General features: G+C 37.0%; 3 protein-coding genes and 3 pseudogenes across 3 annotated transcripts; 4 read left to right on the top strand and 2 right to left on the bottom strand.

The window, feature by feature from the left end:
- The first annotated feature begins 7,010 nt into the window (after positions 1-7,010).
- Positions 7,011-7,949, top strand: LOC133071197 (olfactory receptor 4P4-like). Its single transcript, XM_061163698.1, has one exon. It carries the CDS (start codon positions 7,011-7,013, stop codon positions 7,947-7,949), a length of 939 nt encoding a protein of 312 aa, XP_061019681.1.
- A 5,718-nt stretch (positions 7,950-13,667) lies between these two features.
- On the bottom strand, positions 13,668-14,603 carry LOC133071250 (olfactory receptor 4P4-like). Its single transcript, XM_061163829.1, has one exon. It carries the CDS (start codon positions 14,601-14,603, stop codon positions 13,668-13,670), a length of 936 nt encoding a protein of 311 aa, XP_061019812.1.
- Positions 14,604-22,511: 7,908 nt separating this feature from the next.
- LOC133071302 (olfactory receptor 4P4-like) lies at positions 22,512-23,442 on the bottom strand (annotated as a pseudogene).
- A 26,079-nt stretch (positions 23,443-49,521) lies between these two features.
- LOC133071396 (olfactory receptor 5D13-like) lies at positions 49,522-51,319 on the top strand. The gene is made up of 2 exons (XM_061164016.1): positions 49,522-49,611; positions 50,342-51,319. Exons 1-2 carry the CDS (start codon positions 49,522-49,524, stop codon positions 51,317-51,319), a joined length of 1,068 nt encoding a protein of 355 aa, XP_061019999.1.
- A 4,103-nt stretch (positions 51,320-55,422) lies between these two features.
- On the top strand, positions 55,423-58,531 carry LOC133071501 (olfactory receptor 5D13-like; annotated as a pseudogene).
- A 12,912-nt stretch (positions 58,532-71,443) lies between these two features.
- The window catches only part of LOC133071608 (olfactory receptor 1165-like), a 2,740-nt pseudogene continuing 2,094 nt past the window's right edge, over positions 71,444-72,089 (top strand).

The raw sequence follows: 72,089 nt of genomic DNA on the forward strand, positions 1-72,089 counted from the left end.
TTGGCATACTCCTGTCCCTATTTGGAACCCAGTTTCTTGTTTCATGTCCAGTTCTAACTGTTGCTTCTTGACCTGTATACAAATTTCTCAGGAGGCAGGTCAGGTGGTCTGGTATTCCCATCTCTTTCAGAATTTTCCAGAGTTTGTTGTGATTCACAGAGTCAAAGGCTTTGGAGTAGTCAATAAAGCAAAAGTAGATGTTTTTCTAGAACTCTCTCGCTTTTTCAATGATTCAGTGGATGTTGGCAATTTGATCTCTGGTTCCTCTGCCTTGTCTAAATTCAGTTTGAACGTCTGGAAGCTCACGGTTCATGTACTGTTACAGCCTGACTTGGAGAATTTTGAGCATTACTTTGCCAGTGTGTGAGATGAGTGCAATTGTGTGATAGTTTGAATATTCTTTGGCGTTGCCTTTCTTTGGGATTGGAATGAAAACTGACGTTTTCCAGTACTGTGGTCACTGTTGAGTTTTCCAAATTTGCAGGGATATTAGTGTTTCACTTAGGAGGGTCTATACTCTTTTGCCTCAGAGACCCTAATCCTTAGAGATTAACATGAGTTTTTGTTCGAATTACTGAATCTGAAGCAGGAGGTGCAGTTGAAGTCATCATCTAGACAATTTATGAACATCCATTGTCAGTGTTCAAGGTGTATCTATCCGCAAGCTAAACAAGTAACTTGAGAAGTACTTGTAATAGCAATTAATGCCCCCTATTGCTTATGTTTTGTTTTTGTTCTTGCTATTATGGTGACCTTAATATATGCATGTCCATCAGAGATACAGTGTTATTTTGGCTACATAGTAATGACAGAGAAATTATATTCCATGGACTTATATTTGGGCATAATAAGAACCAAAAATCCAATGAAAGGATCACATGTAAATCCATGGCTAATTCATGTCAATGTATGGCAAAAACCACTACAACATTGTAAAGTAATCAGCCTCGAACTAATAAAAATAAATGAAAAAAAAAAGTGTCTATTTTAGCTGTGCATTTAGGAACTATGGAAACAAACGTAGTGTGAACCTTTGTTCCCCTGAAGATCAGTATCAGATGGCCTGGGACCACTATCTCTAGCAGTGAAGTGCTTTCACTTGAGGTCAGCTGCTTCAGAATCCCATGATTCTTATTGAAAGAAAGAAGTATATTTCTTGGGACTTACTGAGAAAAAAAAATCTTCTTTTAAATAATAAATAGGATTCACATGTGACAAATTTCTATAGCAATGACAGAAATTAAAATTTCCAAAATCTCAGGAGGGGAAAACAAACAAATTTATTCTTAAAAGACAAGAAAAGAGGACAGATTAAAAATAAAAATATATTAAAAATATAAAGCAGATATAGAACTATAGAAATGAATCCATGAAGATATGTCAGACTGTTTGATTTAATTTATTGAGCTAAAAGATAATAATTATCAGACTAGACTTTTAAATATAGTCATACATGTTAAAGGGGCTTCCCTCTTAGCTCAGTCCATAAAGAATCTACCTACAACGCAGGAGACCCAGGTTCAATTCCTGGGTCGGGAAGATCCCCTGGAGAAGGAAATGGCAACCCATTCCAGTATTCTTGTCTGGAAAATCCCATGGACAGAGGAGAGTGACTGGTTACAGTCCATGGAGTTGCAAGAGTTGGGCACAGCTTAGCAACTAAACCACCACCACCATACATTTTAAAGAGATTAACCTAAACAATAAAGATGCAAAGTGGTTAAAAGTAAAGGAAGAAGGTTGAGTGGGTAAATACTAATGAAAAGAAAGGTAGTATTCATATTAGTGTCAGAGCAAAATTAATAGAGAAAAGTATGTCGATAGTGTTAATGACATTTCATAACATTAAGAAACTACAAAAATTCTATGGAAATAGAAGTTTGTATTTTTTATGGAAATAGAGGTTTATAAACCTGATGAGATCTCATGGACAGCTATAGCTCACTTGAACCAGAGACTCTGGAAGGTGCATTCCATTTACACACACAGAGATTACTGTTTAAAATATCATATGTTGTGATACAAATTAATTTTCTTCAAATACACATTACTTTGACCACCTCATCTGAAACGTAACAATGCAGTTATATTTCTACTGAAATAAGCACATATTTTAAACTAGTTGAAATTTAAAACTATACAATAAAGCATCTAGTGAGGTTGGGAGGGTGCTTTAGATTTGAAGCAACACAGAGAATATTTTTCATTCTCTTTCCAAACAGTTTATTCCATAGTAAACCAAACTTCGAAACTTGGTCTGGAGTTTCCCTGACAGTTCAGTAGACTCTGCCTTCCAGTGCAGGAAGTGTGGGTTTGATCCCTGGATTGGGGAGTGAAGATCCCACATGCCTCATGACCAAAAACCCAAAGCATAAAACAGAAGCACAGAAGCAATATTGTAACAAATTCAATAAAGACTTTAAAAAAGGTCCACATCAAAAAATAAAATAAAAAACCTGTTTCTGATTTTCTTGGCCTTTGGCTTCTTCAGTGTTTTCTAATATTTCCTCTGTTCAGACATTATCTCTTAGTTCTTCCTCAAATTTTGTTTCAACATAAAGGACATGATGTATAGTCTCAGGATTGAACATAAGTGGGCTTTCAGTTTGTACTCACATTCCTCAGAGTATAAGGAATTAATAGCTGTGACATAACTGTTTTTTAAGGACTTGGCCAGCTTTTCTTTGGGGAGCTGTGGGTTATAATCTCCAAGGTCATCTATTTAAACACCTCTTGGAAATCAAACAGAAGGCTTATGTGTACATTTCCATTCCCAGAACCACAGAGGAGGTATAACTTTTGGTAGAAAACAAAAGCACTATTCAACATAATTGCCAGTGATGATTCAGTTTTAAAAATCAAAATGATTTTTAGATCATCTAAAAATTTAGATGATTTTAGTTTCAAAAATCAGGAGAGCAATTCCTATTTCTGTAAGGACAGCAGAAAAGTCCCAGAATCAGGATTCATGTGAGCTGATTTTAAGATAAAATTCAATAACTTTAGTAGTGTCGTTAAGATTCTGACTGCATTGAAAACATTGCTACCATTTACTCAGAGATAAAGGATTTTATCTAAAGAGATAATCACCTGGTAAGTAAAATTTCAATCAAGCTATAGTAAATAATAATTGCTTTCAAATACAAAAGATAAATTTTGCATATACAATTTAAATTAAATTTTATCTATAAACATGCTGATTACATATGTTAATTCCCCTTGTCATATGCTTCAACAGATGTCAAAATTTAGCAGATTTTTGGTATGTTTTTGAGAAATTCATGGAGAAATGATAGCATTTGTGTCACATGGGGATATATTAAAGAAAAGAAGAAAAAACCTTATACTTAAGATGGAAGAGAAAAAAAATATTAAAGAGAAAGAAGGGTACAGATAAAATAAGTTAAGGGAATGTACTGATATAGAGATTCATCACTCTGCTGCCTCCTTTGCTACTCTGCATAATACGTGTTTAGTGAGTAATTAAAAAAGCAAAATGTTACAGTATAGAAAACCTTAATACCAGAGGATCCTGAATGTCAAGGTAGAGCAAACTCAATCAGGAAAACTGAGAATAGGATGAACAGTTACACAGAGAGCAAATAGAACTAGTTTAGCCAAGAATTGGTACAGGTCTTGAGAAAAACCTTTGAAACTGTTGGGAAACATTAAGCTTATTCACAAATTTTTGTGTAAGACAACTTGGTTATAAAAGTAGTAACAAAAACAAACACATAAAAATAACATGTCCCTAGAATCATAAGACTAGTTTGTACCCGACAACCAAATTAGCAATATCTGGATAGTGAAAGAAAATTAAAATAAACCTAAAAACAGTCTTTAGTATTTATCAGTATTTACCCAAATTATTAAGTATTTGGCTTCCTTTTTTATAAAATAAGAGATAATAAAATGATCACTGGACTCTTATTAGGATTAATTGTTCAATTCATATAAAATGTTTAAAACTTCTTTCAGGAAATATTAGGTATTATTATCATTACTTATCTTTTATGTCTGTGAAAGACCTGTATTAAAAATCAATTTGATATGAACTGCAATGGCTTTAATTTTAGCTATTAATATTTCGGCATACTTCTGATTATTTTTATTATGCTGTATGAAATAGTCTATGCACAATGATATGAAGAAAAACAAAGTGAAAGAGAAAATAATCGGGCAGAAAGTGAAGAAGAATTAAAGAGCCTCTTGATGAAAGTGAAAGAGGAGAGTGAAAAAGTTGGCTTAAAGCTCAACATTCAGAAAACTAAGATCTTGGCATTCACTCCCATCACTTCATGGCAAATAGATGGGGAAACAGTGGAAACAGTGTCAGACTTTATTTTTCTGGGCAAAATCACTGTAGATGCTGACTGCAGCCTTGAAATTAAAAGATGCTTACTCCTTGGAAGGAAAGTTATGACCAATCTAGATAGCATATTAAAAAGCAGAGACATTACGTTGTCAACAAAGGTTCATCTGGTCAAGGCTATGGTTTTTCCAGTGGACATGTATGGATGTGAGAGTTGGACTATAAAGAAAGCTGAGGCCAGAAGAATTGATGCTTTTGAACTGTGGTGTTGGAGAAGACTCTTGAGAGTCCCTTGGACTGCAAGGAGATCCAACCAGTCCATCCTAAAGGAGATCAGTCCTGGGTGTTCATTGGAAGGACTGATGTTGAAGCTGAAACTCCAATACTTTGGCCATCTCATGCCAAGTGTTGACTCTTTTGAAAAGACCCTGATGCTGGGAAAGATTGAGGGCCAGAGGAGAAGGGGATGACAGAGGATGAGATGGTTGGATGGCCTCACCGACTCAGTGGACATGGGTTTGGGTGCGCTCTGGGAGTTGGTGATGGACAGGGAGGCCTGGTTTGCTGTGGTTCATGTGGTTGCAAAGAGTTGGACACGACTGAGCGACTGAACTGAACTGATTGCACAGTATGTACCTGTTAATTCTACCTGCACTACCATGAAATATTTATGTTTATACTAGAAATGCTCATATTAAAAAGGAGAAATTTGTCATAAATAATGAATTTGTCTTAGCAGAAATGTTAGTCCTTGTAGTTTATCATACAAAATGTTCTCTTTAAATTACATAAATATGAAAATGAGGATCTTGTATATATAAAATCAGTAACTCTAATATTAAAAAGGAAATTGGAAATAATGTGGAAGTGTTAGAAATGTCAGTTATACTTTAAATAGCATGATTATGAAGTCTCTGATATTAAGTTGAAGGCTGTGAAGGAGAGACATTTAAGGGAAAAAAAGGAAACTAATTAAGCGTTATAATTATTTTCCCATTTTGTTAGGATAACATCTAGTTAACATGAGAGAGACAGATTTTCAAACTCTCCTGCCTACGAATTAATGGAATGTTTCTATTCATTTTTTTTTTTCAGTTAGAATATGCTTTCCTCCAGGATTGTATTAGCAAATTATCAAAATAATCTGAAATTATTGGACTAAAAATATGCTTATAAACTATAGAAGCATATTGGTTAATTAATTGGAAATGAAAGTATCTACAACCTAAACTAAAGCTATTTAAGAAAGTAACTTTTATTTATTTTTCTGATTATAGAAATGCTAATAATATGCATGGTATTCTGAAAAATATTTTCTTGGGATATTTATTTATGAAATTGTCATTATTTCTTAAAGAAATCATTGTAACCTAAAGGATAACAAAGCAGGGACATTATAATTAATCAAATTATAAAATATTCTATTATAAAAATTATTGAAGCCTGATCCCTATAAAGCAAATGCCATTCACTTATATATTATTGTTATTAGTCATTTTGGCAACATTTGTTTCTCAATTTTATGTGTAATTACTATTATTTTTCCTATTAAATTAAAAGAAATGTCACAGCTACTTTTGCTTCACCCGAAACAGTATTTTCTTTACTGTTTTTGTCCACAATGCTTGCAAATATATCAGACCGTTTTCCAGAATCAGAGCTTCTTCTTGTTCAGTCGCTAAGTGTGTCTGAATCTTTGTGACCTCGTGGACTGTACCACGCCAGGCTTCCCTGGAGTTTACTCAAATACATGTCCATTGAGTCAATGATGCCGTCCAACCATATCATTCTCTGTTACCCCCACCTCCCCCTACCCTGAATCTTTCCCAGCATCACGGTCTTTTCCAGTGAGTCGGCTCTTCTAATCAGGTGGAAAAAATTTTGGAACTTCAGCTTCAGCATCAGTCCTTCCAATGAATATTCAGGATTCATTTTCTTTAGGATTGGCTTGTTTGTTCTCCTTGCTGTCCAGACTCTCAAGAGTCTTCTGCAACACCCCAGTTTGAAAGCCTCCATTCTTTGGCGCTCAGCCTTCTCTGTGGTCCAACTCTCAGATCTGTACATGACTACTGGAAAAGTCATAGCTTTGACTATATGGACCTATATTGATAAAGTGAAATCTCTTATGCTGTCTAGGTTTGTCATAGCTTTTCATCAGTCAGACAAATGAGTCACTTGTCTTGTGTGCAAGCAACTCACTGATAAAGATAATAATGATTTAGTGCAACAGTTTAAAAAATCACATTCCACAAGAAAATATCAACATTTTAAACAAAGACAGGGTTCTACCTGGCAATTGCACAACTTACTTTACTCCCTTCACTTTAAATATGCTTGTTTGAATCTCCTAAGCAAACAAGCCACTTCAGGAAAGGAAATGTATCTTTCCTAAACTCACTTTTCATCCCATACATAAGATGACTGTGCATGTTTGTTTATACTTAAGCAAGTGTATTTATCAACACTATTCTCTTTCACTCTAGAAAATAATCAGATCTGGTATATTATATGGCAAGATATTCATACAAGGTTTAGAATTAACTGTTTAAAAGTATAGTATAGGAAGCTGATTTACTCAATGGATGTATTTCTCCAACACTCACCCTGATTGACTCCATGCTTAGTCAATATTTCTCATTCTAACCTGTCTTTTTTTTTTTTTTCAGGCAAACTCACTGAGTCTTCACTGCATTAGACCATGGAATATACCAATAACATCACTGAATTCATTCTCTTGGGACTTTCCCAGAACATGAAAATCAAACATGTGTGCTTCCTACTATTCTTATTTTGTTACATAGCTATTTGGGTGGGAAACTTGCTCATCATGATTTCTATCACATGCAGTCAGCTAAATGATCAACCCATGTATTTCTTCCTTAATTACCTTGCTCTATCAGATCTGTGTTATACGTCAACAGTGACACCCAAGTTAGTCACTGACTTGCTGGCAGAATGTAGCACAATTTCATACACTGCCTGCATGGTGCAGCTTTTTGCCATGCACTTCTTTGGGGGGATTGAAATCTGTGTCCTCACCGTGATGGCCTATGACCGCTATGTGGCCATCTGCAGGCCCCTGCGCTACACCGTCATCATGAGCAGGACCAGACGCTTTGCCATGGTCAGTGCTTGTTATGCTGGGGCATTTCTGCACTCCTTTGTCCAGGGTCTCCTCACCATTAACTTGCCATTCTGTGGCCCCAATGAAATAGATCACTATTTCTGTGATGTGTATCCTTTGCTGACACTGGCCTGCACAGACACCTACAGGGTTGGGATCCTAGTGGTGGCCAATGCAGGCATGATGGGGTTGGTGATCTTTGTGGTCGTGATGCTGTCCTACATTTTGATATTATACACCATCAAGGCTTACCCTACAGAAAGCCGGTACAAAGCTCTTTCCACCTGTGGTTCCCACATCACAGTTGTGGTTCTGGGTTTCGTGCCTGTTCTCTTCATTTACACTAGACCGGTCACAACGTTCCCAGAAGACAAGGTGTTTGCTCTCTTCTACACCATCATTGCTCCCATGTTCAACCCTCTGATTTACACTCTCAGAAATGCAGAGATGAAGAATGCCTTGAGGAAGGTCTGGTGCCAGAAACTATTTTTGATTGCAAGGCAAAGCATCTGAAATCACTTTGCTTCCTCATTACACATCTTATTCAAGTGATATTTGCTTACTTTAGTTCAATAAACAATGAACTTTGCTCTAGAAAAACTAAGCATAAACAATAGTATCAGTTGAAATCCTTTTATTCTATCAATCCATGTTTCTAATTAACATCTTCCCCTAGTAACAGGAGTCATCATTTCCTTGTTGAAGTGACACTTTGCTTTGATTGTTTTTTCTCTTTCCATAAGTCGCTAAATGGATGTTACCATTTTAATTTCCCCATACTTTGGTTCCATGAAACAAATCTCCAAGTGTACATAAGCTACAATCATGTTGATCATCCCAGACAGAAAGTCCATAGAACCTTGCTATACTCCCTGCATTCTCATAAAAAAGGAGTATCAAAAATTAAAGTCTTATTTTCTATTCAGCTGAGGACGTCCCATATTCATTGCACTATTTGAAAAGCAAAATTTAGTTATGTAGGAACTGAACAACAAAAATATGATTTATGTGAGAATCACTATATAAAAATTGGAACATGTTTCTAAAGTGATTTTAATGAAATCATCTTAAAATGACAAAAATTAATAATTATATAACCTTTTACCATAACAATATCTTCATATATATTGAAACATTAGTTTGGAAATAAAAAGGATACCTATATGATTTATTGCTCAAATTGAGATATTTGAGTGTAAAAAAGTGGAGTTCTGCGACTAATTATGCTGAAATAATGGACATAAAATGGGATTGTATCAAGCAAGTAGGATGTCTACCTACTTTTCAATGTCTGAGATGTATGGATATTCTTCTAGTGAAAAGGTTAGTGGCAGGAACATTGCAGATCTGCATGTTATCTTAGTTGAAGTCAATGGGGTTTTGAAAACAGAAGTAAATGATAGTACTGAAATTATTCGATCCAGTGTATACTTCAGGTTTTCCATTACCATCGCGTTGCCGTGCCCTCCTCCAGGGGATCTTCCCCACCCAGCGATCCAGCCCAGGCCTCCTGCGTCTCCTGCATTGCAGGCGTATTCTTTACTAGTGCCATCTGGGAAGCCCGAAACAAAAGTACACATTTTCAATTTCCATAGAATTTCTATACACTTTGATATCCCTAGATATATATAGAACCAAGAAGCATCTCTTTTCAAATAATTGGATTTTATTTTTTTCTTAATTCTTTAGCAAAATAAGATTCATTGGACATCATGAAAATAATTCGAAGGGGAGGAATAATGCATTATGTTGCACATGTATAGGGGCTTCCTAGGTGGACCTAGTGGTGAAGAACCCGCCTGCCAATGCAGCCAAGGGAAGATATGTGGGCTCAGCCCCCGGGTGGGGAGGAGCTCCTAGAGGTGAGCATGGCACCCCACTCCAGTATTCCTGCCTGGAGAATCCCGTGGACGGAGGAGCTGGCGGGCTGTGGGTCATGGGGTCACAAAGAGTCAGACACGACTGAAGCAACTTAGCAGCAGCAGCAGCAGCACGTGTGAGGGGAAAAAATTATAGATAGACTGAATATGCAAATCAATGTAAATTTACATATGCAAATATGTAAATACAAAATGCAAATATGTAAATAAATCCATATAGGGAAAGACAAAACAATGTGATAGCACAGTGTATAATGAAAAATTTCAGAAGCGTTCAAATGTGGAAGTAAGGGGAATATTCATATAGGTACTAAAAATTAAAAAAAATGTTATTAGAGCAATTGATAACCTAGCTAATTCTATGAATTATTATGACGTCTACATCATGATGCATGCTGGTTTGCATTAGTTCATTAAAGGTATCTTGAAGCAATGAGAAAATTATTAACAAGTGTTTCATTTTTTAATACCTTACCTTAGGTTAAAAGAGTTTGTTTTCCAATAAAATTATTATTATAAAATGTTGAGTTACTTTAAAATTGTACTAATAGTAGAGATGGCAGTTATGATTCAAGTGATTTATTAAAATTTGAATTTAGTAACAAGTGAACAGGAAGCATGCAGATAAATAATATTTTACTAAGTGAGGGGCCCTGAAAAGACCTTGTTCTTTTTTTTTTTCCCTCTGTTGTTTAGAGATATTAGTAAATAGCTTATAAGCTAATTGTGATGCTGAAAGGAAATGTGTATTGTTGTTCTTAGAATAGAAACTGCTCAAAATTGTTTTGCTACTGTTCTTATTTCTAATGTTATATTAGAAATATATATATTATTTCTAATAATAATATTAGAATACAATTCTAATAATTTCTGTAATTTAATTTCTGTGAAACAAGAATTTTATAATAAATATTTTATTTTTACTTTTTCATTATATCAGAAATATAAGTAGAAGATTTCTGTGGCTTATGTTCATGCATATTTAAGTAACATATATGCAAAACAGAAAAAAAGACACAGATGTACAGAACAGAAATTTGGACTCTGTGGGAGAAGGCAAGGGTGGGATGATTCGAGAGAGCAGCATCAAAACATGTATATTATCTAGGGTGAAACAGATCATCAGCCCAGGTTGGATGCATGAGACAAGTACTCGGGCCTGGTGCACTGGGAAGACCCAGAGGTATAGGGTGGAGAGGGAGGTGGGAGGGGGGATCGGGATGGGGAATACATGTAAATCCATGGCTGATTCATGTCAATGTATGACAAAAACCACTACAATATTGTAAAGTAATTAGCCTCCAACTAATAAAAATAAATGAAAAAAAAGAAAAGGCATATAATAAAAAATGTCTACATATTAACATGTAGCAAAAATGTTTGTATATTTAAATATTTGTGAGTATACTTACCCACTCATATGCCATTGAAAGGAATACAAAATAAAATGAGATGGATTCAGCCATTCATTATTGTAAATTATTAGAATAAAAAAGTGCTAAAAATAATCTTTTCTCTTAAGGAATGAAATCAGAACTTCTTTAAAGTTACCTGGAACTGAACTGAAAACACTAAATGTGATAGTAAGAATTTCAGGGGAAAAAATGCCACTTTTAAAGCATTTAGTTGGGGAGTAATTATGATTTGTGTTGAATTATCAGACTTTTCTAAATCCTCCTTTGAAATTGTTAGTCATTGTCTTAACAGTGTTACTTTTTATTTCTTCTTGTCCAGTTACAAATGTCTTAATTCCAAAGAACTATAGTTCTTTCATGAGCTTTATAACATTTTATTAAATTGCTAAATAGGGTAACAGTGTTTGGTAGGATGGAAAACTTGAGGTGAAATTGCATATTTTCACCCAAAGTTTAAAAGAAGCATGCTGTTTAATTAATGGTACCTCGTCAAGATAAAGGATATTACTAAAATAAAATAAAGCACCAATTTGAAAAGTAACAAAAAAAAGTAACATTATAATAAAATATGATTTCAATCTTCATAAGATATATGTGGTAATTTTTTTCTCATAAAGCTCTATAAACTCTAGTTCTGAAATATTGATCTAATTATCTATGTTATTTTACAGAGGTGCAAATTGAAACTCAGCAGATAAAATTCTTTCTAAGCATCAAATGGCAAAGTCCAGTTAAGTCAGTTAAGTAGTCAGGTTTGTGTGTGTGTGTGCTAAGTTGCTTCAGTAGTGTCTTTTTGTGACCTTATGGACTATAGCCTGCCGGGCTCCGCTGTCCATGAGATTATCCAGGCAAGAATAGTGGAGGGGGTTGCTACGACCTCCTCCAGGGGGTCTTCCAGACTCAGGGACTGAACTCATGCCCCTTAAGTCTCCTGCATTGGCAGGTGGGTTCTTTACCACTAGCACCACCTGGGAAGCCCCGTAAGCAGTCAGGTAAGGGAAACCAAAAGCCATAAAATTGATGGCAACACTCAAAGTTTTATTTAAAGCTTTTTAGCAAGGAGGAAGTCATCGTAAAGGCAGAGATCAAAGTCTTCATCCTCAGAAATGACATGTACAGTAGTTCATTTCAGCTCAGTTACTCAGTCGTGTCCAACTCTTTGTGACCCCATGGACTGCAGCATGCATTTATAGTAGAAAAAGCAGAAAATAGAGTGGAAGGGATTATCAGACTAGATAAAACTGAGGAACACCTGATTTAGTTTTAAGGAAAATTGATAGTTGGGTAAATGAATCTTACTTCTTCAAAGATAGTCTTAACTCCATTAAATTCCATCAGATAATTGCTCAAAAATTCCATTTTTTTCTCTCTACTTTCTCTCTCTCTCTCTCTCTCTCTCTCTCTCTCTCTATATATATATATATATATATATATATATATATATATATATATTACACACATCAGACTTCCCTGGTAGCTCAGCTGGTAAAGAATCCACCTGCAATGCAGGAGACCCCTGGTTGAGTCTTGGGTCAGGAAGATCCCCTGGAGAATGGATAGGCTACCCACTCCAGTATTCTTGGGCTTCCCTGATGGCTCAGTCAGTAAAGAATCTGCTTACAATGTGGGAGACCTGGGTTCAGTCCCTGGGTTGGGAAGATTCCCTGGAGGAGAACATGGCAACCCACTCTGATACTTTTGCCTGGAGAATCCGCATGGACAGAGAAGCCTGGTGGGCTACAGTCCACGTGGTCACAGAGTCAGATATATCTAAGCACAGCAGCAGAATATACATACATACACACACACACACACATATATATATTCCCATCACTGAGTCTGATCTATATTTTGTCAAATATTATTTTAGGATTATTCTACACTTGAATTTAGATAGTAAGTGAAAATCTTTTACCTTGAGATAGATCATCTATTCTGAGGAACGAAGGGATTTATATTTTCTTCTTTTTTGTAGCAAAGTCAGTTGTGGTTTATTTATTCCTTGATCATATATACTTAATGTCAAACTCAGTTAAAATAGCATGAATTTGTGTGTTAAAATAGCATGAGTTTATATATATATAAACACATATATTTTCCCCAATGCTTACAATGTCACTTCACAAACAGATCACACAGTGACTTGCTTTTCAGAGGAACATGCCATGTAGACTATAAGACTGGACTTTACACTATGTTCTACTTAGATCTATATATTCTCTTCACTTAAGTAAAATAATAGTGGTTCACAAATGCACAAAAAAATCTCTAGGTATTTGATTAAAAGAAGTCTAGAGTTGTAAGACATGAGGCTAGGTGTACAGTTCTGAAAGGAGTTTGCAGTATGTGATTGCTCCTATTTTCCTGTAACTGCCTTTTTGTTGCTGTTTAGTTGCTGAGTCATGTTCAGCTGTTTTGCATCCCCACGGGCTGTAGCCCACCAGGCTCCTCTCTCCATGGATTTCCCAGGCAAAAACACTGGAGTGGGTAGCCATTTCCTTCTCCAGGGGCTTCCTGGCCCAAGGATCGAACCTGTGTCTCCTGCATTAGCAGGCGAATTCTTTAACTGTCTTTTACCTTTTAACATAATATTACCTTTCATACCTTGAGGCCAAGTGTATTGACAGCCAGGTCTCCCCCAGGTTTAGCCTCCAACAGAAGCAGGACCACTCTCCCTCCAGATTTTTCAGTGTGTTTTCACTCTGCAAAAAGTTTTTTTTTCTTTTCTTTTCTTTTTTAACAAAGAGGATTATCAGTGAAAAGTGAAATCAAGGAAAATGCATTGAGAGGAAAATAAAAGCAGGAACCACTGAAGACAAGCTGTTTTAGAAGACTTGGCTTTTACACATTCTGACTGATTTTCCCATTAGCAGGAAAGAATCAGCAACAGAGGGAGTGATGAGAAGACAGTCACTGGCATCAAAGATGAATGACCTTCAAATCATTAGCCTTCCTTCCCAGAACCTTTTATTGCACCAAACTCTTCTTATGGAATTTTTCATCTCCATGTTTCTAAGTGTGTAGATAAGCGGGTTGAGCATGGGGACAATAATTGTGTAGAAGAGTGTAAACACTTTATCTTCTGGTAATGTTGTAGCAGGTCTAATGTAAACAAAGATGACAGGTATGAAAAAGAGGATCACGACTGTGATAGAACTACAGGTGAAAAGTGCTTTATGGCGGCTTTCTGCAGAATATGTGTGCACGTTATACAAAATCAAAATGTAGGAGGCCATGAAAACCACAAAGATCCCCAGTCCCATCAAGCCAGAATTGGCAATGACAAAAAAGCCAATTTTGTGTGTATCAGTGCAGGCTAGTTTCAACAAAGGATATGCATCACAGAAATAGTGATCTATTTCATTAGGGCCACAGAAAGGTAAAACAATTGCAAGAAGAAATAGACCAAGAGAATGAAGAAGTCCCCCGGCACCTGATGCTATGAGAATTGAGTGATGTCTTTGCCTGTTCATGATGATGGCATAGTGGAGAGGTTTGCAGATGGCCACATAGTGGTCATAGGCCATTCCTGTGAGGATGAAGACCTCAATCCCCCCAAAGAACTGTGTGGTGAAAAGCTGTGTCACGCAGTTTTTATAGGAAATGACCTTTTTCTCCAGCAGTAAGTCAGTCATGAGTTTGGGTGACATAGTGGAGGTGTAGAAGAGATCTGAGGGTGCAAGGCAGTTAAGGAAGGAGTAAACGGGCTGGGTGATTGGCTGACTGCATGAAATAGAAATCACGATGATCAAGTTCCCCAACCAAATAGCCAGGTAACAGAATAAGAAAAATAAAAAGCAGAGGATCCGAACTTTCTTGTCCGTAGAAAGTCCCAAGAGAATAAATTCAGTAACATTATTTCTATCTTCCATGATCTGATGGTCAAGAAAGTTATCTGAAATGATGAAAGCAATGAAATTAATCATTGATGAGAAAATGGAAACCTATTATCTACTTAAAATGGCACCAATGCCTTTTAAAGACACGTTATTTTGAGACCCACTGAAATCATTTTTGTTTAATACAACTCTTTTGAATATCTAGTACTAATATTCTTCTAAGAGCTAAGCATACAGTGATAAATTAGACAAAGTTCCAGTTTTTATATAATTTAAATTATTTTGTGAGGAAGCAAGGAATTATATTTGTCAAGAATAAAAAAAAGAGATAATAGTGTTAAGTAGGGATTAATACTGTAATCCCTAGCCTAGGGATTAGGATGCAAAATAGAGGCAACTACAGAAGCTGCTTGATTAAGTGGTTTCTAATGAAATCACAAAATTGGTGTAGGGAGTGTGGGTGGGCTTTACAGTGCTCGGTGCAGAGTCAGTGTTAAATAAATGTCAATTAAATAAAAAAACTGGAAAGTGAACAAAGTGCTGTAATTTTGAAGGAATAGTACAAGAAATAATCAATCACCCTTTAGTCAGGCAATTCATTATAAAATTGAAGAACAAATCATTTTTAGGAGTGGACTCATAATCCTTTTTGACTTTTAAGAAGAAATAATTCCTTCATGTGAAATACTCCATGAAACTTCCATATTTCTTAAACTTAATTTGTAGCATCTCTAGGTTAATATATCTATAACTCTGCTTTTCCTATTTGTCTATATTTCTCTTGCAAGATTATATCCTGTTTCAAAATAAATTAACATTTAGAGGTTATTTGAGTTAAGTCTTGTCAGACTGTAATTATAGTTGCCTAGTTTGGAAATAATATACTGAGAAAAGGGCTCCTCTAATTCCAAAATAGTTCCCCCAAACACAATACAATAAACAAGATGTAGCACTTCTTCCCTTAATTTCTTAGAGAATTCACCCACACAATCTGCATGACTATATAAAAGAATCTCTTCAGTTCTCTAAAATAGAAGCAGTTATACCTGTATTCAGGTAATCATCTGGTAAATACACTATATAAGCAGACAAAATACCTAGTTTTTTCCTCCCATTCTGTTGCTTAGTTGTTCATTCCCTAGGATCCCAGGCTCCCATTCATGAAATAAAGCGATTAGATAATCTCTGAAGATCTCCCCAGATCCCAATATTGTGTGATTTCTGATTCTCCATTAATTTGAGGAAGACATCTGTTTACCTCTCTCCTGCCTTCCCTTCTCTGCCTGATACATTGAGACTATGAAAAGTAACAAATACAGTGGCAATTTCATTACAATTCCTGTGCCTCAGTTTACTTCTTTGTAAAAATCAAGGTAAAGATAATATCTCTTTATATGGTGATTTTTTTGAATAATTAGTTTCTAAATATGAAAATTCTTAAAACAGTATCTGGAAAGTACTATATATTTAATAATTACTAGCCATCCTCAACAATTACTAAGGGTTTCCCTGATGGCTCCGATGGTAAAAGTCTGCTTGCCATGAAGGAGACCAGGGTTCAATCCCTGGGTTGGGAAGATCTGCTGGAGAAGGGAATGGCTATACACGTCAATAAATATTTTTGCCTGGCGAATTCCATGGACAGATGAGCCTGGTAGGCTACAGTCCTTGGGGTCACAAAGAGTCAGATACAACTGAGCAAATAACACACACATGATTACTAACTATAAGATCAAGGCCCAGAGAAAATATAAGTACACCATCTTAGGAATTGTATCTTGTACTATCCTTCCCTAAACAAGATAGGAAATATTATTAATAGTAATATCAGAAACTTCAGAGATAGAGTCGTGTTCAGCACATGCAAGAGTCTTCACCTCCTTAAATACTTTTTCCTTCTTCCTTAAAATAAGCATGCAGTACCTAATTTACAGGACTACTGTGGAATGTAAATAAGCTTACATATACAGAACTTTATGCTCAAAAACATGTTAGTTTCCCCTCCTTCCTCTTGGAAGCCCATAGTGTTATAAATTTAGGAGGTCCTCACACTATTTGAGTGGTAGTAGATTCTAGTAACTCATAATTAAGATTATGAGTTCTGGACCAACATAGAATGAGATACTGGCTCCAAAATTGACTTGGAGCATAATCACAGATAAAATATATAAGCTCAGCTTCTTCACCTATAAAATGAATAATACTGTAATTAACTCTGAGATCTGCTGTAAAGGTGTGATGAGGTCACTTATATAACAGCTTAGGACAGAAACTGGTATATATTAAGATAAAACATTTAGTACATATTCATTGTCATTGACATCATATATGTCATATCAATGATATATTGTATTATTCTTACTATACGTTTTGAATAGCTTATTTAAAATATGTCATATTGTAACACGGGATAAATATGGATAAGACATAGCAGAGCTTCCCTGCCGTAAGCCGTCTGCTCTTTCTTACCTGGAGGCTGGGCTTGCTCACTTTGGGGAAACAGCCTATCATTGAGCAAAACCTTTCTCTTTGGTCTGCGTTGAGCTGCCTTCCCCACATTTCTGAAGATAAATGTACTGCTTATTTCAGCCAGTTAATACTTTTGTTTTCTTTCTTTTGAATTAATTAACCTTATCCAAATTGACAGATGTTTATGTTCTCCTTTGATAATTTTTCTTCATCTCAACTAAACTTAGGAAAAAGAAACCTACCACTTAAATACTATCCATTCAAGTAGCTTGTTTGAAAATTTCATCATACATTTTTGCTTCTGCATAATCTTAGAAGCATACTGGAGTTTTGATTTTATTTTTTTTAAATACATCTTCTGTTTCTTCACTGCAATACTGTCCACTTATCTGCTGGACCAGTGCATTCTTCTTTATATTAAACATTTTTCCATAATGGAATTCAAAGAGCTAATAATATGATTAAATTTGTGAAATATGAAAAGACAAGTAAATCTAGTAATATTTTGATATCTGCTGAGAGACATGGCACTGATAACTTTAAGAGCTCATGTGCAAATCACCATTCATGATAGTTGAAGCCAGGTTTTCCCAAATAGTAAAAATAGCATTTTAAAGTTTCTGGAATTTTTCAGAGGTTAGTTAGAAGGCTTAGACCATAAATGCAATCAGAATGATTCAAATATTCATTTTAAGGAAAGTCACTATTATAATTAGGAACTGGATTTAACTTACCAGCTGCTTAACTCATCAGACATTTCTTATAAGATGAGGCTTCACACCTAAGATAAAGTCAGAATATTAAAAATTATCATTTCCATGCAGTAATCCATCTCTAATTGCATAAAATCTTACAAGAGAACTCGTGAGTTCCGCTGTTACAGATATGTTTGGTAAATTGAACTAATTTTGAGATTTTTTTTTAGCATGCAGTTTTTCCATTTCTAAAAAAAATAAATGTGTCTCTGTGATATTTTACCTTTGTCTCTATAGAAAAGTTACACACATACATATATACATGATATATTCTGCTTGATGTTAAATTGGCACTTAAGGAGAATTCTGACAAAATGTGTAATATAGAAAAGGTCTCAATATCTCTGAAGATATAGAAATTTCCCATCAGTATACTTCGCCAAAGATGTAAATCATAGCTTCAATTTCTCAATTTCTCCCTAATAAATAAATATGCCAAAGTTCTTAATTACATTTCCCTATTGCATCAACATCCAAACCACTGAGATCAGACATGGACATGGAGACTATGAGGAGATGGAGTATATAATGACTATGGACGTGGAGTATATAAAGCTCGTTTGTCAGGACAGGGCACAATCAGCTGAGGGAGACTGAAGTCGGCTACCATGGGAAATACTGAGAACCCTACAGCTAGAATTAAAAGTTCAGAGAGTAGACCCAGGACTTAAGACTTAAATTTTCCTGGGGAGAAAAAAAAAAAAAAAGCTTGTTAGGGAATTATAATTTCTGGCTGATGCCTGGAAAAGACTTCTATGCTTTACCCCTATGCTTTTATTTGTGGGGCGGGGCGGGGGGGGGAAACTCACATGCCCCCATGGGCTGTCTTGCAGATGCACAGACAATTTCCCAATTTATAAGGCAAACTTACATATAAGTTTGTAAGGCAAACTCCTTTCTAAAAAGATATGCTTTTTCCTGATTGAATTCTCCATATGTATATTGCAGAAAACATATTTTAAAAAGAATTGTAACAAAAATAAAATGGTCTCATAAATTTATTCTTATAAAAATATTTACTATCTCCTAATTCTAAAAGGTCTGACTTGGACAAAACTTACTATGGAGAATGCATTTGTTGTTGTTTAGTCGCTAAGTGATGTCCCACTCTTTTGCAAATCCACAGAATGTAGCTTGCCAGACTCCTCTGTCCATGGAATTTTCCAGCAAGAATATTGGAGTGGGTTTCCGTTTCCTTCTCCAGGGGAACATCTTGACCCTGTGATCAAACTCACATCTCCTGCATTGGCAGGTGGGTTCTTTACCATAGACCACCAGGGAAGCCCTAGAGAATGTATTTAGTGGTGAACAAAACAGCCTTTGTCCTCAGTGAGGCTGGAGACTAAGGAAAGAGACAGGCAATGAAACAAACAAGAAAATAAGCAAGTGTATAATTACAAATAGTATATTTTAAATAAACAAATAGGAAGTTGTGGGTCATTTCTTTTCAATCTATAGAAGTTTTAGTCAAGTGTAAATCTTGGACATTTTTATGTTATACAGATATTTATTCCTTAGTTGCCTCTTGAATTTTACTTTATGTAATTCCATAAGACAATTGTATTTTCTCATCCATTTTTTACCTGAAAATGTAGTATTTATATTTGTTGAAAAGTTGAAATCATACAACTGAATTAATCCTTTAAGATATTTACTTAATCTTTATTGTTTGTCTGAAAGCTTCTAAGATCTTTTAATGTACCATTGAATTTTTTTAAACAGTCAGTGGGTGTCTGTGAATGGATCTATTTCTATAGTTTCTTTAAAGTTTACCATTTGTCAAAGGATACAGTTTAAAAGAGAATATAATTGAATTTTTATGCAAATGATGAATGGACATTTCAAAGATTCTATTGAATTTATTATTAATATTTAATGTAGAAACCAATAAGATGTTAAAATCAGTTCAGGCAACAGTTCACCACATATTTACCATCAGTAAGGGGTGCTAAAATGAATTTATAAGTTGATGCAAAATAGTCAAATATCCAAGGGGCTATCATTAATTGCATTTCACCTGACACAATTTGAATTTCTACGTCCAGGCATTGTTGATATTGATATTATTTTGTGAGAATCAACTTCTCTATTTTGAGTTGTAAAATGTCTTAGCCAAAAATAATGAAAGGTAGATAATAACCTGAATGCAAGAACTAGTAGGGTCACTCACTAAATTACAAAGAATCTCACTGTGCTTTCTTGATATTATATGTGCTATTAATGATCCATCTGAAGAGAGAAGTATGGCTGATGCTCTTGAGAACCTAAGAAGGGAGGAGATTACAGTGCAAAAGTGAAGGAGCTAAATCATAATTCCCTGGTTAATGGTTGATATTGACAATGCAGGGTTTGCTTGTTTATCTTATTAAACTATAGTTTATTTACAGTGGTGTGTTGGTTTTGGGTATATAGTCATGTGATTCAGTTCATATATATGTATGTTCATATGTATGTGTATTTTCCATCTCAGATTACTTTTCATTATAGGTTATTACAAGATATTGAGTATAGTTTCCTGTGCTATACAATAGATCATTGTTGTTTATCTATTTTATATTTGGTAGTCTCTATCTGTTAATCCCAAATTGCCAATTTATCCCTCCCCTCCCCTTTTCTTTTGGTAACCATAAGTTTGTTTTCTGTGTCTGTGTATTTTTCTATTTTGTAAATAAGTCTATCTGTGTAATTTTTTTTTTTTTTTTAGAATCCACATATAAGTGATTGCATGTATTTGTTTTTCTCTGTCTGACTTATTTTACTTAGATTTCTTGGTCCATCCATGTTGCTGCAGTCTCCAAGTTTTTTAATAATCCACAGTCACAACTTTTATTCCAAGAATAAAAATAAAACAGAAACATTTGTGTTAATTTTTGAAGTTTTATTTTTCAATAATACAAATCTGGTTGGTTGGAGGATAGGGCTTCTGAAGCAGGCGAAACTTTGAGGGTTGGCTGGTCTTCTTATTAAAGACCCTGCTTATTTCACACCAGAAAGTGATCTTTAACTTTCCTGCTCTGTTATGTTCTCTGACGTGTATACTGTGCATGCCCTATCCAGGAGTTCTCAGATAGCCGTCAAGAATTAGGTTTAAAACAATAAGCAAATATGTTAGGATCTTTTTATAAGAATTTCTAGCACATACTATTTTTAGGTTTATTTGTTGGGCATTTTAAACTGAGTCATATAACTATGCTATTTTTCTTGTTTATATTATGAACCCATTTTAAGAATCCTCAACATTGAAACTCCTTTTTATCTAACATGGCTCTCTCTACAGCTTGAAAACAAATTCTCATGCAAGTACATCACATCCACAAAGTTTTTTAAAGAATTTTGAGACTCTACCCATTCCTAATCAGTTTCTAGTGGCCTGATCTTGCTCCTAGTCATTTCTGACATTGGGCAAAGGAGCTCCAGGATGACTACTGGAAAAACTGCCATTAACTTGAACAGTGCCAAAGATGTGCCCATTGACTTTAAGTGATATTCTCCACTTGCCCACTCTAAGAAAAAAACAATTTCCCCAGTAATAGGTGCCCACTGCACGCTGTGCTCTGCTTAGTCACTCAGTCGTGTCCTGCTCTTTGGGACCCCTGGACTGCAGCCTGCCGGGTACCTCTCTCCATGGGGATTCTCCAGGGAAGAATACTGGAAGAGATTGTCATGCGCACCTCCAAGGGATCTTCCCAACCCAGGGATTGAACCCAGATCCACCACATTGCAGGTGGATTCTTTACAGTCTGAGCCACCAGGGAAGCCTAGTAATAAGAGCATGATTTAACATGAGCCCCATTCTCACACCCTCACTGCTCCCAAGGAAAGTTATTATCAGAATGGTTACATTTCTGATGCATAACAGGAGATTGGGCAATAAAACAGCTCATTCGTATTCAGCACTGACTGTGTGACCAAGCAGTGTTTCAGTCTGGCACATATCCTCACAAGACTGTGTGTTGGGCTATTATTATCACTTGATGGATGATCTGTTGAGCATATGTCCCAATCCTCATAGTTAGTAAGCAATTCTGGGTCCAGAACACATGCCCATAACAAATATACACTATCAGGTGCTAGAATTAGCCAGAGTTGCAGTTCACATTTACATGGACAGAGTTGGGAGGGACAGTTCCTTTGAACAAAAGAAAAGAGATTGATGTGGGGCTTAGGTAAGAGTACTGGTGTTGGACATATGAGAAGCTCCAGATCACCACTGGCTACAAAATTATCAGAGTAGAAAGCTATATTTTTAAGAAATATAGTTGCAGGTCCAAAATTTGGTCTTTTAAAATATTCTTTAAATGATGCAAGTAAAATGTTGGAATTATCTTCTAAATCATTGCTACCCGGAATTGGCTGTATTGAATAAAGTCACATACAAGAATGGACTCTACGGGTTCTCAGTGTGGATTTGTATTACATGATGCCTTTGATATCTAAATTTATATTTAGATATGCTAAATATCTAAATTGATTACACAGTCAAAAGATCAGAGGGGAAGAGGAGATATAAATAAGAAAACAAGAAAACTAGAAGAGAGCACATCAGAGAATCTGGATAAATCCAGGGAGTTGCAAGCTTTTGCTCGTAGTTAAACCTATATATTGCTAAAACAAAATGAAACAAAAAAGCATATAAGGCAAGCATTATACATTTTAAAGTCTTCATTGTAGAAAATTCATATATTCAACAAGTTCAGCAGTGGGAATCAGAGGTATCTTAGTTCATTTCCTCTCTTAATGCGATATGGCACCAGAATTTCTTTACGGCATTCTTCATCTCCAAGTTTCTCAGCGTGTAGATTAGAGGATTAAGCATGGGAGCAAGGATGGTATAAAAAAGAGCGAACACTTTGTCTTCTGGTAAAGTAGTTGCTGGTCGAATGTAAATGAAGAATAAAGGAGCGAAAAAGAGGACCACCACAGTGATGTGGGAACTGCAGGTGGAGAGAGCTTTGCCGCGATTCTCTACAGAGTAGGACCTGACCGTGTATAAGATCACAGCGTAAGACATCAACAAGACCACGAAAGTCACCAGGCCCATCAGGCCCGAATTGGCGACGACAAGGAGACCGATTCTGGTGGTGTCAGTGCAGGCCAGTTTCAGCAGAGGATACACATCGCAGAAGTAATGATCTATTTCGTTGGGCCCACAGTAGGGTAGAAGGATGGCCAGGAGAAACTGGCCAAAGGAATGCAGGAACCCCCCAGCGCAGCAAGCAGCGATCATGGCAGCGCACTTCTGTCTGGTCATGATCAGAGTGCAGCGCAGAGGCTTGCAGATGGCGACATAGCGGTCATAGGCCATCCCCGTGAGGAGGAAGACCTCGATGCCCCCGAAGAAGTGCATGGTGAAGAGCTGGGTCATGCAGCCGTTGTAGGAAATGGCCTTCTTTGCTGCCAGCAAGTCAGTGATCAACTTGGGGGTCACAGTGGAGGTGTAACAAAGGTCTGAGAGGGAGAGGTAACAGAAAGAAATACATGGGCTGCTTCATAAGTTGACTGGAGGTGATAGAGATCGTGACAAGTAGGTTTCCAATCAGAATTGCAGTGTAACAAAGTAAGAACAGTAAAAAACAGAGAATTTCAATTTCCTTTTTCTGAGAAAGTCCTAGGAGAATAAATTCTGTAAGGTTATTCCTATTTTCCATGACTCAGAGCAGTTTGTAGCTACCTGGAATTAAATAGTTATCAATCTTTATAAATATGTAAATACGATGATGTATATTATTCCTTGTCATAGGCATTTTATAATGGAAAGCGTTCAAAACTTGAAGAAAAAGATTTGATTTTTATTTTGAAAGGCTTTCCTTGCATTCTTTTTGTCCCTTTCTGGAAAATGTTAACTCCTGATAAGCAACTTTGATACCTGATTTAAAAACTAACACTGTAGAATGTAGCATATTTATGCAACCATTCTGTTAGCATGTATTAACAAACATAACTGGATATTATGCCCTGGTAGAATTCAAGAAATGGTACTGTAGAAAAAAAGCAGTCATCCGTTTCCTATTTTCACCATTTGTTATTGAGAAAATAGACATAGAAATGAAACTTTGACAGAAAATACAAACACACTTGTACGTGGATAATGTTATATGTGAAAAATTTCCTTCCATCTGTCCTAGGTGGAAATGTGATAAATAGAAAAAAAAAAATCAACCAATTTGGAATCATGAGGTATATATACATGGCCAAAATCAGTTATATATCTGTTGTGCCTAATTTACAGATATGATTAATTTATAATTGTGCCTAATTACAGATAGGATATGATATTTTATAGTCAAACAAAAGGATAACAAGCAAAGTATAATTACCTCTATTTTTTCAAAAGGTATCATCTCAAACTTTAAAAATATTTGTTTTAGACATTCAGTAAGGCAAAGAATGCTCAAACTACCACACAATTGCACTGATTTCACAGGCTAGTGAAGTAATACTTAAAATTCTCCAAGCCGGGCTTCAGCAATATGTGAACCGTGAACTTCCAGATGTTCAAGCTGGTTTTAGAAAAGGCAGAGGAACAAGAGATCAAATTGCCAACATCCACTGGATCATCGGAAAAGCAAGAGAGTTCCAGAAAAACATCTATTTCTGCTTTGTTGACTATGCCAAAGCCTTTGACTGTGTGGATCACAATAAACTGTGGAAAATTCTGAAAGAGATGGGAATACCAGACCACCTGACCTGCCTCTTGAGAAACCTGTATGCAGGTCAGGAAGCAACAGTTAGAACTGGACATGGAACAACAGACTGGCTCTAAATAGGAAAAGGAGTATGTCAAGGCTGTATATTGTCACCCTGCTTATTTAACTTATATGCAGAGTACATCATGAGAAACGCTGGGCTGGAGGAAGCACAAATTGGAATTAAGATTGCCTGGAGAAATATCAATAACCTCAGATATGCAGATGACACCACCCTTATGGTGGTGAAGAAGAAGAACTCAAGAAGTGAAGTGAAGTGAAGAAGAACTCAAGAGCTTCTTGATGAAAGTGAAAGAGGAGAGTGAAAAAGTTGGCTTAAAGCTCAACATTCAGAAAACTAAGATCATGACATCTGGCACCATCACTTCATGGGAAATAGATGTGGAAATAGTGGAAACAGTGGCTGACTTTATTTTTCTGGGCTCCAAAATCACTGCGGATGGTGATTGTAGCCATGAAATTTAAAGACGCTTACTCCTTGGAACGAAAGTTATGACCAACCTAGACAGCATATTAAAAAGCAGAGACATTACTTTGCCAACAAAATTCTCCCTAGTCAAAGCTATTGTTTTTCCAGTAGTCATGTGTGGATGTGAGAGTTGGACTATAAAGAAAGCTGAGTGCTGAAGAATTGATGCTTTTGAACTGTGGTGTTGGAGAAGACTCTTGAGAGTCCCTTGGACTGCAAGGAGATACAACCAGTCCATCCTAAAGGAGATCAGTCTGGGTGTTCATTGGAAAGACTGATTTTGAAGCTGAAACTCCAATCCTTTGGCCACCTGATGCAGAGAGCTGACTCATCTGAAGCGACCCTGATGCTGGGAATGATTGAGGGCCGGAAGAGAAGGGGACGACAGAGGATGAGATGGTTGGATGGCATTATCGACTCAATGGACATTGGTTTGAGTAAACTCTGGGAGCTGGTGATGGACAGGGAGGCCTGGCATGTTGCAATTCATGGGGTCTCAAAGAGTCAGACACGGCTCAGTGACTGAACTGAACTGAAGGCATTTTAGGATAATAGTAGGTTTCACTTGAGTTTTGGTTTCACACAGTGTCTTATTCATTTGCATAAATTTGCTTCTTTCTAATTGATGTACTCAAACTCTTCAACTCTTCCTAATAATCAGTCATCTTGAAAATGTTTGTTTCTTTCTGTTCCTACATCACACGTCTTAGTATCTCAGGCTGGCTTTTCTCTCTTTAATTTCTGTTATTTTTACCTCCTCTCCTCCTAGCCACTGCTATAAAGTAATGTAAGACCAGTGCTAATAATGTGTTTATAACCATCACACCTTTGAACAAACCAATAGCTTTCTATTGGCAGAAGTTCAAGAAGCATAGACTAGGAGAAACTACTGAGAATTAATCATCCCACTAAGTCACACCAAAATTCCCTACTTCAACTATATAATACATAGCACTTTAGTATTTAAAATATTTTATTTCATTACTCCAAACTTCAGAGCCAATCTATTCACAATTTATTTTCAAATCTGTAATGCTCCTCTCCTTCTTTTTCATTTTCAGAGAAATTGCCATTCAAATCTGTGTACATAAAGTGGGGTTTGGAAGAGGAAAACTGCAAATCTATCCGGGGTATGAGAGTTACCATCAAGGCCCACAAGATGACATTTAAATAGGTATCATACTGAATAGTGAAGAGGGGATATTTGTAGTGGTCAAATAAGCCATCTTCAACCAGCACTAACAATTATGCTTTAGGCTTTTAATCATTCCCAATAATTTAAAAGCATGTAATTCTCTATTCTGATTTCTCCCCTAAATTTTATTCTTCTTCTGATTTGGTGGGAAACACTGCAAGTTAAATATTCAATCACAGATTATTCTTTATATAATACTTGACTTGCTGCATGATCAGTTAACTTACATTTTCTCAGCCTTTTTTCCGCTTACTATTTGTCTAAAATTCTGCCTCTGTGAGACTCTTTATTAGATAACAGACCAAATTATATTTGAAAAAGACAATGTAAATGCCATTTTGATGAGTGTGTTTGCACTAAAAGTGGAAAATCAATGAAATGATTATGAATTATCAAGAAAATAAACAAATGCTTTTAAAATGCAGGTTATTTTGTCTTACCAATATTTGAATATTTCAGGCAAAATTGAAAATTATTTTTAAAATAGCAATCATGTAAATGCACTCAATCTACTCTATTAGGAAGACAGGGAAATATGTGAAAAATTCCTAAAAACTAATTTACTTTTTAAAATATAAAAACTGTATAATGCATGACTCAAAAACTATAGCCTGCATTCCTGAACAACTTGAAAGCATTTCCCCTATTTTCAATTATTTCTATAGAAATAAAAAAGTATGACTCATGTCTAAAAGTATCACAGCATTTTCACATTTAAAAAAATAAGTATTATATCATCTTAACAGAAGATATTCTTTAAAATGAAGCAAAGTATTTTCTCCCTCATCTCATTGTACTATTTTCTAGCTTGTTGACTTGAGTATGCTACATCCCTGTTTTGTATTTCGGTTTAGGCATCAGTGAGCAATGGGAGTTAAACTGTATCTTTAAGGATCTCTGCTGGACCTGAACTTTTTGTCCATGGTTCTGACAGAAATTTTGAGGAGTCAGCAGCTGGATGTTGACGGTTAATGTTTTCCAAACAAATCAGAGTAAATTTACGACTCCTCTCCAGGTTGTTGTCTCTCTTACCTCTTATAAGATTAACTGATCCAGTCTCAGAAAGAAGCACAGCTCCTTGAGCTCTCCTTTAACTTGGACCCATTAGAGACTGCTATTTAAGTTCCTTTTATCCAATCCAGGTATATGGATGCCATCTATGGTTCATACTTACGTGTTCTCCGAAATCTCTAATGATTCCATGAAGTAGTGACGCTGGACGAGCAGCTCCAAATCAATATTTGTTCAATACTACCACAGAGTATTAAACTCTAGCTACTTCCAGGTCGCTTTCACTAACTGCAGCCCACCACACCATGGTTGCCCAAATATTCTAAGTCTTATGGTTCTTAGAACTAATTACCTTGCTTCATATTTTTATCTGATTATTGTCAGATACTATTAAATGCTTTAGCTTATCTCTCTAAAAAATCTTATCTTGGTGAGAGTTAGGGCCAGTGCCTCATTTTCTCCCTGAAATGAACAAAATTAAAAATGAAACAAAACAAAATTCATGCCATTCAGATCTATGTTGAATAGTGAATGTTTAGCTTTGGAACAGATTATGTATACTCTGAGCCACCTTACTTGTTTAACCTCTAAAGAAAGGAAAATAAAACTATCAACTACTATGTGCCAAAAGTTGTACAAGGTGGAAATAAGACTAAAATCACCTAGGAGACTTCACTGAAATTCTCATTTAGTAAGTTAGTTACCCAGTTCTCCTATGATAAGATTGTGACTGGATAATAAAATGATGAATTATGAAGGATTTGATGTATTAGGTTATACAATACATTCCTCATTTAATCAATTGTAGTGCACTTTGTCTCATCATGAATTAAATTATTAATTATATTAGTTTTCTCATTATATCCTCACTCTATATTTTAAGTGTTCAGTATGTATTTGTCAAAGAAATAATTTTATTTCAATATTTGATAGAATGAAATGAAACTTAATTTTAATTATGTCATTATCAAGATAATTGTTTTGAGATATAAAAGCACAGAATCTTATAATCATATTTACTTCAGAAAGATAGAGACTTGGAAAGATCAACTTAGGATTGTTCTTCTAATTTTTCCTAGCATTCTGTCTATTAGCAAAAATCATTTGAAGTTCACATAAACCCACCCCTGTAACCTTTCTCCGTTTTTCACTCCCTTGGCTTACTGTGGAGACTAGACCCTTAAGACTAGTCTTATATATTCAAACTCAGTCACTTGCCCTAAAACCCTGGTTGTCTCCAGCCTGGGTGGTTTCCAAAATGTACAGAACTAAATCTGACAATGCTCCATTCACCACTCTTTCATTTATTCTGAATAATTATTCAGATCAACTTCATTAACTTCCTATTTTAATAAATAGCTCTGTCTTGGTTGAAATGCAATAGAATAAGTGGTGTTAATACAGGAATGAGAAACTCAAGCTACAAACATGGCACATCCAGGCAATTAATAGAAAATAAGAGCAGAGTGATTTAACATACTCTGTGCACTCCAGGACTCTTGCCTGGGAAATCCCATGGACGGAGGAGCCTGGTGGGCTACAGTCCAGGGGGTCGCAATGAGTCGGACACGACTGAGTGACTTCACTTTCACTTTTCACTTTCATGCACTGGAGAAGGAAATGGCAGCCCACTCCGCTGTTCTTGTCTGGAGAATCCCAGGGACGGGGGAGTCTGGTGGGCTGCCGTCTATGGGGTCACAGAGTCACACACGACTGAAGTGACTTAGCAGCAGCAGTTCTTCTTGAGGTTTTCCTTGACAGATGTTCTGTGTCCTTAACTGAAATATAAGTCACCGACTTTCTGCTTTACTTGTTTCCCTTTAATATTCCCCAAGTTATGCAAAAATGTTTATTACTGTTACTGTTTATTACTTTATGCAACTGACATAGGAAGGGTAAGTTATCACACATGAGTTGTATAAAAATATATAACCATGAAAGAGATGCTCTATGTTACCAGGTAGGTAGAGCAATAGTTTCAAATATTGACTGTATGTAAATGTGGCTAAAGTTTTCTTACAAACATTAACCAGAGGGCAAATGATCATTAAATTATATTTAGATAATTAATTCTAAAATCATATTGATCAAGCAATAGTAATTAATTGTGGGTTGATTAAAGAAAAGTCAACTCATGTCCAACTCACCAGATATTTGGCTTAAATCTAAGGTACATGTAGTATTTCACAGTACCATACCTTAAGTTAACCAGTAAATTTTATGACTATGTAGTAATATGTCTCATTATACAAGTAATTTTGAAGAAATCTGAAAAGAGAACTTACCTGCTCTCTAAGGTAAGGTGTCCAGCTTTTTTCTTAAGCAAATTCAAAAGGCTTTTCCCAGGGTGGGATATTTCAAAAGAACAGCATGTATACTATCTATGGTGAAACAGATCACCAGCCCAGGTGGGATGCACGAGACAAGTGCTCCGGCCTGGTGCACTGGGAAGACCCAGAGGAATCGGGTGGAGAGGGAGGTGGGAGGGGGGATCGGGATTGGGAATACATGTAAATCCATGGCTGATTCATATCAATGTATGACAAAACCCACTGGGAAAAAAAAAAAATAATAATAAAAAAAAAAAAAAGAAAATAAACGGGGGCACCATCAGCATTTATGTTGGCAACTATTCTTTATTTCTCTTTAAATAACACTTTTATTATATTCTATGGTGAACATAAAAACAAAGACAACACAAGGTTCCTATCTGATTTCTAAAAAACTTTACCTGGGAGATATTTAACTTGCAGACACTTATTGCAGTATCTCTGTGAGTCTGGAAATTCCCTTTGGGATAATCTGACCAAAGTGAAGCTGAACTTTTGGAACATTATTCAAAGACCTAAAAATAATTATACTGACCAAGCCATATTTTCCCTATGTGTATATGGAAACTAAGCACAAATCAGCTTCTACTTTAATATGGTGACAATTGTGAGCAAAACTCTAATGACCTGGAAAGAAAGCTCATAATACCCACACCTCAGAAAGAAGAGGTGAGGAAAGAAAAGGAAACTCTGAGTTGCAGGGAAAAGGAAAGCATTGATGCTGCCGCAATTGACAGTTTGTGGAGGATGCTGGCTATTGCAGCATGCATCTCCTAAAGTCTATTAATAATAAAACCTCTTTGAAAAGTTACCACAATCTATTCTTTACTCCTCAGTGTCCTTCACTGTTGATTTTTCTGTCAACAAGTCACCCAAACATCTCCCTTATCTACCTCATCCCTGTAATGGAAGATAATACCAAGCCTTTTTGTGAGTGTTCATGTTTGTCTTATTTCTCAGTAACATTTTGAGACTATTTTCTCTTTGACAGCATTTTATTCAGGCTCCAGAGGCCATATTCCTCAAATGTATTAACATTTTAAAAAATGAAACTTCAACAACTTTAAGTGCAAAACAGTGGCATTAATTACATTTAAAATATTGTGCCACCACTACATATTTCCAAAACATTTTCATCACTCCACACAGAAACTTTGCACCCATTAATAATAACTCCTCAGCCTCCTATCCCTCTAACTGATGTCCTGTAATATACTCTGCCTCTAGGAACCTGCTTCTTATCTTTCATGTAAATGGAATCACACAATGTTTGTTTCTCCTGTTTTTTTAAATTAATTAGTTACTTTGGCTGTATCGGGTCTTAGCTGTGAGACAGGGATCTCTCATTACTCTACCTGGATGCTTCAATGCAGTGTGGGGTCTCAGCTGCTCCTCCATATGTGGGATCTTAGCTCCCAATTAGGGACTGAACCCATGTCCCCTGCACTAAAGGTGGTTTCCTAAACTCTGGACCACCAAGCAGGTCCCCTATCCCTTTTTTAAAACTTGCAATTTAATCTTCAGTTCAGTTCACTTCAGTAGCTCAGTCATGTATGACTCTGTGACGCCATGGACTGCAGCACACTAGACCACCCTGTCCATCACCAAACCCTGGAGCTTACTCAAACTCATGTCCATTGAGTCTGTGATGCCACCCAACCACCTCATCCTCTGTCATCGCCTTCTCCTCCTGCTCTCAATATTTTCCAGCATCAGGGTCTTTTCTAATAAGTCAGTTCTTTGCATCAGGTGGCCAAACTATTGCAGTTTCAGTTTCAGCATCAGCCCTTCCAAAGAATATTCAGGACTGATTTCCTTTAGGATGGACTGGTTGGATCTCCTTGCAGTCAAAGGGATGCTCAAGATTCTTCTCCAACACCACAGTTCAAAAGCATCAATTCTTAGGTGCTCAGTTTTCTTTGTAGTCCAATTCTCACATCCATACATGACCACTGGAAAAACCATAAATTTGACTAGATGGGCCTTTGTTGGCAAAGTAATGTCTCTGCTTTTTAATATGCTGTCTAGGTTGGTCACAGCTTTTCTTTCAAGGAACAAACATCTTTTAATTTCATGGCTGAGTCACCATTTGCAGTGATTTTAAAGCCCCCAAAATCAAGGTCTCTCAGTATCCACTGTTTCCCCATCTATTTGCCGTGAAGTGATGGGACCAGATGCCATGAGCTTAGTGTTCAGAGTGTTGTCCTAAGCCAGCTTTTTCACTCCCCTCTTTCACATTCATCAAGAGACTCCTTAGTTCTTTTTTACTTTCTGTCATAAGGGTGGTGTCATCTGCATATCTGAGGTTATTGATATTTCTCCTGGCAATCTTGATTCCAGCCTATGCTTCATCCAGCCCAGCATTTCTCATGATGTACTCTGCATATAAGTTAAATAAGCAGGGAGATAGTATACAGCCTTAACATGCTCCTTTTCCAATTTGGAACCAGTCTAACTGGTTCCAACCTGGTTCCAACCCATTCTAACTGTTGCTTCTTGACCTGCATACAGATTTCTCCGGAGGCAGATAACTTTGTTTGGTAGTTCCATCTCTTGAAGAATTTTCTACAGTTTGTTGTGATCTACAGTCAAAGGTGTTGGCGTAATCAATAAAGCAGAAATACATGTTTTTCGGGAATTCTCTTGCTTTTTCTATGATCCAACAGATACTGGGAATTAGATCGTTGGCTCTTCTGCCCTTTCTAAATCCAGCTTGAACATCTGGAAGTTCACGGTTGATGTACTGTGGAAACCTGGCTTGGAGAATTTTGAACATTACTTTGCTAGTGTGTGAAAGTGAAAGTGAAGTCGCTCAGTCATGTCCGACTCTTTGCGACCCCATGGACTATAGCCCACCAGGCTCCTCAGTCCATGGAATTTTCCAGGCAAGAGTACTGGAGTGGGTTGCCATTTCCTAGTAACTGTGTGGCAGTTTGAGCATTCTATGGCATTGCCTTTCTTTGTGATTTGAATGAAAACTGACCTTTTCCAGTCCTGTGGCCACTGGGGAGTTTTCCGAATTTGCTGGCATGTTGAGTGCGGCACTTCCACAGCATCATCTTTTAGGATTTGAAACCCAAGGATTTTGTACTCCAAGGCCAAATTTGCCTATTACTCCAGGTATATCTTGACTTTTGACTTTTGCATTCCAGTCTCCCCAATGAAAAGTGGGCTTCCCTCATAGCTCAGATCATGAGCACCTTATTGCCAACTTCAGACTTAAATTGAAGAAAGGAGGATAAACCACTACACCATTCAGGTACTACCTAAATCAAATCCCTTATGATCATACACTGGAGTGACAAAGAGATTCACGGGACTAGATCTGATAGACGGAGTGCCTGTTGAACTATAGACGAAGGTTTGTGACATTGTACAGGAGACAGGGATCAAGACCATCCCCAAGAAAAAGAAATGCAAAAAAGCAAAAGGGCTATCTGAGGAGGCCTTACAAATAGCTGTGAAAAGAAGGGAAGCGAAAAGCAAAGGATAAAAGGAAAGATATACCCATTTGAATGCAGATTTCCACAGAATAGCAAGGAGAGATAAGAAAGCCTTCCTCAGTGACCAATGCAAAGGAACAGAGGAAAACAATAGAATGGGAATGAGATCTCTTCAAGAAAATTAGAGATAGCAAGGGAACATTTCATGCAAAGATGGGCTCAATAAAGGACAAAAATGGTAGGGACCTAACAGAAGCAGAAGATATTAAGAAGAGGAGACAAGAATACACAGAAGAACTGTACAAAAAGGATCTTCATGACCCGGATAATCATGATGGTATGATCACTCATCTAGAGCCAGATGTCCTGGAAAGTGAAGTCAAGTGGGCAAAATCACTACGAACAAAGATAGTGGAGGTGATGGAATTCCAGTTGAGTTCTTTCAAATCCTAAAAGATGATGCTGTGAAAGTGCTACACTCAATATGCCAGCAAATTTGGAAAACTCAGCAGTGGCCACAGGACTGGAAAAGGTCAGTGTTCATTCCAATCACAAAGAAAGGCAATGCCAAAGAATGCTCAAACTACCACACAATTGCACTCATCTAACAAGCTAGTAAAGTAACACTCAAAATTCTCCAAGCCAGGCTTCAACAATACGTGAACCGTGAACTTCCAGATGTTCAAGCTGGTTTTAGAAAAGGCAGAAGAACCAGAGATCATCCTTTGAATCATCAAAAAAGCAAGAGAGTTCCAGAAAAACATCTATTTCTGCTTTATTGACTATATCAAAGCATTTGACTGTGTGGATCAGCACAAAATGTAGAAAATTTTGAGAGATGGGAATACCAGTCCACCTAACTTGCCTCTTGAGAAATCTGTATGCAGGTCAGGAAGCAACAGTTAGAACTGGACATGGAACAGCAGAGTCTTCCAAATAAAGAAAGGAGTATGTCAAGGCTGTATATTGTCACCCTGCTTATTTAACTTATATGCAGAGTACATCATGAGAAACGTTGGGCTGGAGGAAGCAAAGGCTGGAATCAAAATTACCAGGAGAAATATCAATAACCTCAGATATGCAGATGGCAACCACCCTTATGGCAGAAATCAAAAAAGAACTAAAGAGCCTCTTGTTGAAAGTGAAAGGAGAGTGAAAATGTCGGCTTAAAACTCAACGTTCAGAAAACTAAGATTATGGCAATTGTCCCATCACTTTATGGCAAATAGATGGAGAAACAGTGGAAACAGTGACAGACTTTATTTTTTTGGGCTCCAAAGTCACTGCAGATGGTGATTGCAGCCATGAAATTAAAAGACGCTTACTCTTTGGAAGAAAACTTATGACCAATCTTGACCGCATATTGAAAAGCAGAGATATTACTTTGCCATTACTTAGTTATAACTCCTCTTCATTTATAGTAAGCCTGCTTTAAAGCTAAGAAAAATTTTATCAATTCTTATTCACAACCTTACAGAGTTATGAACACAAATAATAAATTTTGTCAAATAAGACTATTACAATGATTTATTCAATCTTATTGAGAACCAACTCGGTGGGGTGGATCATAGAAGATGCCATAAAACATTCATTATTTGAGAGCTCCTGCTTTACAGTTGAGATGAATAACTCTCCCTGTCCTAACCTCGAGAAGGCAACGGGCTAGCAGAGGATACAACACAGTTAACAACACAGGTTTGGACTGAACGGGTCCACTTATACACACATTTTTTCAGTATTAAATACAGTACTACGTAATTGCAGTTGGTTGAATCTGGGAGACGTGGAACTGTGGATTCACAGAAACCATGTATATTAATTGTGTTTGTTTCTGTAAGGATTTTAATGTTTTTACTAATATCTGTACATATTATTAACCACATTTTTGTGTATTAGCTTCTTATACAATTAATTGAAACGAAGTGTTAACTCTCTTCATTAACCAAAATATGTGATTATGTAAGTGACCAAGAGACAACACATTGCTGCTAGTTCAAAACTGAAAAGTGAAAAAGCAAAGATAAAAATCAAAGGTGAGTGGATGCTTGAATGTGATCAAGTAAATTACCATCTTTGAACACTTGTTTCCTTATTCCTGAAAGGGAAATGAAATTACCAACTGACAAAAAAAGAAAAAAAAAAAAAAAAACACAACCTAAATAGTGATAATTATTTTTTATTCTATTTACTGAAACCTAGAAATTACGGGGCTTCCCCGGTGGCTCAGACAGTAAAGAATTCACCTGTTGTGCAGGAGACAGGATCAATCCCTAGGTCAGGAAGATCTCCTGGAGGAGGAAATGGCTTCCCGCTCCAATATTCTTGCTTGGAGAATCCCATGGACAGAGGAGCCGGGTGGGCTCAGCCCATGAGGTCACAATAGAGTCAAACTCCACTGAGAGACTATGCACAGTGCAAACCTGGGAGACAACATCTCAGTTCAAAGAAATTGCTCTGAAGAGGGAAGGGAGGAGTCAGAATGTACACGCATTTTGCAGCAAAATCCAGGTAGTCAGACCATCAGAAGATTACTGTAAATCAAAGAAAACCAGGGAGCTCGTGTTAATGAACTTAGGGCTTCTCTGCGCCTGGGAAGGGGGAACAGTCTGGCTCCTTGATATCATCCCTGTGAGCTGCACCTTAACTGCTCAGGGCCGGTACCCTGCTCTTTTCTCTCCTGTGTCCTCAGGGTGCAGCTCTGACCCCATCCAGAGCTCCTCCGGGCTCAGGTCTGAGCGGGCGGTGGGGGTGCAGGAGCCGTGCCGATGGCTTGGTGGCCTCAGCATCCTCTGTCGGTCGACAAGACAGGTCACAGTTTTTCTTCACAGAATAAAATGTTTTCAAAGTTATATTTAAACCACGAACATCTTGCTTTCTATCAGTTTCTGCTACTTTCTCTAAAGCAATCAATGCACATTATTGGTGCCTTGATTTAAATTACGATGTCACCCTGCCATCTAGTGGACATGCTAGAGCATCATTTGTTAGGGAAAGACTAATTCATACTCTCTGCTACTAATTTGCAGAGGGATTTTATGCTGCTTGTGGCTCAGAAGGTAAAGGATCCGTCTAAAACGTGAGAGATTCTGTGTTCGATTCCTGGATCAGGAAGATACCCTGGAGAAAGGAATGACAACCCACTCCAGTATTCTTGCTGGGAGAATTCCAGGCACAGAGGAGCCTGCTGGGTTACAGCCCACAGGGTTGCAAAGAGTCAGCCACGACTGAGCGATTAGCACTTTATACTCTTCGATCCTATGAAAACATTCTGCCAGCTGCTATGTAATTTTGCTGAGAATGAGACCACAAATAGATAATGTAGGGTCAAACTGGGAATGTTGGGGGAAAATAAAACCAACATCTCCTTCCCATTATGTCAAACTAGTATTTAAACTGTATATAAATTTAAGAGGAAAAAATAATCTCTTGTGTAATAAGAAATAATACTGGACTGAGATGATCAGATTTACTTTAATTCTTGAATCTTTTCTGAAATATGTGGCAGACTGGAGGCCCAGGCTAGATGAAAGAAAGATAAATAAAACTGCCTGTGAGCACAGTGAGGGACCCTGGACACCAGGGTGCCCGTGATGGCCTGCCTTCACACTCGCCGTTCTCAGATGCTCAGAGGCATCTACACACACATACCTGGGGGAGGAAAGTGCAGGTGTTAGTGGCTCTGTCGTGTCTGACTCTTCATGACCCCATGGGCTATAGCCCACCAGTCGCCTCCATCCATGGAACTCTCCAGGCAAGGATACTGGAGTGAGCAGCCATTCTCTTCTCCAGGGGAATCTTCCTAATCCAGGGATAGAAGCCAGGTCTCCTGCATTGCAGGTCAAATCTTCACCATCTGAGCCCCCAGGGATCTATCTAAAACTACATATTTACAGGTAGTACTGAATTTAGGAGGCTATTTTGAATTAACTTTCTTACTTTTTTAAAGTATGCTTTGCCCACTACACTTATAGGAATGACCTCCTCAGGTATGTGCCATGCTCAGCCACTCAGTCATGTCCAACTCTTTGTGACCCCATGGACAAGCTCCTCTGTCCATGGGAATTCTCCAGGCAAAAATACTGGAGTGAGTTGCCATTCCCTCCTCCAGGCGCTATTCCCAACCCAGGGACTGAGCCTGGGTCTCCTGCATTGCAGGAGGATTCTTAACCATCTGAGTCACCAGGGAAGGCCCTCCTCCATTATAGACAAAAGATTAATAAAGTTAGTATTGAACTGAATCCTTCTGTGTTAAGGTGGTTAGAATGTACTACTTAATTATAGCAATAGATATTTTATCAGGTGGAGTAGTTAAATCAACCTGTTACAGATGTGTAAATTATGGATTTTGAGAATTATACAGATAATTTTAAACAGTATTTTGAGAACACCAAGTATGTATATTATCTATAGTGAAACAGATCACCAGCCCAGGTGGGATGCATAAGACAAGTGCTCGGGCCTGGTGCACTGGGAAGACCCAGAGGAATCGGGTGGAGAGGGAGGTGGGAGCGGGGATCAGGATGGGGAATGCATGTAACTCCATGGCTGATTCATGTCAATGTATGACAAAACCCACTGAAATGTTGTGAAGTAATTAGCCTCCAACTAATAAAAAAAAGATAAAAAATAAATAAAAATAAAAGCTATTTCTAAAATTAAAAAAAAAAAAGAAAAGTGATCTTAATGAAAGCTCTAGGCCAATGTGAGGACCAGTCACAGAATATGGGAAATGTAGAGAGACATTGTGGAGTTTAACATCTTGTCTGCGTGCTTCCTGAAGAGTCTCCTCCTTCCTTTTGTTTACATTAAAGTTTGTGTCTCTAGAGCCCCTTCTTATATACTTTTAGTGAAACTGGGCAACCCAGAGACTCTGAGTCATTCACACTATTCTGTTTATTGACACTGGAGAAAAAAAGAAAATTCTTTTATTGTTGTTGTCCTGAAATTAGCTTCCTGTTGCTTTTAGAAGTGGATTCATTTAAAATTAAATTTGGGCCAGTGTTTCTTTCATATTTTAGCCTTGAAATATTTGAGGACAGTGTTAAGAGTCTCTTTTTGTTTTCCTTCTGTGCTCCAGATGTCTTCAGGCCTTTGACTGGTTTATTAGATGCTCTAGCTCCCACATTACACCTCATTGTTTATTACTTCACATTTTAGGTGCCTGAATAATTTAGGTGCTAGCTTCTGGGAATTATTCACTTATCTGCAGTGAGATGTTGTCGAGAACATAATGTTCGTTTCTGAATCAAAATGAAAATGGGAGTTACTTCTTTCTGTTTACATCAACTACTGATGAAACCACACTGAATGCCGTGATTATAATATTGAAACTGAATCAGTTCCATTCCCATTGTCGACGCTGGTTTACAGCCACAGCCTCTTCACTACCACAGCCTTGTCCTGTGGGCATGGAACTCTATTTCAACCCTACTCAGCAACCGTTACTAACCCTAATTGCGTTCTTTACACAGTTTAGATTCCCTGGTCGTCCGATTGTATCTCATACTGAAAGATTGTTGCTGAACGATAAGACGCGGGATTCTTGGCCTCTGGAGGAGACAAATTCAACCCGGGGCCAGAGACGAGGCTGGGTCGCTCAGAGCTTTTGTGTAATAAAGTTTTATTAAAGTATAAAGGAGATAGAGAAAGCTTCTGACATAGGCATCAGAAGGGGGCAAAAGAGTACCCCCTCCCAGTCTTTAGCTGTATGTTATATAGTCACTCACAGTCTGTTAATGAAAAGAAAGGAATGTCATAAAATTTAAAATGGCACCAGATAATTCATCCCTGGCCACAAAATGATTGACTTGAATCTTGTAGAAGGGCAGAATACCAGCAAATAGTTTCATTTACATAGATTAGGGGAACAATACCTGAGTAAGTAAGTTAGGCCTTTTTGGAACCAACTTGAAGATAGAGTCTGGGGTACATTAACATAGCTTAAGACAACATTTCCATAAGAAAAAGAAATGTATTGGTTAACTCAAGGTTTGAGAGTAGTTAGCTTCAAGTGAAACCAGGTGTCATGGCAACACAGCATTTTAAGAGAAACCTCCTTTTAAATTTGTATAGAGAAGGAAAAATATGGCTGGTTTGTTTCTTCTGCCACTTAAGAGAGATAAAAATGTCTGGCACTTGCAGCCTCTTTCCTCCATTTGTAGACCCCTGGCCTTCCTGCCTGTTACCCTCTCAATACTTTTTGTTGTTCAGTCTTGCAGTCATATAAGACTCTCTGCAACCCCATGGATTGCAGCATGCCAGGCTTCTCTGTCCCTCACCATCTCCCAAAGTTTGCCCTGTGAAATGTGAAACCCAAATGACTCCATTTTAACATAGCACCACCATTTTGAGTAAAACCACCTCCCGAGGAGAGAAAACAAAACTTTAAGACAAAGAAACTCAACGAGCCAATCAGGGGAGGACAGAAAGCCCCTCACCCCCTTACTCTAACCCACCAATCAGTAGCTAACAAGACATCCTTAGTTAAAGAATTAACCAGTCCCCTTAAGCTTCCTGTTTTCCCCACTATACGGTATAAAAATAGACCACCGCCATCACTCGGGGCTCTCTCTGCATGGCCATTAGGTTGTGTGGAGGGAGTCCCTGCTCGAGCTTGTAATAAAGTTCCTCATTGCTTTTGCATCGATCCGTGGCTCCTGTGGTGTTTGGTGGGATTCCACGATCCGGGTACAACATTTTGGGGGTTCGTCCAGGATCCCCCGGACCCTCCAGGACCCGCGCTTCAGAGGACAAACGGCCGGTAAGCAGTAGCGGCAGCTGCATCTGTATGTGTAGGGGGGCCCCAATCTATATCTGTAGCTGGAATTAAACCTAGGTGGACGCGCCGATAATGGTCTCCAGCAGGGAGCCAGAAGAGATGTCTTCCAGCTCCCACTCTGTATATATATATATATAGATACACCTGTGCGGGGACTACTCTGTGTGAGGCGAGCAGAAGTAATGCCATGGCAGGCAGTTTAGATTAGGAGTAGGCCTTCCTACTTCTGGGTGGTAAGATTATCAGGCCACCTGGATCAGCTTTCGCTTAACACTGACCGCTGTTTGCCAATTAGGAACGGGGCGGAAACCCCCGGGTAAGTCCCACACGTGCGAAAGTTTTGACCAATGAAATTGCTTTGTAATCCGCTTAAACCAACTACCAATGGCATGTGCTCACCCTATAAATTTGTGTAACAGCTTGGGCTCAGGGCTCTCTGACCCCGCACCCCTGCGTTGGATGCGGCAGGAGCCCTGACTCGAGTCAGCAATAAACTTCCTTTTTTGCAAGTTGCATTGTCTTGGAGGCCTTCTCTCTTCCCACTCAGGGATTCGGACATCGGGCATAACACTCTGTACTTTTTTTCTCGGGATTGCACACTCTGTTACTTGTCTGGTGTGTTGTCTTGTTTGTTCATTGTGTGACTGACTGACAATGGGACAGACCCAATCTGGATGCTCTCCACTTACCTTAATAACTGGATTCAGAGTCCAGAGTACTCAGGGGCCAGCTTGCCTGCCAGTGGACCAGACCCAGCGGCCGCAACTGGGACCCTTTTGTCCCTGGTCTCCTCCTGACGCAGACAACTGGCCAGAGTGCCCTGACCGGTAAGGAACAAGAGGCTTTACTGACCTCTCTCCCCTTCCCTCTCTCTTTCCTCTCCTTAGCCCTTCCTATCCTTCCCATTTTTCTAGTCCCCCAGTCCTGGACGCAGGAATCTGGTCGAAGGGCCTCAGCTTGAGCTGAGGATTGGAGACTGATCACCTCCTCTTGGCAGAGACCTCGAATTTTCTGGTCTGGTTTCTGGTAGGGCCGAGTTCCAGTCCTCCCTTTTCTGGAAGCCCAGGGAAAAGTCCCGTAATGCCTGGGTGTCTGTAGGTGGCAGGAGACGTCTGTAAGGCCACCCCTTTTGCCCCCATTTCCCGCCTCCTCCTCCTCCTTTTTTCAACCTGGCTTCCTTTTCTCCTTTTGAAATCTTTGAAGACATCTGAAGTTTTGTGTCTCTATAGAAGGTTTTCTGAGAGACTGTATTCTTGTGTTTAAGAGAGTGTCTGATGAGGACTGCCATGTTTATATGTGTGTGTTTTAACTCTGTTCTGTGTTGTGATTTGTTAAGGCCATTTTGCTTTGTCTGGCCACCATTTAGACCTGCCGCCATTTTGTTAGAACTTGATTTTCTTTCCCTGTGCCTTGAGACCAGGGCTCTCAGGAACACTTATCTACACCATCTCTAATTCCTGAGACTGAGAATAAAAAAGGAAAAAAAGCCTTTAAAAATGTTATTTATTTAAATTTTATATTGTAATATCCAATTCATGACCAAACTTAGAAAATGAAGCTAGATCTTGCACTGTGTCTGTCTAAATATGTTTTGGTATGTCTTTGTCTCTGGGTAATATTTTTTTTAGGTTAATTTGTAAATGAGCTCTATTTAATTGGCTTAAAAAAAGGTAAGTGCTTACAAATCAAATAATTCTAAATTAAACAATAAATTCCAGGTTCAGGTGAACAGGGAAATATTCAGTATTAAATACCTGATATTAATGTTTGTTTGTTGACCTATCTAATATAGACATGTCTTAGAGTAATTAACATCAAGTAGAATATTTTCATTGTATCTAGGTTTAATATAAGTTAAATATTATACCTGTTACAAGTTTGTCAACAAGGAAATTACCTCGAGTGAAAAAAACTTCTGAAAAATGTAAATGAGGTATGAGTTTGTATATAAACTCTATTAAGAATAATTATTCTTTAAGAATATCTGTTTAAAATAGTCTCTCCAGATTGGCGTAACTTAAATTTCTAAGGGTTGTGCTAAACTAAGTATTAGAAGTCTATTAAGTAATTAGGTCATTTCCAAATGAAATAAGATTTTGAAACATTTACTACTAAACACTGATTTCCTTTTACAGAAAAACTAAAGAGATTTGGGACTATAAATGAATAATGTTTGATGCCATCCTAAAATGTTTTAAGAAAGCAAGGGTTTTAAAAATTATCACTGGTATTTATGCTCACCAATCTATAAAATGCCAATATAAAAGTTAGCTCTTGGTTGCTAAAGGAAAGCAAGAAGTGTGCTTTCAGTAAAAAAGTATGAAAAAAATACTAAAAAGAGTTATGCATGATCAGGATTTTCTAAAATTGGATTACAATTAGTTAGATAAATGGATTTTGTTAAAAATGACACGGTCATAAGAAAACTGGTTAGAGCCAATTAGGTCCAAGATGGCGGAGCTGACTTTCACTAGACCTTGAGCCTTGGTATTTACGCCCATTGTGACATATCAACAAGCTAAATGATACACCCATCAACACTGACTAAATCTGACCAAATGTTCTAAACGCTTTTAATTGATCTTTTAGATAAAACTTCCTAAATCGAATTCTTTCGAAGTTGCTTTGATATCTAGCTAACTTTGGGGTGTTTCAGAGGGCCCCTGAAACATCCCCAAAGAGAGATATTAAACTGTGTTTATTTGGTTGGTTAAATTACATGAAAAAGATTATCAAATGAGTAATAAATCTGCTCATGTTATAATGTATGGAAAATTACTAATACAGATATCCTAGAAATTATATGGAGTTCTTAACATTTTGATATGTCTTGGTATTCTAATGAGAAACCTGATGACTTCACAAAAGTTAACAAAGGACTGAATGAACCAGCGAATATGCTTATAACTTTTATGGTTTCTATCTGAAAAATTACAGGTTTAAATCTTGTGTTTTCCGGGAGTAGGAAAACCTTCCTCTCAAACTAATTATAAAAATAATTTGGTAAAATTACACGTTATAAACAAAACAATAATATTTTCTCTCTGACTCCTCCAGAAATTTGAAACTCTTAGGTTTCCAGTAAGTTTATCAAATAAGCTAAGAAGGTTATCTCACTAACAGGTACAAAAATCTCAAGGAATTTTTGAGACCTTAAAAAGAAAAGAGTTCACCTAGATTTGTTAGGCAAAATCTGTGATAAGCCTTTGGTGTGAGTTTCCCAGCCCTGTTTTATATTAAAATTTCAGTCTGAGATCCTATAAGTGTTTCAGCAAAATAAAAAGTCTATGATCAATTATGGTTATATAAATCATCAGACCAAAATTAGTGAAAACAGACCTATTTTGCAAAGAAACTAGCCTTAATTTGGTTGTATTTGATAAAAATGAGGGTAACTTTAGAGAGAAAAAGATATCTCAAAAAATGTTAAATCCCAGTTTGTTAATGGAAGTCTGCATGTAGTAAGACTCATTTCTCAGATAGTTCTTTGCTGTTATGTGATATTAATGTGAAAGTTTGTTTCTGAAGCTTATCTCAGTAATCTATCTTTGGATGAAGATCAAATGCCTCATGACCTGCAACCAGGACTGGAAAAAGACATAATTTAAGAGACTGTCTCCAACCTGGTTGGAAGGACTTTTTATCAGGTACTCTTAACTAGCTCATGCACAATGAAACTGAAGAGAAATTAACTTAGATATTCCCACTTCCAAAGGCCCCTACACTGGATTGATCTATAGAGAAGACAGCTGACCTGATCTCACCTTAAAATGATGCTCAAACAGGAAAAAATACACTACACCAAGATGAGAAGACAACAACATCAGAGGTAGACAGCTTGCCCAAGATGCTGGATCTGCTTTGTATGATCATTTATAATGTTTTCTTGACTTCTTAGACCTTTGCATATAAATCAAATGCTTTTCTATCATAGGCCTGATCCTATGCTAATTTTAAAAATCAATTCAATTGTTGGGTTTGTGCCCAATTACCTGTATCTAGTTCTGGGTTACCTTGGTAAATTTCTCTACTACAAGACTCTAACTGGTTGGCCCTGAGGAAATTTACTTAAAAAAAAAAAAATTATAATCATATTCAGGTCACTGTGATACCACCAGACAGGATCCCCTCACTGGGCCAACTGATAATGCCTACTCTGACTCTGGCCATAAATTTGAGCCCTTTTCTATTACTCAAGCTCAATCAGAGCAACAAGAAAAGTTTCAGCAAAGGAAAAAGAAATGTCCCACAATTATGAAATAGGTATGTATAGATAACACCAGGCTATGTGTTTAGGCTATTTAGGTTTAAAGTCTCCTCTGTGTAGAAAACAATTAAATCATACTAAGGATAATCAGTCTAGTAACACTAGAAAACTGGGCTATATGCCTTATAGATGGTGGTGCCAATGTATAATTTCCCTGAAAGATAAAGATTCATACAGAGTAGACTAAGTCAGACGACCTGGGATATACTGGGCTACATCTAATAGAAGCTCTTAAGTCTTACTTGTGACTTTACTAATACTGCTGGCTATGTTCTTTGTATTTCACCTGTTTTACAAAATTGCTGTTTCTTACACTGCCAAATGTGTGACTGAGGCCTCTGATAGAATAATATATCTAGATATATCTAGATATATATCTAGATATATAGAATGAGATCGATGATGATAACAGTGTAACTCTAGATATGGGAAGGAGCAACAAGAGGGAAATGTTTTCCTGGACCAAGAGGCTAAAAGACAGGTGGTCCAGAGAATTTTGGATACCGTTTTATGGCCTAGTCCAGTAACAGCACATTGAGTGGCCTGTCAACAAAATCTTTGCCAAACCTGAGAATGGACATTCTCAGCACCGTGGGATAAAATGGTCATGAAATGCCCCCCTCAAAATCATGGTCAAGTTTATGAGCAAAAAGGGGCTCTGCCAACTGAAGATTGACACTTGCCATCTACAACTACAGAGATTAAATCATGGCCTGTGCAACTGCTGACTTTCAATGGCCCTGAAAGGAGTTCAGGGTGAAAATCAAGAATGAGGCACTTGGTGCTCTGAGAAAAAACTGGCAGAACAGGCCTTCAGATAGTTAGGTCTTTTCAGGAGATTTTATGAGTCCTAATTCTTGCATCTTCTCATACCTAGAGAAACACTGACATCATTAAAGGTGACATCTGCTTTGGCTATTAAAGAAAATTTTACAACTAAAAGTCAAAACAGAGTACTCAGCTATGGTTCAGACATCCTGGGAAATAACCAGGTGTTACTATAGGTGTAATTTCAGATTAGACGTTGTACTGCTAAACACTGGAGTTTTCTGAGTCATGTCAGGCTTAGATGCCACCATTCTCCAAACAATGTCTACTGAAAGCTAGTAACTTATATCTCACTTTTTATAAAACTAGGCAACTGGCCACCTGGCTAAAAGTCTCCCCAAAATGCCAGGTCCAGACTGGGTTTCAGGCCTATTCATCAAAAAAGGAAGAGATTTATTTTGTCTATTAAAATTCCAGTTATCCTTCCTCCAGCTACTTCTAATTGGGTCTGTTACAACAAAATGGCAGACCAAGGGATTGAGATTTTAATCATACAAGGCTCAGATCTAGGACTTGGAACTCAGGAATACTTCCAATTCAGTGTATATTCTCCAAGCTGAGGCAGTCCTATGCCCCATTTTGACAGAAAGTTATCACAGCTATAGTTGCCCTGTTCCCTAAATTAAAACTGAGCAGAACTCTGTGGGGTGGTGACTCTGGAATACAGATCTGTTCTGTGTTCTCCATTTCTTGTCTGTAGGATATAGGCTTCATTCAGCCTCCTTGACCTTCCCTGAGTTCCAAAGGGTGGATTCAAACAATTGCTAATCAGGGAAGGGAGGGAACACAGAAACAGGGGAGAAACAATCAAATGGTGGTACAGCCTTGAAATAGGGTCCTGTTTCCTACTCAAAGAAATATGCATAACAATGTCTTTTGAGTTCTTCTACAGAACTGGAGCCCCACCCAGGTGGAAGATGGTAACTTCAGACTAAACACAAGATTCCTGGAGCACAGCTCTGTTGCTTGACCACCAGCCAATCAAAAAAAAAAAAAAAAAAAAAAAAGTCACAAACCCTGCAGCCCTCACCCCAAATGTTGCCTCCTGTTCCTGGGGACCAGTGATGACCATCCTGTTAGGTCTCCTGTTTGGCCCCTGTCTATTTTATCTCTGAGAGGCACCAACAGTTTCAAACTAAGTTGCTGTTATTACAAGAGTAAAAGCTGGTTTCAGATATCAAACACCCCAACTTAGGTCAGGGAGAGAGAGACTTCTGCTCTGCTAGGCAGGCCTATGACCAGGCACAGCAGGAAGAAGTTACAGAAGAAAGAGACCTCCGGGCCAATTCCCAAAAAGCATCTTGAGTATGAAGTCTCTCAGGGCAGAGTTGTTAGGGGAAGCACACTGATTGAAACTGCCCACCCTGGCCAGGCACCATAGTAACTATTTGCATGAGTTGTTTTATGACAGGAGATCCTGATAAGGAATACGGAACTAATAAGGCACCACTAGCTGGAAGAGTTCGGGAAAGGTCGAGAAGAGTTCGGGAAAGGTAGAGAAGAGACACTGCCTGTCCGTCCCCCTAATGTTACTCAGATCTCAATATTCGACTGTCTCCACAGATGATATAGTTGACTCTGTAGAAGACCCATGATTGGGCCTTCCATAGGAACTAGAAGAGGGGGAAATGTGAAATGTGAAACCCAAACGACTCCATTTTAACATAGCACCACCATTTTGAGGGGATGCTAAAACCCCCTCCTGAGGAGAGAAAACAAAACTTTAAGACAAAGAAACTCAACGAACCAATCAGGGGAGGACAGAAAGCCCCTCACCCCCTTACTCTAACCCACCAATCAGTAGCTAACAAGACATCCTTAGTTAAAGAATTAACCAATCCCCTTAAGCTTCCTGTTTTCCCCACTATACGGTATAAAAATAGATCACCGCCATCACTCGGGGCTCTCTCCACATGGCCATTAGGTTGTGTGGAGGGAATCCCTGCTCGAGCTTGTAATAAAGTTCCTCATTGCTTTTGCATCAATCCGTGGCTCCTGTGGTGTTTGGTGGGATTCCGCGATCTGGGTACAACAGCCCTGCATAAACTCTACTTCTAATTGAAAAAAAAATTGAACATTCAAACTCCTACCTTGGTTCAGACTGTCTTCTCTGCTTAAAATGTCTTTTGTTTTTCTTTCTTAATCCTTCCCTCTACCTTAACACTATAGTTTGACTCAAAGTTCAAAGTTCTATTGTGATTTTATTGATCAGGAAATATCTTGGTCATTATTCAAATATCTCAACATGTGAAGAGCACTCTTAATATGCTTGACAAAAGCTTAATGAAAAATAAATAAACAAAACACAAAAATATTATGCACAGTAGCAATGCAGAAAAGTGTAGTATTTTTTAAACCAAATTATTATTTCTCTCACTACATTATAATTATACCATAACAATTCCATTGTTGAACTTTCCAGGTGGCGCTAGTGGTAAACAACCCAACTGCCAATCCAAGAGAGACAGGTTTGATCCCTGGGCTGGGAAGATTCCCTGGATGAGAGCACTGCATCCCAGTCCAGAATTCTGCCTGGAGAATCCCATGGACAGAGGAGCCTGGCGGGCTTCAGTCTATACCCCTGCACAGCGTCAGATACCACTAAAGTGACTTAACACACATGCACCCAGTCACATTATCATAAGCCATAATTGAGAACAAGCTTAAGTCTCTGCATTGCCACTCAGAGGGCATCTGCCTACTGATCTGGAAATAATTTGAGACTTTGAACAATCAAGAAATGCATTCTATTGCATAGGTTGACAAGGTGTGATCTGCAAACCAAATCTGTCCTACTGTCTTTTATAAATAAAATTTTATTGGAACAGATTCATGCCTATTGATTTATGTATTGTCTACAGGTGAATCCAGGCTACAAGATGCAGAAGTGCATAGCTGAAATTGAGATGATGTGGTCCACAAAGGCTAAAGTATTTACTGCACAGCTTTTTCCAGAAAAAAATGCTGCTCCCTGTTCTATTAAATTAAGTCACTGGAGTTGAGATGTTTATATGTTAAGATACGGCAGCTTCTTAAATAATAAATACACTATACTTCCCATAAACCTAGACTACAAATTGAAAAATAGAATGGAATTTCAATAATAAATGTAAGAATAAAAAAAAAATGTGCTCATATTTGTAATAGTAATGCAAGTTATATTATCTTAAGAAAACCAATCATTTTTATAGAAAATGAAACACAACACAATGTTAAAGAAAGGATTAAAAAAACACTGTAATATGATTCATATTGTATAAGTTTTACATCCAAACACATCAATATGTCCCTCAGATACACAGAAAGTGAAAGTTGCTCAATTGTGTCAGACTCTTTGCTACCCCATGGACTATACAGTCCGTGGAATTCTCCAGGTCAGAATACTGGACTGGGTAGTCTTTCCCTTCTCCAGGGAATCTTCCCAACCCAGAGATGGAACCCAGGTCTCCCACATTGCAGGCAGATTCTTTACCAGCTGAGCCACAAGGGAAGCCCAAGAATACTGGAGTGGGTACCCTGTCCCTTCTCCAGGGGATCTCCCCGACCAGGAATCGAACTGGGGTCTCCTGAATTGCACGAGGATTCTTTACCAACTAGCTATGAGGGAAGCCCACAGATACAGATACAGAGGGACAACCAGAAATTCAACAAAAATTAAGAATCTTTGGATTGTTACCCAATAGCTGATTTTGCTTTAGTATATTTCTGCATTTTGTGAGTATTTAAAGACAAAAATATAGTGTATAGTTCAACATTTTTAAAAGATCAATGAACTAGAGTGCATGATGAAATTCTTCCCCAAACTTTGGAAAAAATGCATATGCAACCAGAGTATCACAAGGGCATTATTTCATCTAATTGCCACATTTGTGGTCTCAAGGCAATAGTTAAATAATATTCTCTAAAGTAAACCTCCTTAGGGTTTTGGTGGCATATATATGTGACAGTTTGATGTTAGGGTTCACCTTTTTTGGTCTCCTTTGCTCTTTGTCATGTCTGAATATATTTTAATACATTATAAGAGAAATTCATTTTCTTCTGAAATATTCATTGCAATATACTCTAGTTTCCTATTTTTAAGGCTTATTACTATATTAAAAAATTGCCTTCTCAGCAGAAATTTTCCTGGAATCCATTAAACTTAGAAGCTTTATTAAATGAGCCAGTCAAATTTTTCTGCACTCAGGTGAGTTGATTTTTATTTCACTTTAAAAGAAAAATAATATGTTTCTAATATGTTCCATTAATTTTTGCAGCTGGTGAACAAACATGTGTATAAATCTAATTGCCAGGTTACCTGTTTAGCTGACTAGAAGTCTTTGATTATTTATCTTTCACCACATTTATTATTGTTCACCAGGCTACATCACTGGGAAATATCTTTGGCTTTTCTGAATCACAATATTTTCATTCCCTTTATACACACAAACTTTCATAATAAACAAGAAGTATAAGTTGTCATTTGTGTTTATATGGGTTATATCCTGGAATAATGCTCTAAGAAACAAATTGAGACTGAGATTTTATAATTTTATAATTTCTAAAATGCCTGTTACAGGACTGAGTACATAGTGGGTCTGCAATGGGAAAATTATTCCAGGGTAATTGCACAGAAAAGAAGATAAATACTCTGCATAGCACCTGTGCTCATAGCTGAGCATGGCTGACACTTCCTGGGGCTACATGGGCAATTGGGAACATGGGCCCCAAGCCTGTTGATAATACAGAGTATGGGAGGTGGAGTGAAAAGCTACAGGTGTGGAGAAGGAGTGTGGGGAAGAAGGAACAAGTATGCATCAGAAATTGTATTCATCCTTGGTGAAGATTTCCCTTTCAACCCTGGACTATTCAAACTTTGTTACCATAGACATAGGGAACAAATCCTGACTTTTGGAAAAAGTGTTTTCAGTTAGAGAATATGTGCTCTACGATTTGTATGTTAAAGTGAAACATACTTTCAGGGAATCAGGAATTAATCACATGTTTAGGAATGTAAACAAACAACTGAAGAAAAAGGATGGGGGAATATGTGAATGGCATAGTTATACATGTACAGGAAATCTTGAAGGGTTATATGTGTTCTTGGAGTATAAAGTTATAAAACCTGAGTGAAAGTAACAGAGTGTTTAATTTCAACTCCTAATGAGATATAGAATTTTTAGAGAATTCTATGTGGAATGAACTTCCCTTTATACTGAGTGCCATTTCAGGTTTAGGTAAGAATTTAGGAAGTAGCTTTGAAAAGAATGAATTTTAATGTCAAAAAAAGACAATAGAGGCATTTTGGAGGAAAAGAGGCTAATTAAAAAAAGAGAGAGAGAGAATTCAATGCACTCTTTTCCCCATAAGTACTCTTATTCTATGCTTGGGTCAGGAAGATCCCCTGGAGGAGGGCATGACAACCCATCCAAGAGAATCTCATGGACAGAGGAACCTGGCAGGCTACAGTCCATGGAGTTGCAAAAACCTCTGACAAGACTGAGCGAATAACAAGACTTTTCATTCAAATTTTGCCTCAGAGGTCTCTGAATCAACTTTTACATTTTGTCCACAGGAACCAAGAAAACCAGAGTGCTGAAGTCACTTTCATTCTCTTGGGCTTCTCAGAATATCCCAAACTCCAGATACCCCTTGTCCTGTTATTCTTAACCATCTACTCCGTCACTGTGCTGGGGAACCTGGGCATGATCCTGATTATCAAGATAAATCCTAAACTCCACATCCCTATGTACTACTTTCTCAGACATTTGTCCTTTGTTGATCTCTGTTCCTCAACAGTAGTTACACCCAAGCTACTAGAAAACTTGATTGTGGAAGACAGAACCATCTCCCTCACAGGATGCCTCACGCAATTCTTCTTTGCCTGCACATTTGTGGTGACAGAGACATTCCTGTTGGCAGCGATGGCGTATGACCGATTTGTAGCTGTTTGCAACCCTCTTCTCTACACAGCTGTGATGTCCCAGAAGCTTTGTTCCTTACTGGTGGGTGCATCATACTCTTGGGGTACAGTCTGTTCCCTGACTCTTACCTACTTTTTATCCAAATTGTCCTTTAGAGGAAATAATATCATAAATAACTTTGTCTGTGAGCATGGGGCCATTGTTGCTGTTTCCTGCTCTGACCCTTACATTAACCAGGAGATCATTTTAGCCTCTGCCACATTCAATGAAGTAAGCAGCCTGGTGATCATTCTTACCTCCTATGTTTGCATTTTTATCACTGTCCTGAAGATGCCCTCGACTGGGGGGCGCCACAGAGCCTTCTCCACCTGTGCCTCCCACCTGACTGCCATCACCATCTTCCATGGGGGCATCCTTTTCCTCTACTGTGTTCCTAACTCCAGAAGCTCATGGCTCATGGTCAAGGTGGCCTCTGTCTTTTACACAGTGATCATCCCCATGCTGAACCCGCTGATCTACAGCCTCAGGAACAAGGATGTGAAAGAGACTGCTAGGAAGCTAGTTAACACCAAATTATTATGTCAACAAACGTAAAACGGCTTAGGTTTGCTTTTTCATTTTCAAGACCACTGTGGAGAACTGTCCAAGTTTTCTAGCATTTTTAATAGCATTTCAAACTACAATTTTTAGGAAGGAAAACAGTGCACACATTTAACATAATTTCTCTTGTTGATACATCGTTCAACAACTTTAGTAAACTGTAGAGAATTAGCAATAAAATAATGAATAACACCTAATTAAAGCCTAGACTATTTAAAAGGTCTCTAGATAAAGTGTTTGTCATGTAAAGATTTCTGAGTAAAGACACATTACCATTTGGCTGTTCAGGTGAGTCTATTTTTTTTTTCTTTCTTTAAATCATTATCAGTCATCGAAGAATCATCAGAACATCGAAGAAGCTGTCATGAAAACTGGCCACCTGATGCGAAGAGCTGACTCATTGGAAAACACCCTGATGCTGGGAAAGATTGAGGACAGGAGGAGAAGGGGACCACAGAGGATGAGATGGTTGGATGGCATCACTGACTCAATGGACATGGGTTTGGGGTGGACTCTGGGAGTTGGTGATGGACAGTGAGGCCTGGCATGCTGCAGTTCATAGGGTTGCAAAGAGTCAGACACGACTAAGAGACCAAAATGAACTGATGAGGGAGTCACATCAGTTGAATCACAGTAACTAAGAGTTGTTCAACACTAAGACGCTAAAGTTAAAAGACTTGCCGGTGCTTAGTTGCTCAGTCATGTCTGACTCTTTACAATTCTATGGGCTTTAGCCTGCCAGGCTCCTGTGTCCATGGCAAGAATACTGGAGTGGGTAGCCATTCTCTTCTCCAGGGGATCTGCATGACCAGCAATCAAACCTATGTCTCCCACATTGAGGGCAGATTCTTTACCATCTAAGGTACCAGGGAAACCTAAATTTAAAGGATACATTTATTTAACACCACGTAGAAAGGATTGGTACATTATAAGTGCAAAGAAGTCATGTCTCTGCCCCCACAAAGTCCTGAATATGATTTGGTAAAATTCTACTTGTTAATATAAAATGTATTTGTTTTTTTATACATAAGTCATCAAAAATAAAATTAAGAAATGCACACTTCAGAAATAGTTCCAGCTAAATCTAAAATAGTCTTTCATGTCAGTAAAATTACATATAAAATAGCTATTGATGTACAATGATAAAATAACAGAGAACTTCATCAGTAAGTAACATTAATGGTAGATTGAATGGGGGCCCTGCTAACATCAGTTAGAGCATCTTGGTTAACCTGATTTAATTTTGCCCAACTGGCAAACTCATGGACTTCCCTTGTGGCTCAGATGATAAAGAGTCCGCTTGCAATGCAGGAGACCTGGGTTCTATCCCTGGGTGGGGAAGATCCCCTGGAGAAAGGGATGGCAACCCACTCCAGTATCCTTGCCTGGAGAATCCCATGGCAGAGGAGCCTGGTGGGCTTCAGTCCATGGAGTTACAAAGATTCAGACATGACTGAGCAACTAACACACTTTGCAGTAAACTCACATCCAGTCTGTAGAGTGAATCTATTTGACGTATGCTGTGGTGCTTCCCAGGTGGCACTAGTGGTGGAGAACCTGCCTACCGATGCAGGAGATACAGAAGACGTGGGTTCAGTCCCTGGGTTGGGAGGATCCTCTGGAGGAGGGCATGGCAACCCACTCCAGTACTCTTGCCTGGAGAATTCCACAGACAGTGAAGCCTGGTGGGCTACAGTCCATCAATTGGCAAGGAATCAAACACCACTGAAGTGACTCAGCATGCACACACCTTGATACTAGGTGTACCCAGCCCCTCCTCCCTAAGTAGACTCTACAATCACGTAAGATATATATTATCTGCCAGAAATTGGGGGGAAAGCCTAACACCTCTTTGTGAAAGACTCTTTTTTCCCCTGCTAAGCATTTTGTTTAATAGTAATTCTATGTTCATCCATGTGAGAGGAACCACCAAACTTATTCTACAGTGTCTGTAGCATTTTAGATTCCCAGGCACAATATATAACTTCTGGTTGCTTCATATCCTTGCCAATAATTGCTATTATATACTTTTATTATAGCAAATCCAGTGGATATAAATTGATATCTCATCATGATATTGATTTGCATTTTCCTAATAACTAAATAAGTTGAGAATATTTTCACATGCTTGTTGGACATTTGTAAATTTTTTGTTGTATCTGATTTGACTTTTTGTCTTTATTGTTTCTTTTCTGTACCTTTTCTTTTCACTTTATTGATAATGTTTTTAATATACAAATATTTTAAATTTTGAGGAAGTTCAATTTAGCAATTTATTTATTTATTGTCACTTATGTTTTTGTTTCCCTAAGAATCTACTGCCAAATTCAAGGCCATGAAATTTAAGGCCTGTGTTTTTCTTATAAAAGTTTTATAGTTTATGCTCTTTCATTCAAGTCCTTGTTCACTTTCTGAGTTAATTGTTGTATATAATATGAGGTGAGTCTCCAATCCCATAATTTTGCTTGTGAATGCCCAGTTGTCATGGCATCATTTATTTGAAGAAGAGTGTATGCTTTCTCCAATGAATATTAAGAGAATCATAACCTCAGAAGCACCATGATGATGGTGAGCTACCATTTGGGAGAAATCAGAGCCTGTATAGGGCACAGCTGTGCAGTCAAAATGTATTTTGAGTCTTCCACTAGTGAGAAATAAGCGTGTTGTTATTGTTGTTCAGTCACTAAGTCGCGTCCGAGTCTTTGCCACCCCATGGACTGCAGCACGCCAGGCTTCCCTGCCCTTCGCTGTCTCCTGGAGTTTGCTCACACTCACGTGCATTGAGTTGGTGATGCCGTCCAACCATCTCATCCTCTGCTGCCCTCTTCTCCACTAGCCTTCTCTCTTTCTCAGCATCAGGGTCTTTTCCAGTGAGTCAGCTCTTCACATCAGGTGGCCAAGGCACTGGAGCTTCAGCTTCAGCATCAGTCCTTCCAATAAACATTCAGGGTTGATTTCCTTCAGGATGGACTGGTTGGATCTTGCTGGATGAAGGACTCTCAGGAGTCTTCCCCAGCACCACAATTTGAAAGGACAATTCTTCGGCACTTTGTCTTCTTTATGGTCCAACTCTCACATCCGTACCTGACTATATGGACTTTTGTTGGCAAAGTGATGTCTCTGGTTTTGAATATGCTGCCTAGCTTTGTCATAACTTTCCTCCCACGGAGCAAGTGCATTTTAATTTCATGGGTGCAGTCACCATAAAGCAGTGATTTTGGAGCCCAAGAAAGTAAACTTACTGCTTCCACTTCAGCTCCTTCTGCATCAAGTTATTATTATTGCTAACCTGTGTCTTTAAAGCCAAAATGGGTAGTTACCAGAATTAGTGAAAACATCATCCTTTTCATAAACAGATATTTTTAGAAAACATATCATCCAAAATTTCTTTTTAGATTCAGTAATAAATATAAACATCTGAGAATAGTCTATATTTGAAAAGCCAATGGAAGCTGTTTTCTATCAATAGAATCAATAGTTTAAATATAAAATAAAGTTTATAATATAAATATTATAAAGTACCAAATAAACAGTATAATTATAGTTTAGGAGCCATATGTTTAGAAACATAAGAATATATACATATATATCTTCATAAGAAAATTTAAAAAATTAAATGTGGATAAATCTATTGCTGTATAATTTCCCCTTGTGGATTTATGTATTTTATATCCACATAAAATTTTTAAAAATGGTGTTGTTTATTTTTTAAGATTAAATGAGTAAAGTTGATAATACAAATGCCCTAAGGCTTTAGGGAAATAATATACAACCAATATACCACCTGAGACAGTGTTAACACATAATTAGTTGAATTGCAGTCATCAAGGCAGTACTTCAGTTATATTCTCTAGTATTCACATCCCTAAGGTCATGATGGCATATATTTGTGATACAGCTTGGTGCCAGGATTTACTTTTCAGGCTTGATCTTATCTTTGGTATCTCTGAGTTTTCTTAACAAGTTGGAAAATCATAAAATATGAAATAATTAATAAAAATGTTGGGCACTTTTATTACCCTTTTCATGTGTGTTTCTAAGTACCAAGCAGCAGCATTGCTGGAGTTCGTTAATCTTGGCAAAGAGTTCTTCACTAAATGACTCATTCAAGTTCTTCTGTGTTTAGGTGAGTTGACTCATGTCTCTTTAGTTTTGCTTAAGAAAGAAAATACAAAGACCCAGTAATCTTTGTAAGAGACAAACACATGTGTAGAACAAAGTGTCCACAAAGAACCACTTTTTGGCTGAGAAGGTTTATGGAGTTATATTCCAATTCTTCCTTTCAAATAGTTTTTGTCATAGTTTTCTCATTGGGTATTCACCATAAAGTCAGAAACGGAGAATTCTCCTTTTGGCAAAGGGAAGAATTATAACAAAGTGGGCCTTGTCTTCAAGATTTTGCTGTAATTTTCTAGAAATAAAGTGACAGTAACAACCATATTTGTAAATAATAGGAAAATAATCGACAGTAATTGTGAGTGATAAATATGAAAGTTTGTATACAGAGGGGATGAAACAATGAGTCATGTCTATAAAAGCAGGTGGTAACATAAAGCAAACATCATAAGAAAGAATAAAATGGGGAAATAAATTATAAAGAAATAGGCATGTATTATATAGCAGAAGTTGATAAATCCACCTTCACTAAAGAAGGATGTATTAAGTGATAATGAGGTTGAATATAGATCTAACCAGTTTTTGGAAAAGTAATACTGAATAATGCTAATGTTATGCATTTGCTTAACATTTATTTGGAACCTTAAAGTCACTGATATATTAAACAATCATGGAAAATTATTCTCATAATCTTTCACAGAGTATTTTAAATTGAAGGAATGTGGCTGGAATAATAAGAGTCATAATCAATCTTTGCAGTGCTGAGACCTTACAGAGTATTTTTACAGAGGATCTGTTGTGGACATGGTCTTTGGAAGATATCTTTCTTACAAGTTCATCATGTGGGAATCAGAGAAAGCTATAGTGTGGTGAGAAAACCTAGAGGAAAATAAGGAAATATGCATCTTAAACCAGGCATTCTAATGAAATTCTACAGTGCTTCTATCATGTAGCTTCTAGAAGAAGGGATTTCGACATTGTGTTCCCCAATGTTGCCTCCAGTTGATAGATGTCCATGTTTCTGCAGGATTTTCACAAACTTATCAGGTGTTTGATCTAACAATTATTCATAATTCTAATATATAAAAAGGTAAATATCTGTTCTACCATGTCTTACAGCATTTGAATTCATTACTGAAGTATCTAGTTCCATTCTAGTGATTGAAAGTTTATATTAATATTCTTATCTTACTGTTGAGGAAATGCCTTGTGATCAGTAATAATCAAGAAACATTCTGGTGTCCCATTTGACATAGGTGTTTTCCAGTCACTTTTCTTCGGAATTCAAATTCAAATTCTTCTTAATTCAAAATGGCAGAGTATATATTTGATCCATTCTGAAGCCTATATGCTTTCTCCAGTACTTTCACAATTCTTATTTTTGCCACCCAAACTCCAAGGTCTGCTGCAATGGAAAAAAAATAAGAGTTTTCTCTTCAATACTGTTTCAACTATTATCACAGGAAGCATAGCACATATTTTGTTTTGAAACTTCTGATGAATAATACAATTGGCTATGAAGAATATGTTTAAATATTTTCAAAATTAATTCAACATAAGTGAAAAAGTTTAGTATGTTTTACAGCATAGCTCCAGAAAGGGTTGAGAATTTGGAATAACTAGGAATAAGAAAGGAATTGAAAGGAGATAGAACAGCCAAGAAAATATTATATTAACTGTTTTGCAGAGATGTTACCATTATACAAATTAGCATATAAGTTAATTGTCTCATATCTCAGGAGGTGAGGCAGGTAAGAAACTGGAACCTAATGATATGTTTTTCTCCAATGCATGTAATTGAATTTTCATATCAGGTGTTTTCACAAATCTCAGAGTCATGCAAAGACAATGTCTCTTGAAAGCAGGTGATAATAATGAATTTTATTATTTGAAATAAAGCAGGATCTAATCTGTTTTAGTTCTTTGTTTCTGAAGATCATACACAATGAAAATTATTATTGGCTATATAATTGACATATAAGTGGACATTAGCATCTGAAAGAAGGCAGAAGTATAACATTTACAGAAACACTGTAAACAGAGACCCAGTGAGCTTCTCAACACATTTTCTGTTCTCTCACCTATTTCAAAGTTTAGTTTTTACTTCTGGATCAACATTAATATTTTGTCCACAGGAACCAAGCGAACCAGAGTGCTGAGGTCACTTTCATTCTCTTGGGCTTCTCAGAATATCCTCAGCTCCAGCTGCCCCTGTTCCTGGTCTTCCTGACTATCTACACAGTCACTGTGCTGGGGAACCTGGGCATGATCCTGATCATCAAGTCTAGCTCCAGGCTCCGCACGCCCATGTACTTATTTCTCAGCCACTTATCCTTTGTGGATTTCTGTTACTCAACAGTAGTTACACCCAAGCTACTAGAAAACTTGATTGTGGAAGACAGAACCATCTCCTTCACAGGATGCCTCATGCAATTCTTCTTTGTCTGCATATTTGTGGTGACAGAGACATTCCTGTTGGCAGTGATGGCATATGACTGATTTGTGGCCATTTGCAACCCTCTTCTCTACACAGTTGTCATGTCCCAGAGGTTTAGTTTTGTGTTGGTGATTGCTACATACTCTTGGGGTATAGCCTGTTCCCTAATATACACATTACTTTTTTTGACTTTATCCTTCTCTGGGACTAAGTTCATAAATAACTTTGTCTGTGAGCACTCGGCCATAGTTGCTGTTTCCTGCTCTGACCCTTACATTAACCAGGAGATCACTTTAGCCTCTGCCACATTCAATGAAGTAAGCAGCCTGATGATTATTCTTACCTCCTATGTTTGCATTTTTATCACTGTCCTGAAGATGCCTTCAACTAGGGGGCGCCATAAAGCCTTCTCCACCTGTGCTTCCCACCTGACTGCCATTACTATCTTCCATGGGAGCATCCTTTTCCTCTATTGTGTTCCTAACTCCAAAAGCTCATGGCTTATGCTCAAGGTGGGTTCTGTGTTTTATGCAGTGGTCATCCCCATGTTGAACCCACTGATCTACAGCCTCAGGAACAAAGATGTGAAGGCTGCTGTCAGGAAGTTAATCAACACCAACTTAATATGTCAATTAATGATTAATGTAAAATGACTAAGATTTAGTGTGCACTTTCAAGAGGATAGTTGTCAAAGTCTTCCAGAATTTATAGTACTCTCAAACTATTTTTTTTCAGAAAAGAAAACAGTACACACTTTTGAAGTGTGTAAGGCCCTGGTTAATACAACATTCAACAACTTTAGTAAACTTCAGAGAATTACCTATAAAATAATAAACAACACATAATTAAAGCCTGGACCATTTAAATTAAGTCTCTAGGTGGTTTTTCATATAAAGATTTCTGAGTAAGCTCACATTATCATTTGGCTGCCAAGGTACAGTCATTGAACAATGGATTTATAGAGTTGCCCTGAAAATGTATAGCTAAAAGTTAGAGTAATTTATAGCTAAATTTATAGAAAATTTATGAGAGAGTTGCATCAACAGAAATATAGTAAACTGAGAGTTGTTCAACACTAAGACACTAAATTGAAAAGACTTATTTATTTAATCCCACACAAGAAACATCGGTACATTATAAGTTCAAAGAAGTCATATTTCTGTCCCCACAAAGTCCTGAATATAATTTGATCAAATTGTACTTGTTAATATAAAATTTATTTGCTTTTTGTAAATAAAACATCAAAAATAAAATAAGAACTGCACACTTCAGAAATAGTTCCAGCTAAATCTAAAGTAGTCTTCATGTCAATCTTAAATTGTGTATGATATAGCTATTGGTATATAAAGATAAAATAATAGAGAACTTCATTGGTAAGTAACATTATTGGTGGACTAAATGGGAACCCTGCTAATATCAGCTAGAGCATCTTGGTTAACCTGATTTAATTTTGCCCAACTAGCAAACTTACCTGCAGTTTATACAATGCACTATCTTTGACATATATTACACATCTTGTATTTAAGATCCTAATCTTAAAAAAATAGATGACAGATTTTAGGCAAAGAAGAATTTTGAAGCTGTAATTAGGTTTCTGTCTTTCAAGAAAAACCAGAACAAATTATAAAGAAAAAAAAAAAAAAAGTCTGGATGGCTGCAGAATCCTTTAGAATAGAATGTTTGTTACTTCAGAAAATACTGTGAATAGTCATTTATTTACACATATTTAAAGCAGAAATTCTCCATAAATTTTGACAGTACAATTTTACAATGAATGTAATGATTTTAAGATTGAAAATCTGTTAATATAAATTATTTTATTGTCTGTTCTACAAAGTCCTGATGATGAGCTCTTTATTTCCAGAAATAAATTATACTCTTTTAACTTTAAATTCTTCTTGGTGGTTTGCATAGGTGCAGCTTTTTGTTTTGTTTCTAAAGTGTTGTGGAAATATTTTTAATGAAATTGTTCACAAGATAAAGAAAGAATGTACAGAATAGTCTCTTAATGGAGAAAATGTTATAAGTTCAACATAAACCTCATTGTGTTAGGTGCTCAGTCTTCTCTGACTCTTTGCGACTCTTTGTGGATATAGCCCACAAGCTATTCTGTCCATGGAATTCTCCAGGGAAGAATACTGGAGTGGATAGCCATTCCCTACTCCAGGGGATCATCCCTACCCAGGGATCAAAACATGTTCTCCTGCATTGCAGGCAGATTCTTTACTGTCTGAGCCTCCAGGAAAGCCCATAAGCCTCATTAGGTAATACTATTTTTCATATCATGTATATTAATAAATAAGCAAATTTGTTGATACTGGGTAACTGTCATATGATACACCAACTCCATAGATGTTAGGTTAAATTATTTATTGCACAACTGGTCTTCATTACTATTCATCATCTTAAAAAAATATTTTGCCTGAAAGAGATAAAGAAAAACTTAGATGGGCTAATAGGGGAACAGACTGTGGAGCACTTTTTCAATGCTATTTTTCATGGGTATTACTGCCTAGATACATAGTTCATTCAAGTTCAAGAACAGTCTTGTAGATGAAAAATAGTTTCATTCTAAGCACAAAGATAATACTCAACAGAAAGTAAATAAAAATAACCCTGAGTTTGAAAGATGAGCCTGAAAGAAGAAACATCTAGGAGTAATTTTCTAGTTATATTTGGTGTTTATTTCCTGCTGTTATTATCAAAACTCCAGAAAATTCTTTATAAATATCATAGTCTTATCTTCAAGGAAGATTCCCCACTAAGAAGATATAATTGTCAATCTTGCATAAACTTTGCCTCTCTGTAAAATAAGTAGGGAGTGTTTTATAGCTTATTGTCTGATGACAATATTACCAGATAAGAAATGTACAGAATAATATATCATAAATAAACATGGGCAACCAGTTCAAATAGCAAATCAATTCATTGATATATAAAATAAGATAACACATCATATCTAAGAGGGATTTAATACCAAAAAAAGTGTGCATTTGGTATGCTGCTGTTGTTCAGTCGCTAAGTCCTGTCCGGCTCTTTGTTCCCCCATGGAAGGTAGCACACCAGGCTTCCCTGTCCCCCTCTATCTCCCGGAGCTTGCTCAAATTCACGTCCACTGAGTTGTTTTTTAAGATTCAACAGTAAATTTAAACATCTGAGAACACTGTATTTACATTTGAAAAACAACAATGAAAGTAATTTCCTCTTGATAAAATCAATAATGTAAATATAACATGAAATTTACAATATAAATGGTGTAATATACCAAATAAACAATATGAGTTACTGTTTAGGTAGCTCTATTTTTAAAAACATAAGAAAATATGAGCATTTACTTTCATAAGAAAATAGAAAAATAAATTAAACATAGTTTAATAAAAGCTATTTCTGCAATACTGTCAAATAGATTATTTTTCTCTTGAATAGTTTTATATTTTGCATCCATATAAAATCAAGAAACAGATACAATTTCTTTTATGTTTTAAGATTAAACAAGCTGATAATTCAAATGCCCTAAGGCTTTAGGGAAATAATATACAATCAAGACACCACAGGGGACAGTGTTAACATCTAATTACTGAACTGCAGTCATCAAGGCAACACTTTAGTGATAATCTCTGTCTCCACATCCCTAAGATCTTCATGGCATATATTTGTGATGCAGTTTTGTGTTAGGATTTAGTTTCCAGTTTGATCTTACCTTTGGTATCTGGGAGTTTTCTCAATAGTAATATATGTAAAATAGTAGTGATATATGTAGAATATATATGAAAATAGCAATATATGAAATAGCTGATAAATTTACTGGCGGGTTGCACTACCGCTTTCAGGTCTGTTTCTATTAAATACTAAGCAGCGGAATTCCAGGTGTCTAATTCTTGGCAAGGAGTTCTTTAGTAGATTGATTCAAGGGCTTCTGTATTTAGGTGAGCTGACTCATAACCCTTGTTTTATTTTAAAAAGAAAATGCAGAGTTCCAACAATCTTTGCAGGAGACACACATATGTTTAGAGCAAAGTACCCACAAATTCATTTAATTTGACTTAAAAGGTTTATGGTATTGTATTCTGATTCTTTCTTTCTTTCTTTCAAACAATATTCATCCTGGTTTTCTCCTTGGGTTTCCACTATATAGCCAGAAATGAAATAAACATTTTGGCAAATGAAGAATAATAAAAAAAGCAGGCACTGTCTTCACTTTCTCCTGTAATCTTCAAGAGATAAAGTGACAGTAACAATCATATTTATAAATAAAACAATACGGCATATCATACTTGTGAGTTATAAACGTGAGTGTTTGTATGTATACAAAGGGGGCAAAAGAAGGAGCGCTATCTATTACAGTAGGTGGCAAAATAAAACATCAGAAGCGAGAATAAAGTGGGTAAATAAACTGCTAATATAAGGAAATGGGCATGTGCTATGTAACACAGTTTGATAGACTCACTTTCACTAAACAAGAATGCTTTAAGTGATATATGCATTTTTATAGATACAAGCAGTTTTGAAAAAGTCAGACTGAATGATAGAAATGTCATGCATTCACCAATAACATTTATTTGGAATCTTAAAATCACTGAAAGTCAGGTTAATGTAATCATGGACAATTATTCTGATCTTGCACAGAATATTTTAAAGTGAAGGAAGTACTGAGAACTTACACTATTGTTACAGAGGATCTATTGTGGGGATGGTGTTTGGAAGATATCTTTCCTACAGGGTCAGAACGTGGCAATCCGAGAAAGCTGTAATGGAGTAAGAAAATCTGTAGGACATTAGATATATAATTATGCATTGTAGACAAAGTGTTCAAACAAAATACTATAGTGTATCTATTGTGTGGGCTCTAGAGGAAAGGAGGTCTACACTGTCTTCCCAAATGTGTGCACCAGTCGACAACAGTCCATCTTGTGCCTGATCTTCACAACATATAAGTTTTTAAAAATCATAGCCGTTACTCATAGTTCCAATAAATAAGAAAGCTAAATATCTACTATGCATCACACCTTGTCATATAACCTTTGGATTCATTATTGAAATATCTAGTTCCATTCTCGTGATTCAAAGTTTATATTAATATTCTCAGCTTATTATGCAGGATATGCCTTGTGATAGCAGTAATAACCAGGAAATGTTCTGATGTCCCATTTGAAATGTTTTTTCCTGACCTTTTCCTTTGAAAAAGTTAAAAACTTAATTAAAATGCAGTAATACATGTTTTTTCTGCATCTTGAAATTTATAGACTTTGTCCAGTAGCTTCATAGTTTTTATTTTTGTCAACCAAATTCCACAACATGCCATGCTGGAAAAAGAAAAGCTTTTTGTCCAAGATAGTTTCAGCTATTATCACAGCAGGTATAGCACTTATTTTGTTGTTAACCTCCTGACGAATAATAAAATAGGCTATAAAGAATAGCATTTAAACATTTTCAAAATTAATTCAATGTAAGTGGAAATATTTAGTGTACTTTCACAGCACAATTTCAGAATGGGTTGAAAATTTTGGGTTACTAGGAGTACAAGGGCAGAACATGAAAGAAAACTTTAACTATTTTTCAGGGATGTTATCATTTAAAAAATTAACAGTTGTAAGTAATTTGTCTCAGAGCTAAAGAAGTGAGTCAGGTAAGAAATTGTAGAATCTCATATGCTTTTCCTCCAATTGAACTGTTTCACTAAGCTCAAATTCATGCAAAGACAGTGTTCCAGGAAGTCAGCTGATAACACTGAATTTTCTTATTTGATGGACTTCCCTGGTAGTCCAGCGGTTGGGAGGCTGCCTACCAGTGAGTGACACCCATGGGTTCAGTCCCTGGTCCAGGAAGGGTCCACGCAGCAGGGCAGCGGGGCCTGTCTCCACTGAGCCTGCACTCGAGAGCCGCCGCTGCTGAATTCTGCTTGCCTTAGAGTCAGTGTTCTGCTGCAAGGGGTGGGGAGAAGGGAATGGTCAGCCATCCCAGTAGTCTTGCCTAGAGAATTCCATGGACAGAGGAGCCTGGCGGACTACAGTCCATGGGGTCCCAAAGAGTCAGGCATGACTGAGTGACTAACACTTTCACTTTCTTGTTAGAGTATAGAATGTCAGAAATAGGTTATCATTGTGAAAAACATGACCTGCTGACCATGGATACTAAAAATGGCTTGACTTTGGTGTAACTGAGATACTCAGGGATTACAGCTTAGCTATCAACAGTTTATTGATAATCCATATGCTTGCAGACCTGCATTCAATCCTTGGGTTGGGAAGATCCCCTGGAGAAGGAAATGGCAACCCACTTCAGTATTCTTGACTGGAGAATTCCATGGACAGAGGAGCCTGGCAGGCTACAGCCTGTGGGGTCGCCAAGAGTTGGACAAGAGGGAGAGACTAACACACACACACACATGCATGCATGAATAAGTCTTGCAAATTATACTTTAAAAGTCATTTCTATTTGCTTACCATTAGAATGCAATGATGCCATTGATATTTTTAGATATACTCATTTATGCAGCACTACTGCATTCTGTTATTATTTTCCCATATTTTGGTTGCAGATTCCTTAGAGCTTTCTATATACAGGCTCTAGCTGGCAAATAAAGACCGTTTTACTTTCTACTTTTCAGTAATTACAATTTTCTTTCCTTATTCAGCAAAAATCTAAAATAAGATGTTGGAAAAAAGTGGTTGAGGACATTATTTTTTTGGTTGTTTTTATACACAGGGTTAGGAGAAAATCAAGTTATTTTACTTGATGTAGGATTTTTTTTTTCTGTTTTCTGTTTTTACATTAAACATAATGCTAGCTAGAGGTATTTTTGTAGATGATCTTTATCAGATTGAAGGAATTTTCTTATATATCTGTTTGCTGCTATACAGGTAATTGTTTTGGTTCCTCCCCCTCACCCAAGTCATTATTTATTTTTCTATCATATACTGTGATATTTTATTTTCTAATATTTTATTCAGCATTTCTGTAATGAAGTGCATTAGTTATCTTGTTTTTTTTTTTTTTTTTTTTTTTTTACATCTTTGGTTTTGTTGTTCATGGTTGTTGGTTAGTTACTAAGTCTTATCTCTTTTACAACCCCATGGATGGTAACCTGCCAAACTCCTCCATCCATGGGATTCTTCAGGCAAGTATACTGGAGTGGATTGCCATTTCCTTCTCCAGGGTATCTTCCTGATCCAGGGATAGAACATGTGTCCTCTGCCTGGCAGATGGATTCTTTACCTCTGAACCACCAGGGAAACCCATGAAACACCAGAGATGTCTAAAAACTCATAAAACGATGAGAAATATGGGTAGTGGCTCCTCCTCACTGTCAGAGACACCCACACCCTTTCTTTTCTGGTGTGCCTCTCTGCCTTGCTCTGATCTTAACAGTTTCTCTATGTGCTCGCCCACTTGTGCTGTGTCTCTAAAAGTAAACTTCGTACCTCATTTACAATTTTTGCCACTTTGAGAAATGCATTTTTTACTGGGGACTATATATATATATATATATATATATATATATATATATATATATATATATATATACTGATGGCTGCCAGTAACCCGCATATCAGCTATCAGTTTTTAAACTATGGAGCTATGATTCACACATTCTAAACTAATTAATCATTTTCAGGTTTTGCACATTGCTGATTGAGTTGTCTTTGCCTCTTCAACCAAATCCTGAGCTCCTGAAGGTCAGGAAGAGGCCAAAGAATTCTATCATTGTACTTGCACATCCCTGGATTCTAGATATTTGTACCTGAAAATCAAATCCAAAAATCTTTGGTTTCTATCATAGAGGTTTCTTAGAACCTCTGTCAGAATCACCTGGGAAATCAGTTGAACTCCCAGATATTTGGCTGAGAAACCCTGGAATGCTCATTTTAAACAAGTCTCTTGGAATATTCTTATGTACATGGATGTTTGGGAATCAGAGAGCTGTCACATACAAATAAACACAATCCTAAGTACATATTTCACACAAGGTATAGGCAAGATAGTAACAGCATCAAATGTAAGTAACATTTCCAGTCTCATTTCTTCCTCTAGTCCCTCCTCCCCCTCCCATCTGAATCGTCTTCCTGGAGTAAAATTCCGATCAAGCCCTTCCTTCAATCAAAACCTTCCCAACTGTGAGAATATAAAACCCATGATCATAAGCTTATCCTTTAAGAATCTTTATGGCCCAGTTGCAATCAAATGACATAACTTTTAAATTAAGAGCACAAACTCTGGGGCCAAACTGACTGAATTCAAATCCCAATGCCTCCAGTTTGAGAATGAGCAATATTAATGGGATGAAGAAAAAACATTGCATATATCTCTTATTGCTCTTTTTATTTAAATATCCATGCACTTTTTTTGTGCTATTTATTAGTTAAATGCTTGACAAAATGTACCATTTAATAGTATGGGCCTGGGGTTCTCCTTGTGGGAAGATTTTTAACTAAAAATTCAATTTCATAAGAAGATAGAGGCTATTCATATTTTGTATTTCATCTTTAGTAATTTTATTTGTATGGTTCAAATGATTTTTTGACATCAACTAAGTAGTTAAATTTTTTGGAAGAAAATTATACATAATACTCCCTAATTATTTTTTCTACATTGACAACATCTAAAATGAAGTTCCATTTTTTTTCCCCTTGAGTAGTAATTGTGTTATGATCTGTTATTTTTAATCAATTTATCTAACAGATAGCTGATTTTATGTATCATTTTAGACATCAGAATTTTAGTTTTATTCAATCTCTTATTTCAATTTCACAGTCCATTTTCTATTTTGCTGATCACCATTCTCATATTTTCCTCCTTCTACTTATTTATTTATTAAAAAAAATTTTTTTTCATTTATTTTTATTAGTTGGAGGCTCATTACTTTACAATATTGTAGTGGTTTTTGCCATACATTGACATAAATCAGCCATGGATTTGCATGTGTTCCCCATCCCGATCCCCCCTCCCGCCTCCCTCCCCATCCCATCCCTCTGGGTCTTCCCAGTGCACCAGCCCAGAGCACTGTCTCATGCATCCAACCTGGGCTGGTGATCTGTTTCACCCTTGATAGTATACTTGTTTCAATGCTATTCTCTCAGAACATCCCACTGTCGCCTTCTCCCACAGAGTCCAATAGTCTGTTCTGTACATCTGTGTCTCTTTTTCTGTTTTGCATATAGGGTTAGTGTTACATCTTTTTAAATTCCATATATATGTACTACTATACTGTATTGGTGTTTTTCTTTCTGGCTTACTTCATTCCATATAATGGGCTCCAGTTTCATCCATCTCATTAGAACTGATTCAAATGAATTCTTTTTAATGGCTGATTAATATTCCATGGTGTATATATACCACAGCTTCCTTCTCCATTCGTCTGCTGATGGGCATCTAGGTTGCTTCCATGTCCTGGCTATTATAAACAGTGCTGTGATGAACATTGGGGTGCACATGTCTCTTTCAGATCTGGTTTCCTCGGTGTGTATGCCCAGGAGTGGGACCATATGATTATCTCAATAGATGCAGAAAAAGCCTTTGACAAAATTCAACATCCATTTATGATTAAAACTCTCCAAAAGGCAGGAATAGAAGGAACACACCTCAACATAATAAAAGCTATATATGACAAACCCACAGCAAACATTATCCTCAATGGTGAAAAATTGAAAGCATTTCCCCTAAAATCAGGAACAAGACAAGGGTGCCCACTCTCACCACTACTATTCAACATAGTTTTGGAAGTGTTGGCCACAGCAATCAGAGCAGAAAAAGAAATAAAAGGAATCCAGATAGGAAAAGAAGAAGTGAAACGCTCACTGTTTGCAGATGACATGATCCTGTACATAGAAAACCCTAAAGACTCTACCAGAAAATTACTAGAGCTAATCAATGAATATGGTAAAGTTGCAGGGTATAAAATTAACACACAGAAATCCCTTGCATTCCTATACACTAACAATGAGAAAACAGAAAGAGAAATTAAGGAAACAATACCATTCACCATTGCAACAAAAAGAATAAAATACTTAGGAGTATATCTACCTAAAGAAACAAAAGACCTGTACACAGAAAACTATAAAAAGAAATCAAAGAGGACACAAACAGATGGAGAAATATACCGTGTTCATGGATTGGAAGAATCAATATTGTAAAAATGAGTATATGACCAAAAGTGATCTATAGATTCAATGCAATCCCTATCAAGCTACCAATGGTATTCTTCACAGAACTAGAACAAATAATTTCACAATTTGTATGGAAATACAAAAAACCTTGAATAGCCAAAGCAATCTTGAGAAAGAAGAATGGAACTGGAGGAATCAACCTGACTGCCTTCAGTCTCTACCACAAAGCCACAGTCATCAAGACAGTATGGTACTGGCACAAAGACAGAAATATAGATCAATGGAACAAAATAGAATGCCCAGAGATAAATCCACGTACCTATGGACACCTCATCTTTGACAAAGGAGGCAAGAATATACAATGGGAAAAAGACAACCTCTTTAACAAGTGGTGCTGGGGAAACTGGTCAACCACTTGTAAAAGAATGAAACTAGAACACTTTCTAACACCATACACAAAAATAAACACAAAATGGATAAAAGATCTAAATGTAAGACCAGAAACTATAAAACTCCTAGAGGAGAACATAGGCAAAACACTCTCTGACATAAATCACAGCAGGATCCTCTATGACCCACCTCCCAGAATATTGTAAATAAAAACAAAAATAAACAAATGGGACCTAATGAAACTTAAAAGCTTTTGCACTACAAAGGAAACTATATGCAAGGTGAAAAGACAGCCCTCAGATTGGGAGAAAATAATAGCAAATGAAGCAACCGACAAAGGATTAATTTCAAAAATATACAAGCAACTCCTGCAGCTCAATTCCAGAAAAATAAATGACCCAATCAAAAAATGGGCCAAAGAACTAAACAGACATTTCTCCAAAGAAGACATATAGATGGCTAACAAACATGAAAAGATGCTCAACATCACTCATTATCAGAGAAATGCAAATCAAAACCACAGCGAGGTACCATTACATGCCAGTCAGGATGGCTGCTATCCAAAAGTCTACAAGCAATAAATGCTGGAGAGGGTGTGGAGAAGAGGGAACCCTCTTACACTGTTGGTGGGAATGCAGACTAGTACAGCCACTATGGAGAACAGTGTGGAGATTCTTTAAAAAACTGGATATAGAACTGCCATATGACCCTCCTTCTATTTATTGTGAGATCAAAAACTATGTTTTCTTTTTTATCTTCCTAAGATGGAGTCACAGGTCATCAAGTTTCTTCTCTTAAGTAAAGCATTCAAGCAAGTAGGTGCTATTTTAGATAGAATGAGGTATAAATAGAGAGAGTACAACTCTCTCTATTATGAGTTGACCTCATAAGTGACAAGTAGAAGTGTAAATTAGTCCTTAAGATTCCCCACCAATTGGTGTAGAGGTATCTTCAACTAGCCATTCAATTAAACATTAATCTGGGAGCTGCTGGCAAATAATTTTAAATTATAACTAGTTTTAAATCAGTTGATCATAAGAAAAGAAGACTATCCTGATTAGTGGGTTTCATATAATCTGATGATGTTAAAAATGCTTGTATCCCTCTTCAAAGAGATGTATGAATTATAAGAGGGTATTGAAAGAGAGATTTGAAGTGTAAGAGTGACTTGAGTGGAGAAAACAAAGTGGATACCTAGGAGTGAATTCTAGGGACTGTGAATAACCCCAAAACAGATGTCAAGGAAACAAGACCTTATTCCTACATCTTCAAGGAACTGAATTATTCCAACAATATGAATGAGCTTGGAAGAGAATCAATTTCTAGATGAGAAACTTGATGACACTTTGATTTTAGCTTTGTGAAAACTTGAATAGAGGGATGAGGTGTATTGTGCCTAACTTCAGACATACGAAAATGTGAACTAATAAATGAGTGTTTCTCAAGCCACTGAATCTGCAGCAGTTTATTATGATGAAATTGACCATTAATATACAACATAATTGATAGGTTTTATCAATTGCTTTATCAAAAAAATGTATGTTCAACAAGGTTTAATAAAACAGGGAAGCATTGGGATACAATAATAACTGCAAATGCCATAATATCATATTTCTATTCAGTGTGATATTGAATGTGTTTTTTATGAAAATGTAGATGTCCACATAAGAAAACTTAGAGGGAAGACTGAAATAAACATAGCACAGGAACAACACTAAGCGTGGTCTATTGAACAGTAATTGTGATTTTCTCTTTCTGAATTTTGGAATTCACATCTTCCATGATAAATATAAACAGGTTGATTGCTAGTGTTATTTTTCTAAGATGAGAAGATAAACGTGCTCAAGCTTCCTATATGATTTAATGATTTAAAATAAACTATACTCTAAATGAGGAGTATGGGATTTTCTTTAAATTGTCTTGTTTGTAGACGGAAAACACCCCAATCAAAATTCTCTGGGGTGTGAATCCCCAAAGTCACTCAAGTAGATGTAAATATACAGCATGATCCCTAAGTTTAGCTTACAAGTATTGCTTACCCTTGAGAGTGTCTCTATTTTTTAATGAGAAAAAATGTAAGTTTCTTGATGATTTTACTGAAATATACTTTGGAAGAGGTTACAATACTCTTATTACACACTACAACAATTTTAATTAAATGTAAGTATTTTTGTTGAATACTTTTTAAGATTCTTATTTAAATTAAAGAAGTCTTCAGTAAATGAATCTATAAAGACTATATGGCTTCTGGTGAGTTGTTTTAATTAAGTGATTTACTTTAATTCTGATGTGGGAAACTCTGAAGTTAACAATACTTTTGGCAGAGAAACACATATGCAACCCTAGTAGCAATGAAATGATATTCATTTAATTCATTTAAGGGTAAGAATACAAGATATTGAATTTATTTCTTATATCTTTAATATTCATGGATGCATTTAGTTTTGAACTTTGCTTATATAGCTGAGTAATGCCCTTGGTGGATACTCAAGTAGTAGTATTTGTTTTCAATTAAAATTTAAAAAAAAATAGGGAAATATTAAAAAGAAATCTATAAAACTGTAGAGAAATTTTTTTGAGTTTAAAGTCATGCAGGTGAAAGCAAGTTGGAGCAGTACAGCAAATTTGAGTTCTGAATTAAACCCCAAAGTAGTCTGAAATATGTTGCCTGGTATTTGGTATTAAAAGGTAATCATTCTTTTATATACTAAAATTTGTGTATTTTGTACACAAAAATCAAAATTGCTACAGTAAGTAAAACAAAAGAAGTAGCTATCAAACAGTCTGAATGATGCAGTGATACCTTGCATGCTAAGTGGCTTCAGTCCTTTCTGCCTCTTTATAAACAACCCCACGGATTATAGCCCTCCAGGCTCCTCTGTCCATGGGATTCTCCAAGCAAGAACACTGGAGTGGGGTGCCATGCCCTCCTCCAGAGGATTTCCCCTACCCAGGGATAGAACGCATGTCTCTTATGTCTGCTGCATTGGTAGTTTAGTTCTTTTAGAGATTACAGAAATCCAGACAGAAGTGTTCAGATTGCAGGTAATTTGTATGGAGATGATTTTGAATATGGGTAAGCATTTGAGCATGATTTTAAACTAATATTGAAACAAAATTAGTCCTGAAGAATGGCTGTAGAAAGGCTAAATAAAGATAGCTGCTGAGTAGATGGGTGGTAGCTAGCAATAAAAATAGGAGTGTATTTTGAAGAATATGTTCATTTTGCCCTAATTACATTTTTCACAGCCTTAACCTTGAATGGAAAGGAAATCATAGAGATACAGACAAGGACAGGGAAAAAATGGACAAAACAAAGCTTATGCCTTGATGGCTTGAGACATTAATGGAAATGTGCAGCTAAGAAGGAAACATTAGAAAAGAATTAAGTAAGAAAAAGATTTCCTCCGTGTATGCATTTTTTCTACTTCTTAGTTACTATTTGCACCATTTTAGACTTTGTAAGATTATAGGTGGTGCTACACTGTAGAATGTCTTGAGGCCATATACTTCAAATTCAAAGTAAACATGAAAAACAGCATTAGAAATACAAGAGAAGAAACTAAATTTGGTGAGGGACATTCATTGCATGTGAAATTAAAGTCTTAAATGTTTTAGAAAATAATTAAAGTTGGACTTCCCTGATAGCTCAGCTGGTAAAGAATCCGCCTGCAATGCATGGGGCCCTGGTTCAATTCCTGGGTCGGGAAGATCTGCT

The sequence above is a fragment of the Dama dama genome, chromosome 1, assembly GCF_033118175.1.
Source record: "Dama dama isolate Ldn47 chromosome 1, ASM3311817v1, whole genome shotgun sequence".
Classification (NCBI taxonomy): Eukaryota; Metazoa; Chordata; class Mammalia; order Artiodactyla; family Cervidae; genus Dama; species Dama dama.

What these genes read in the sequence shown, in the direction of transcription:
- LOC133071250 (XM_061163829.1), bottom strand. Translation starts at nt 14,603, where the DNA reads ATGGAAGATAGAAATAATGTTACTGAATTTATTCTCTTGGGACTTTCT.
- LOC133071396 (XM_061164016.1), top strand. Translation starts at nt 49,522, where the DNA reads ATGGGCCCCAAGCCTGTTGATAATACAGAGTATGGGAGGTGGAGTGAA. An exon ending in GTGTGGGGAAGAAGGAACAA is followed by an intron (nt 49,612 to 50,341) that starts GTATGCATCAGA and finishes ATTTTGCCTCAG; the next exon opens with AGGTCTCTGAATCAACTTTT.
- LOC133071197 (XM_061163698.1), top strand. Translation starts at nt 7,011, where the DNA reads ATGGAATATACCAATAACATCACTGAATTCATTCTCTTGGGACTTTCC.